This window comes from Tasmannia lanceolata, unplaced genomic scaffold, assembly GCF_043159265.1.
Source record: "Tasmannia lanceolata isolate RefF3 unplaced genomic scaffold, GAP_Taslan_0.1 ptg000016l, whole genome shotgun sequence".
NCBI lineage: Eukaryota > Viridiplantae > Streptophyta > Magnoliopsida > Canellales > Winteraceae > Tasmannia > Tasmannia lanceolata.
In genome coordinates, this window is record NW_027518693.1 from 8,557,674 (window position 1) to 8,618,621 (window position 60,948).

Sequence of the window (60,948 nt, forward strand, 5' to 3'; positions counted from 1 at the left end):
GTTGTTGCTGGTTCACTTGGAGGACTGTTTGGAGGAAAGATGGGGGATATTCTTGCCAAGCGCCTACCAAACTCTGGCAGGATAATTTTATCACAGATAAGCTCAGGTTCAGCCATCCCACTTGCAGCCGTGTTGATGCTGGTTTTACCTGACGATCCCTCTAGTGGATTTATGCATGGTTTGGTCTTGTTCATCATGGGGTTCTGCATATCATGGAATGCTCCTGCTACAAACAAGTATGGCTCACTCTATCTAACCTAGCTTTAATATCTATTTGTCATGGAACACTGACAGTATACAGTAAATTGTCATAGTATCGGATCCCATATTTGGTCCCATCTTCTCATGGAATGGTAATAATAGTTCTGGACTTTGAAAAGGACAATCTGATTTTACATAAGATGATGGAATAAACAAACTTTCTCAATCAATCAAGTTATTAGCATCATGAGTTTCATCATGGTTCTGCCTTGCCAACAAATAAAAAACAGCTTTGTTTGCTTTAATGGTGTTAGAATGGAGATTAGGAAGAGAAGGAGGAGAAGAGTGAGGGAGAAGATGGTGAGATTCTCCACTAAGGAGCTCTCCCATGAATATGACGTATGAATATGACGTATATATAGGACCAACTAGGGTACATGTATATAAAGACTACAATACCCTCCTCTTATACATGTAATGACCACTGTTCCCTTCTACAATCTTCAACACTCCCCCTCAAGCTTGAGTGTATATACTATAGAACTCCAACTTGTTACAAAGAAAACTACAGTAAACAACTAAAATATCCATACAACAAAAAGGCAATAATCCGATCCACACAACCAGCTTGGTACAACACTTACCCTCAAGCTGGTGTGGTGAATACATAGTGAAAAATATAATAAAAGATAGCAACGGCCACAGTGAGTACAACAGCAAGATGAACAACCATCAGAAAACAACACATTCCCCTGAATCAGCACTACGACCAGAGCGATCACCACAAAGCCTCCCCTGAATCAGAGCATGGCTAACTAATCTGCATACCACAAGCTATCAAACAGAGGCACCTCGGCAATGAAACAACTAGGATCCATCGAACAAAATAAGCACACCAAAGGTGTGCACATGAACAATGGCAAAGCACCATGACTAGAGACGTCAGCGGAGCAACACCACGCTAATAGAAGAAGTACAACCACCAAAAAGGTGATCGAATGCAAGAAAGGAGCACACGAAAAACAACAAATGACGGTGAACAGCACGTCGCCTGGAAGAAATAACAATAAGGCCGAAAGAAACGCAAACGACCGGGTATATAGCCACCAACAACAACAACAACAAGGCCGAATGCAACAGAAACGACCAGGCATATTTAGAGAAAAAGAAGAAGAAAACAATAAAGGAACTTATGGATGGAGAAAAGAAGGAAAAGAATATATAAGATTGGATCTTCTATATTCTATTACCACGCCATATATGGTTAGACATATGTGTTGTCTTCTTTTTGTTTTCACCTTTTCCCTCTATCTCATTTGCCTCATGTTGCTATTTCTACCTTAGTCTTCCTTCTTCTAGCATATATTTTCTCTCCTTCCACACTATGAGACCATTGAACTTTCCCGTGACAATTTCATTTGCTAGAATCATCAAGTTCTTATCATTGCTTGTGGCAATGGGTCATCTTGACAGCTCCTTGATTCCTCCACTTCAATGGATACAAAGAACCAAAGGAATGAGAAGGAAAATGCCTTGTGAGAAAAATGCTAATTTTGAATCGTGGACAGCAAAGGATTAGCTTATTATGGCATGAAAACACTTTTTCCAAAGATTCTAGCTCAAGTTCTCAATCTATTGACTTTGTATGAACGATGTAACTCCTCATTACTCTCATAGTCTCACCCACAAGAATTCGAGGTTCAAAGTATGCATGTTCAAGTTGAACTTCGAAACTCTGAAAAAAGCTCTCATTGCTTTCGATTATCTTAATTGAATGATGAAGACTTTGATCATCATCTAATCAAGAGTCTCAAGATGAATAGATAAGGTTTGATATATTCTTGGAGAGCTTGGCAAGGATACGACATGTTCATCACATTCATTTTACAAGAACTCCCTTTACAAGTCCTTAGAGCAATGAAACTATGTTCAACATGGCATATAGTACTTTTCAATATCTATTACATGTTACACTAAGAAACTTCTTCTTGAGGGATCCTCCTCTCGTGGATAAAAAAACAGAGGTAGAACTTGCTTATTGTAGCCTCATTATCAAGACATAGATCATACTATTATGTATCTGGATCAGCATCACAAAGTTGCCAAGCATTATCTCAGTATAATCCAAGTATCGTCTTATTAAAGGTCATTTACTTAAGTATACTACGCTCTTCCTTTTGTTGCATTTGTTTTGTCAATATACCCTCAACATCTCGAAAGCTCTCTCCAAAAGTCGGTAGTTCCATTATGGTGGGATACACTGATGTTCATAAGGAGCACTCTTACTATCCTCTGGAATCTAAAAAGATACTAATATTTAGGCATGGGTATGTTGAGTTCACTCTTGATGATCCGCCGAAGTGAGGGGCTAAGATTAACAAGAAGCAGTTCTCATAGTAACCATCACGGCCACAAACACACCAATGCCCTGATTGTGTATGTGGATGACATTATACTTGCAGGATAGGATGAGGGAGAGATGCATTAGTGGAAAAGTGCCTCGGAAGGTCTTTAATAATAAAGACAGTGGCCATTTGAGATGCTTTCTAGGGATTGAGTTGGCCAAATCCACTTCGGGTCTTCTTGTCACTGAGAAAATATACACTAGACCTGCCATCAGAGACTAATAATGTTGGTGTATCCCATATCATGGATTATGCTCAGATGTCAGCCAACCACTTGATGATATAAATAGACATCAGGAAATTGTAGGCAAGTTGATATATCTAACCATGACCTAGTCAGTTTTACCAACAAGGTTTCAGGTTGTAGTTTTGTTATTCATTTCATTCATCAAGGAAATGGAAACATGTCAGTTTCAAATGAAAATTTTTGTGGAAATCCTGAAAAATCACAGAATTCTAAGGAAACATATGCAAACGATGAACATTTAAGATGAAACTTCAGGAAATGCTAAAATAAGAAGAATACACACACACAAACCATCACATAAGCTAAAAAACCTCTCATAATGGTCTAACAACATCGAACACCAAGTGACATGAGTTGTCTCACATGCCTAATAATTTAGATAGATTCCACATTTTATATGTAATTAACATATATCTTTATTCACAATACATACACCACATTTAACATGCAATTCGTATAAATAAAACTATGTGACACATGATGGTATAATATACCACTAACATACTAAATACTATGATATGTGGACACGGACACGGGTGTCACGTGTCGACACGGAGACGGAGTGTCAGACAGCGAACTCCCAAAATTTAGAAACGGGGACACGGCTAAAATAGAAAGTGTATATACGATACAACAACAAATATTAGTTATAGAAGACCTAAAAAAGAGTTTATAATAAAAGAACAATTAATAATAAAAGAGGTAAACACAATATGCAACAATAGAACAGAATGTCACACTTGAAAGGGCAAAAAAATGTGTCAACACGCCCACATTAACTCCAACACTTATAGCAGTAAATATAGAAGTGTCCAAAGGAGTGTCGACAAGGGTGGACACGCGTGTCGTGTCGGACACGGCAGGACACGTGTGTCAGCTGTCAAAGGTTATAACAATTTCCAAAAAGCTCTCAAAAGCCAATTAAAAAATAAAAGACAATGAAAGTTAGTGCAATTATCAAAAGATGGCAGTGCCAATACAAGTAGCCTATTATAAAATGCAGTACATAACACTACAATAGTATGAAGAATTTTATTTAAGTAATTTTATTGTCGATTCTTATCATTGGATCTCCAGGGAGAAAATGTGTAACGAGAAAAATGGAGGGCTGGGTTTCGCTCCCTTTCTTATGTTAGTAAAGCTTTTAGACTTAAATCTCTCCACCGCATTCATGAAAATAATTCCCTTTGGAGCAGATTTATGATATCTAAATATGCCAAATCAACATAATAATTATCTAAATGTGTAAAATGGTAAGTCTAGTAGTGGCAAAGATATAATAAAAATCAGAGATAAATGGATTGAAAACGGTAGATGGATAATTGACAAAGGAAATATTTCTTTCTGGAATGATAAATGGTATGGTAGAGGTCCCTTAAAAGATGGAACTATTAGCACGAATAATTTTGATAATAAATTAAAACTCAATTATCCTTCAAAAAGTAAATAAATTAAAACTCAATGAAATCGTGAATGATTGTGTTGTCTTGTTTCCTTGATTTATGTGATTTCTATATTGTTATAATCTACGTATTTGTTCTATTTAATGTAACTTCATTGATTTACATATAGAAGGAACGATGGGTGGTTTCCCATCAGTCGTCGTATATTTGATAATTATCAATGTAAGAAAGGTCCTTAAATAAGCAATGTTGGCCTATCCACTAGAAGATATGCACTCTCGCACACGAATGTATGAATGCCATTTTGGGAAATAGATTCTCTAGGATGATATACCTCTGGTCTGTTGCTAGTTTTATGCTCTCCAAATACATTTCAGACCACTATTGTCTAGACAGTTTTGGCAAATCAAGTGTATGACTTGTTTATCCATTATTTGAAAAACCCATTTTATGCTATATATAGCTATTTCATTTATTTTTTCATTGACTTATGATGTTTTGCAGTCCCATATTTGCAGAGATAGTCCCACAGAAATCAAGGTCAAGCATCTATGCTCTAGATCGATCATTCGAGTCCACACTTGCATCATTTGCTCCCCCTATTGTTGGGATTCTGTCTCAGCATGTGTATGGTTATAAAGTTCCCAAGAGTTCAAGCGAGGTTGATGAGATTGAGACAGATAGAGAGAATGCTGCTGCATTGGCCAAGGCCCTTTACACTGCAATAGGAATTCCAATGTTTCTTTGTTGCCTCACCTATTCCTTTCTTTACTTCACCTATCCCAGAGACAGAGAGCGAGCCCGGATGGATTTGTTAATAGAATCAGAAATGCAACAGATCGAGTCAGACAATCATACGACTGCTGGAGATTATTCTCAAATTCAGTTGTCTGAATCAGAGGAGCTATTCGGAAAGGATAGGACCGTGATTGACATGGATTACGGAGATGAAGATTTGGAAATTGATGACACTGATGAGAATACAGTACTTTCCCAGGAACTGACATTTTCAAATTTGGGCGATTAATGAGCTGAGTCAAGCAAATGCAAGAAGAAACGTCTTTGGATCAGTTAATGCAGTTCTTGGAAATTAGGCTGCAGTTGATTTTTTGTACGCTTGGGATGATGTGCCCGGCAAAATAGTTAGTTGGGTTTTACCATTCTTAGTCATATTGATATTGAGCAGATTCAGTTGATTGATTGCTGGAAGTTTGTAATTTAGTTACTGAATTGTACTTTGTATAACATTAATCATATGATAATACATTTTTTGGGGACTCAGTAGCTTCCCATAAGGCATTCACAAGGAACATTGGTAGCCATACATAACAGTTCAAGTGCTTTGGTTGGTTTGAAGTTTGAACTATCTCTTACAGTTCAACAAACATCAGATTTGCAGAACACAGGAAAATGAGTTGATGGGTGAACTGCACCAGAAGGATTTCAAGTCATCTTGTTACTGGTCTTCCTTAAACAATGTGAGGAGATAACTTATTCAAATATGTATTATCGACATTCAAACAGACCCTATTGGAGGCCGAAATGTGAATCTAGATTATTTGTTTTCCATTTCAGGGATTATTAAGCAATTATTATGGTATGAAGCGATTAAGCAATTTTATTTTTCAATTTTTGATCTATTTCTTGTGAAAAATAATCATGTTATATGGTTACATTTTTAAACCTTTTGATGAAGTTGGCATCTGACAATTCAGCAATTCTGCCACTTACTATGAACTTCCTTCCATGCTGAAGCTGGTTTCTTCTGGGCATTCGATATGAATGATGGTTAGGAATTTTCTTGAAATGTTTGGAAAGAAAAATTAACTTTTCCAAAATTTCTTTCTTTTTCAATGCTTAACCTTCGATTTATGATGATATCCCTCTAAATAAACCACAGACATATCTTTTTTCTCTAAATCATAGAAAGAACAAATTTTCTTAAAGAGAGAACATCTTTTTTTAATCAGGTAATTCGGGGACACCCCCTAACTTGTTTATGTGATACACTTACCGAATTTGATAGCTGCACTCCCTTTTTCAATAATGACACTCCTTTCTTTAATTTATAGGTTTTAAATTATCTGTTAAAAGTTGCTACAATTCCTCAAACAGCTCTAAATAAGTAATCAGAAAACCCTTTGCGGATTTCATCTTAACAAGGGAGTGAGGATATCATCTTAACAATCAAGAACACGAGATTTATGTGATTATGTCCACTGGTGAAGGCAGTACAAGAGCTTCTACTATATGCCGATGTTAGAAATAGAAAATACAATCTACAACGAAGACCTCATGTCAAATCCCAACCCTATTCTTAGTACAATAATTTCCCTAAAATACAAAAATTATGTCATTTTCCATGAAAATGTCCATATTCTGAGTTATACGGGCGATTCCCTGACAGCACGTGTAGGGCCCATATTATAATTATAGGACCCCTAAACTCCTTATTTTGGACTTTAGAGGTGATTCCCTCGACCTCCCCACTTAAGGGATAAGTGGCCCTTAATGCTGGTGAAGCCGAGAGCATGACCTGAAAGGAGCCAGACAAATTGTTTCACGCCACAACATCACTAGTGACGTGAGAATCCCTTAAGCTTAGGGAAATCATCAAAAAGTAAATTTTTCTTTAACACATGGCATATTCTCATTGCAGGTCCGTTTTAGGTCCTACTCCAGGTCTCCATATCATTTTCTTATAAATATAGGGACCCTGACTACCTTATTTTGGACTTTAGAGGTGATTCCCACCATCTCCCACTTAAGGGAGAAGTGGCCGGTTGGGCCCTACCCCCTATCAGCTCTATTAGCGCTCTTATCACATAAGTTCAATAATTATAGTCACGGGAATATACAAGAGATGTGATTTGAGATATAATTATAGACCACTAGTATCGGCACTACCATGTTTTGATAATTGCACAAACTCAGGTTGTTTTTCTTTTTTAATTAGCTTCTGAGAATAGGGCTGGCAACGGGGCGGGTAGGGGCCGGATGTTGGGGTCCCCTACTCCTTCCCCTCTGCGGGGAATTTTCCCCCTCCCCTTCCCCTCCCCACTGCGGGGATGGTCGGGAATCCCCCTCCCCTCCCCACGGGGAATATCTAATCCCCATCCCCTCTCCTTCCCCACCCCGCATCCTTCGTTGACAATCATTTTACTTCCTCATTTTACTTTGTTAAATGTTAGGTTTAAAACTAAAGATTTGTTAGGGACAATCACTTCAGGCATGTTGCGGCTTGGCTGTTGCATGTGAGAGTAGCCACACAACCCACATAGGCTAAGATTTTGTCTTATTCATTTTATTAACCTGGGGACAAAGGTGGTTGCTCTCAGATTCATTTAATTGATCACTAGTCCCTAGCAGATCCCTAATTCCCAATCCCACTTGCCAAAAAGTGCTGTACGTGCCCACACCATAGGAAGATCCAAACCGTCCATTTGATGGGCACACCATACTACCATAGGCATAGGATGATCCAAACCTTCCACTTGATGGACACATTGTAGGATGATCCAAACTGTCCATTTGATGGGCCACAACGTAAATAGGTTCTGGCCCAAAAATCATTTCCATAGGATAATCCCAACCCTCTGATCTATAAAGGAATTGCATATTATGGTACCTTCTATAGATCGGAGGGTTGCAATCATCCTATGGAAATGATTTTTGGGCCGCAATCTATTTACGTTGTGGCCCATCAAATGGACGGTTTGGACGATCTGTGGTGTGGCCTGTAAAGTACTTTTAAATTGTAGCCTATCAAATGGACGGTTTGAACCATCCTATGGCGTAGCCCATACATTACTTTTTGAAAAATAATGGACTATACGAGCACACACCATATAAAATCTCATCACTCATCAAGATTTTAGGGATTTCTAAGGGTAATATACTAATATAATGAGGGACAATGCCCAATGGATTATGGGTAAAAGAAACATGAAAAGCTATGTCAGGGACAAAACTGTACTAATGGAAATTATGAAAATTTTGGGAGAATCTTGTAGATATGTTTTGATCCAAGGGGTTTCTAGTAGTTTTCCCAAAAAAAAAAAACACTTAAAAAAATACAAGAAAAAAATGGCATTAATTCGGGGCGGGGCCAACTCCATCCCCTTCTCCTCCCCTTCCCCGCACCGGGGAATTTTTTAAATCCCCTTCCCCACTCAAATCGGGGAATCCCCTCCCCAAGCAGGGCGGGGCGGAGCGGATCCCCGCTTTTCCGGGTGAAATTGCCAGCCCTATCTGAGAACTTGTTGGGATCTATAATAACCATTGACAACTGTTTAAATTATAAAAGACAAGATGAGTTAGTGCAATTATCAAAACATGGTAGTGCCAATATCAGTATTCTAATTATAATATGTATATTAGTGATGGTATCAAGCAGAGAGATCAATATTTGAGCCTCTATTATACAAGTTGATTTCACCTCCATCGCGACTAAGTGGGTGGCCTAAAATCACCTGGTCACTTTCCCCTGAATGGCTGAGATCAGTCTAACTGAAAAACCATTTTTTTAATCTCAGCCGTAGACGGGAAAGTGAATGGCTGATACTAGAAACAACCACCACATTCCACATTGGATGCGAAGTGCCCTCTTCCAATGCTTTCCATGCCAATAACTAGTCACTCAGTTTTATAAAAGCACCAATATCTAAGTTTAGAATAAGGATTCGTCACATTCAACCCATTTCTTCACATGGGTGGAAGACCAAATTCTGCATCCAAAAACACAGGCCTGACATGATAACATAGAGGTGAGAGTTAGTTGACATTTAAGGCTTCTCCATCTCCACTCCATCTTTTTCTCCTATTCACATCATTTCATATGCCTCCTTGCTTCGAACATTTCACAACTTCTTAATTGTTGAAGACCCATTGTATTCTTGTTTTAGATTTGATGGATAAGAAGCTCAATGATTTACTGCTTAAACGGTTTGACTAGAATGTTAGAACATGTCCATGACCAAGTTGCAGCCTTACCTTGATCAACGAACAGGACTCTCTCAATGGCCCCAGGCTGTCCAATCAATCCAAATGATCCAAACGAACAGGATTTGTTTAACAGTTAGAACTGAACGGTGTCCATTGGATTCATATTCTAATTTTCAAAATTATTTCGGACCGTGACCTAGATGTAGCCACAAAATATGATGGATGGTCTTAGATCCAAATGGAGCTGATCAATATACGAGAATACCCTTCGTATTTGTTTCATTTATGTCTATTCATGAGGACTATTGTGTAATATTGAAAAATTCTACTTAAAACAATGAACAATATTTGCAATAGAGAACCACCTTTGGTGAATATCCAAAGAGGTCCTAAAAAAATGTACAAGCAAAGGTGCACACTTAACCGTTTAATTTAACGTTAGATTAGGGTTGAAGCCTCGGGCAACCCTGTTAGAATATGTGAGATCCAACAGTTGGATTAGTTGTAGATATCACTGTTGGATTTTCTAGCGGTAGATTAGGCAAGTTGGTTGAATGTGGCAACCCAACTAGATTAGGCGACTAGATTGAATTAGAAAATTAGGTTAGAATACAATACTCTATATGAATCTTTTTCCATAACTACCTTGATTTCTTTCTATGTTTGTCATTTGAGTGTTCTATAAGAAACACCCATTAAGCTCACTCTAAATCATTCCAGAATTAGTGGAAATTCGCTTCCCTTTAATTTTATCACCACTTCAATTTCAACCTGTATGGAAAATCAAGTTACACGGGGGTTTGGTTAGGGTTAATAGAATTAATGGCAGGTTTGGTTTGGTTAGCGTTGAGAGATTTAATTGTGGGCTAGGTTAGGGTTAGGGTTGACCCTCCTTAACTCAAGGTTCGGGTTTAGTTGGGTGTTAGGACTGAGGTTTTGGGTCCTTGGGTTGAGCTGGAGTTCGACCCAACCCGACCCAACTTGCACCCCTAATTTATATGTAAAAATGGTCAATCTGGGCAGCACTACGCATACTTTACTGCCCATACTTTTTACCATATAGACTCACTAGCACAAGTTCCCCAATGGAGTAAACAGTATATTGGTCAGCCGAGGAAAATTCCGAGACATTATTTCAAGCAGAAACAAACACATATATTGCAGCAAGATGTTCCCACTATAGTTAAATTGACAACATACAATCCTTTGATTAGCTAAAATTTAAGTGGATATGAAGTCCTTTGCCTGATATTTTACGAGGAATAGTGGTGAAGTTGCTGCTTTAAAACCGCGTAGTCTACTAGTCTCTTTGTCTGTTTGCACCCTTATGTGAGTGAGTGTCCTCATCCCTCAAAAATATGGGTTTGTAATTAATTGCCCTCACCACTTTCTCTCCACATATAAAACCTTACACTTTCCATTGCTCTGCCTCTATCTCTTCCTCCAAATCTCCAAGAACCTAGATCTAATTCAATCCATTTCAACTCCTACAGATCTTACAAAAAAAAATCCAATTCTTCAAATGGGTTTTTCTTCTTCTTCTTCTAAAGTTCAGTTCTTCAATTTTAGAAATTCCCTTCTTCTTTGCCTTGTTCTTTTTCTTCATTTTGCTTGCAAATTCTCAGAAGCTCAACTTCAGAAAAAAGAGTTCCTATCTGAGAGAAAAACATTAGCCATAGAAAACGAAGAACCACCCAAGAAGAAAAACACCATAGGAAACAAAAACCAAACCAAACTCATCAAACCCACCACCAATTCAACAAAAACCACCCTTTCCAAACCCATCAAAACCACCACCAATTCAACAAAAACTTCTCTCTTCAAACCCATCAAATCCACCACCAATTCAACAAAAACCACTCTCTCCAAACCCATAAAAAACCCCACCAATTCAACAAAAACCACTCTCTCCAAACCCATCAAAACCACCAGTAATTCAACAAAAACCCATCTCAAAAACCCCACCTCTACCTCAAACAACTCAACCCCCACAAAACCCAAGTCACCCCTCAACAAGAAATCACTAGATCTACCCAAAACCCATGAGAAATCCGAGCAACCCTCCCTAGAGAAAAAACCCACCGACCCAAAACCCAAAACCCAATACAAATCCGACCCAAAAACCAAAACCCAAGCCAAATCTGACCAGCCCAAACCTCAAAAGACCCAAAACAAACCCAAAACAAAACCCACCCAATTCTCAGACATGGAAACGGACGATGAAGATTTAATCATCAAATTCCGAGATCTACCGTCGAAATTCCACGCAGCCATCCTACCAGACCTAGAAAAAATCTCAACCACATCAAAAGCCTACCTCACAAAAGCCAATCAAGAAATAAGTGAAGGCTTTAAACCCTTAGTGGGTCACAAATATGCCCCTTTCATAGCCTCATTCATCTCATGCATTTTCTTAATCCTTCCTCTATTACTCCTCTCTCTCCTCTACAAACAAATTAGAACTTATTTTTCTCTACAAAAAATCCTCATCTTTATCCAAGCCTATCTCTCTATCTATTTTGCCATACTCTCTTTGTCTTATTTGGCCACAGGACTTGAACCTTTGCAGTTCTTTTATTCCACTTCTATGTCGAGTTACGTTTCCATGCAAATATTTCAGGCTTTGGGTTATGTGCTATATCTTTTGATGCAGTTAATGGGCTTGGTTGTGGTGTTTTCTAAGAAGAATGGGCCGGGCTCGAAGGTGTTGGGCTTGGCCCAGATGGTGGTGGGCCTGGCCGTGGGCCTACATTATTATGTAGCGGTGTTTCACAGGGCGGTGTTGTATCAAGCGCCTAAGACTAATTGGAAGGTGCATGGGATTTACGCCACGTGTTTCCTTGTGATTTGTCTGTTTGCTAGGGCTGAGAGAAGAAAGAAGGCGTATTTGGAAGAGGGTGGTGAAGGTGACGGTAAGAAGAGCTGACTCTATTAAGTCGTTTCTGCCCTTGCAAATTGATACTCACACCCCCTTTTTTGATATTGGGATGGAACCATTCTTAAATTAAATGGAGGAGTGCCAATATAAAAAAAAGTGGTGCCAATATTAGCTCTAGTTCATTTTTTTTCTTTCTCTATTTCTTAGTAGGCAAGTGAGAAAATTTTGCTTGTCTCTGCGAAAGGCTGGTAAATTAATAATGTTGGAAAGAATGCCTTTGTTTTTATTTGATATGTGTGGGGAATATTTTTGAGAAATGAATAATGGAAATTTCGATAATATGGGGAAGTGTGATTTAGGTTTCAGGATTTTTAGTTTATATGAAATGACAGAGATGTCTCCTTGATTTGGATGTATTTCTTGCAAAATCAATGCCAGTGGGGCTCATTGTGGGTCATGTCAAGTATTGTATTGATTAGATAGAATGTATGAATCTCATCGGACGGTGGCCCATCATTGGGGACCCACAATTACCAAATCGTGTCTTTTGTACAATGAAGATTAGAGATTAACCCGGAAGGGTGTGGCTCTTTGGCGTAAAGTCATGGGTTTGCTCCCCAGTAACGAGCGTTCGAATTCCCCCTTGTTCACCTGATGTGCGTGGTCTTCCGGGTGCCTTCGCGCATCCCTGGTGAATAGTCCCGCCCTACAAAGCAGGGTGGGAAGGAATTCCCTCCAGCACAAAAAAATAAATAAAAAAGAGTAGGGATTAGGGCAGAGTACGAAATTTGTAACTCCCCAAATGGCAAATGATGGGAAAATTGATGTCCAGCCCCCCTTTCTAGTAATAGCACTTTCCTTTTTTTTAATAGGTAAGCTGGGGTTTGGCGGAGACCCCTATTAATTAGAATGAGAAAGACATTACCATACAAAACACTAACCCTATCACAAGAATAGGGATACAGACCAATAAAACAAAGACAAGCCATATCCTTAGAAGTAATATCTAAGGATTAGTGGAAGCACAAAGTATCTCAATAACCACTAATAATTAAGGGCGTCTATCATCTATGACTCAACTTTCTAGCTCTCTAACTCTTCAGCAAATTCTATCGGTTCTTTTACTCACCTCTTCCTATGTCTCATTTTCATGGGGTTAGTGAGTAAAGGCCATCAACAGCCAACAAGAATTCTTTTTAATGAATTTCTCTCTCTCTCTCTCTCTCTCTCTCTCTCTATGTAAGTTACATCCATAGGGATTTTGAAATCCATACTTACATATTTTGATAACGGCACTCCTCACCATTGGATGTTCATAGGGTTATTTTTACCATTTCGTCCCGTAGAGGACCAGCCGGTAATTCAGTTGCCGACACACGATACTGTCGGTGGCAAGAAAAAGAAGGCAAAGGTACCCATCAGCCAGCTGTGAGTCATTAGCATTCTGTTACACTTTTGCCCACTCTTTTGACCCGACGATCAGGATTTCTTATCCAATACAGGGCCCGTTAGCACATGATTAAGATCTATTGAAAACGGTGGGGTCCATGCAGATGCGCCTCATTTTATTAAGTCATATGATTATGGGTGGCAATGGTTCGGTTTCGGTTCGGTTTGAACCCCAAGCTGAACCGAACCGAAGTTTGAATCGGTTTGGTTTTACCACCCCTTACTCATAATCATTGGAAATATTCGGTTTTGGTTCGGTTTGATCCCCAAACCGAAATTTGAATCGGTTTGGTTTAACCAAATCAAAACCGAATTTTCGGTTCAGTTTCGGCTCAGTTCTGATTCGGTTAGGCCAATTTTGCCACAACTACATAGGATTCCTATTTTTCCATTATTTTTTTCTGTTCTTTCTCTATTTCTCAAAAGTAGATAGAAAGATCTAGGTCACGTGTTGGATGCATAAATGACGTGGAAACTTGAAAGACTTCCTAGGTGGCGAGGAATATATTTGACAAGTGTGCTAAATGGCATGTGATAGCATTGTTGTTCTTTATTCTACAATCACGTTGTTGAAGTATAAATGATGATTAAATAACACCAACTCTAAGGCCCTGTTTGTTTAAGGTTATTACAACCGATTGTGTGGACCAAACGGATTATTGGACTCAAATTTAAGGGGCCATTTGGATACACAGATTTTAAAATCTAGGTTTTAGCTTGAAAATAGTGTCAAAGAGGGTTCATGATCAAGCTGCTATATGCAGTCCTCATAGTGTTTCTTGGATTTTAAGTAAGAAATCCAAGTTTTAGAAATCTCTCCCATCATGAGATTTCTAAAACCTGGAAACGGGACGATCTCCTGCTCTCTGGCTCGACTGAAAGAGGGGCGTGAAATTTGAAAACAACATACGCTCTCCTTCTCTCATCTTCCATGTAGGATTTTGAGGAAATCAAGGATTCTAAAATCCACGAATCCAAACAGCCCCTAAATGTAATTTTGAGCCTAATAAATGTTTTGGAGCTGACAATCAGTTGTCATAATCTTAAACGAACAGGGCTAAAGAGCTTAAGCTTTGTTGTTCTTTGCTCTACAATCACGTTGTTGAAGTATAAATGATATTAAATAACACCAACTCTGAGAGCTTCAGCTTTTGAAGCAATTGGTTGTTCACAGGGTATCGATATTAAATAACACCAACTCTGAGAGCTTCAGCTTTTGAAGCAATTGGTTGTTCACAGGGTATCAAAGCTATTGCCTCAAGGTACAATCACACTTAAAGGGAAAGTGCTGAAGTATAAATAATTAAGGGAAATTATATCAGGACAACCACATTTTGTTACTTGCACGGTTATCGCTTGTCTTTTCTGTCTTTAATCGGCTCGGGAGAGCTTTTTGGGAACTGGAACAACCTTTTGACAACTCTTTAAATACTAAAGGACTTAATGGGTTAGCGCAAATATCAAACCATGGTTATGCTGATATCATTTCCCATAATTAAATAACACCAACTCTCACCGCTTAAGTTTTTGGAGTAACTGGTTGTTTCACAAATGTTGCATTATAGATCCAAGAGGGATATCTTTAAGCATTTCTTTTTTTCAGGTCGCGTGTGGCCACACAGTGGTGCGGACGATGAACGTGTTTGAAAGGTGCTAGGAGTTGGAAACCTGAAATGATATAAATCTGAAGTAAGGTTTTGGAAACTAGCCACATTTCAAAAAGAATAGCCGACACATTCAAAACTCACACCCCAAAAGCATTTTATAAAACAAGTTAGCTTTGTCTAGGATGCAAAAATCTAAGAAAACCTGATTAAAGGGCTCACCTTGTCTATCGCCCCAACACTGGACAAGTTAAAAATTAGGTTTTCGTATAACCACTTAATTTAATGTTGTAAAATCTATTTGCAATGAGATTTTTATTCGTTTGAGGCAGTTTCTAAGCGTTAGAACTTGATAGGCACATCCTGTAAGAGAGACCTATCAGCCCAACACATGGTTTTAATCGCAAGCCTTGATTTTATCGCAATAGAGAGACTTTTTTAGTCAGAAAGGAGAATAATTTCCCTCTCTATTCTCCTTAGTCGAAGCTAGGTTTCAAATTGCATAGTGCCTCGACTGGATAGCACCATAAGGCGTTGTTTGGATTGCAAGAAAAACATTTCTGATGGAAAAAAATTTCTGTCTACAATTTGGAGAGAAATAATATGATTACGGTTAATTTAGTGGGACCCATCGTAGATGAACCTAGCCCCAAAAATCTCCTCTTATCGGATGATCTAAGTGTTATTATTGTAGGGTGTCATATAATTGACTCAAAAATTGAAGTGAACAATGATAGGAAAATCTTACCATGTGGTTCCCACTTCTCCTTGAACAGCTGAGATTTCATCAGTACTAGGATTGTTTGATGCGCGCTTTATGATCATTTCCTTGTGGGGCCCAATAGAAGAATTATTTGGGTCACCATCCTTGATAAAAAAATATATATATATTGGCCGACACAATATCAGTAACAAGAGAAGGGGGTAGAAATATCATTTCCCTTGTCAAAGCTATATGGTTCGAGGACAGATTGTGACCCTTGTGTTGTGGACCCGCCGAGAAAAAGACGTGCAGACATAACTGATGCTTTGTGTCTTTCACGGCTAAGGGGACTGATACCCGCAATACCATATTTTGATAATGGCACTACTCACTTTCTTTTAAGCTTATTGATTGGGTAGGCTAAGGGACTGATACTACCCGTAATATCATATTTTGATAATGGCACTACTCACTTTCTTTTACGCTTGTGGATTGGGTAATGAGTCTTGCAAGTAGGGGCGTAAACGAGCCGAGCCGAGCCTGGCTGCCAGGCTCGGCTGCTCGGCTCGGGCTCGAACTAGGCTCGGCCAGGCTCGCGAGCCTTATCGAGCTCGGGTTATATTTAATTCACACCCCTCATCTTCCCTGGACAGCCCTATCTAGTGTAATTTGACTACTCTTTTTACACGACGGGGGGTGTCCAAGTAACAAATGGGGTTCCAAAAAAGAAGTGACATATTTTGCCTCCCCCATTCACTCTCTGGACAACCCTTTTAGTGTATGTATTAATATATACTATATATATTTAAATATATTAAATTCTTAACTAGCCTTAACGAGCCTCTCATTAAGGATTCGAGCCGAGCTCGAGCGAGCTTCCGAGCCCGAGCCAAAATTGACACCCTTACTTGCAAGAAACTAAGAACTTTGAAAAGCTAATTTAACAAGGAAAATACTTCTAAAATGGAATTCTATCTTGGTCACTAAAATAACTGTTCGAACGGTATTTGCTAGGGTACATGCAAAGGAGTGTCATTATCAAAATATGGTAGCGCAGATACCAATCTTCTTGATTCCTTACGTAGTGAGGAGACAGTAGGGTCAACGCACTTGCAATAGGACCCGCTCAAATTCAAGCTGTGTAATCCCGAAGCCTCTGGAAAATTCTCTCTCCGTAGCGCTTGGAACACAATCAGACCCCCAAAACCAGAAGTCCGGTGGGCATCGTCCATTTGGTTCCCGGGCCACATTCCGAAATTCAGTACTACCGCTTGGTTGGCTACGCAAAATAGGCTCAGCACAGAAGATAACCTTCACTTCCTAGGTCCATCGAGGAACAAATCCTGCTCCCTCTGTTACACTGAACCTGAATCAGCTGATCACCTCTTCTTCAACTGCAGTTTCACTGCCTGGATATGGAGGGCAATCCTTAGGCGTATATCTGATCGCAAGAAGCAGAAACGATCCCTACCTGAAGAAGAACTATGGCTCAGAAGGAAATTCAGATCAAAAGGACAATCATATAGCTTCATCCGAATTCTGTTCACCTCTGCCATTCATTTCATTTGGCAGGAAAGAAATAGCAGAGTGCATGAAAATAAGAAGACTCACAAGCAGAACATCAAGAACATGATATTCAGAGTAGCTAGAGAAAAAATCCTTTTTCTCAAGCTGGATGACATATCAACTGAAGAAAACTTCAAAATCTCAGAAATTTGGAACTTGCCATGCTTCTCCAGATCCCCTCAACTGAAAATCATGCTCATGGATTCCTCCTCAACCCGACTCCCTTAAGCTAAATGCTGATGCTTCGTTGGCTAATGGTGAAGGAAGCATTGGAGGGCTTCTTCGCAACAGTAATGGTAACCATGTGAGCCTCTACTCTATTGATTATCCAGCAGCAAGTCTCTGCTCATCCTCCATCTCTGAACTAGAAATAGAAGCAATTTTCAGGGGCCTCCAACTTGTTGATCCGAATCGCTGTAATCTCCTATGGATAGAATCTGATTCCCTTGTAGCTGTCAAAGTTCTGCAGAAGGAAATCACATGCCCATGGAGGAAAATCATAACCCTGGAAAAAATTGAGCTTTTGCTAACCAGCTTCAGGTCCTGGACCATTTCTCACATCTGGAGAGAAGGGAATAAGGCTGCAGATTATCTCTCAAAGACTACTTGCCCTCTCAAAGGCCACCCTATAAATGCTATCGACCTTCCTCAGGAACTGCTCTCTATTGTATTAGAAGACTCCTCTTGAGCTATTTATTTTCGTATGTAATCCTTTTGTTTCTTTAATATATCTGGTGGGGTCTGCCTAACCCCAAAAAAAAAAAAAAAAAAAAAAAAAAGATGTGGAGCCCACAGCTCAATAAGTGCTCGCATTCCAAGTAATGCAAAAAAAGATAGTTTGGGTTGGGCTTATCAATTGATGGGACCCACATTTGTTAACGGAGAAAGTCACTCACCATCAACAGTAAACAGCAATTTCTTTTGGGTACCACGAGGGCACACAGAGGGGCGCGCATGTGAGATCAAGACCGTTAATCTTGTAGAGCATCATGAGTGTACTTCCTTAACAGAACTGCAAAAATCAATGGTTTATCTGGCAGAACCCTAATTAATGCTTGAAGGATAGAGGGAGCCCTAGGATCATCTGATCATGGTATTCTCAACGGGGAAAAGTACGGAATGTGTGTGATATTTTTGAGAAATTACGGATCTTAGGTACTTTTTAAAACAAGCATCAAACACGGATGATTCTTCAAAGTGGGGTGGAAAAAGGACCCTGATACCCTTCTGACATGATCAGAGTCCTCGTATGTTGCCCTTCCTGATGGATGAGAACGTCAATCATTATCTTTAAAAATTTTAAAGGATGAGAACGTCAATGCAGGGGAGTGAAAATACCATAAAAAAATGTTTCCCACTTTTCACGTCAAATCACGTGCGTATCTTTTGGCTTAGAACGACGACGTTATTGAACATTTGATTATTTCCCACGTCTCTTTTGGCTTAGAACGCCGCCGGATTCTTGAGTACGCCGCTGGAATATCAAGTTTGCTGCCGGATTCAAGAAACACCCATGATTCAAAGATAGCAAGTACGCCGTCAGATTCTAGAGTACGCCGCCGGAATATCTAGTACGCTGCCGGATTTTCTAAGTTCAAACATGTGAAGCGGAATAGAGTGTACGTCAGCGGAAATAACGGGTATGCGGGCGAAATCTCATACAGAGAGGCAGTATTATTAGAAGACGACACTGTTCCATATTGATGTCCACGTGTCGTGGATCCGACCGTCTATACATATTGGCGACGGCCAAGATTTAAACGAACACAATGGACTCTGGGTTCAAAGAAAGATTTAACCGGCTGTGTATAGAGGCGCCAACTTTCCAAAAAGTTTTTCAACACGTGTTAAGCATCCATCCGTCTCTAGTTATTTCTGACGGCCAAGATAGAAACGAACCCAAGGTTCTGTCGGTTCAAATATACATTCAGACGAACCAAAAGAAGCCTTATGAGCGCACCAATTTAGTAGGCAGTAATGAAAAAGGAGATTTCTGTTGATGTTAGAAGGGTATCAGGGTTTTTTTTCCACCCGATTTTGAAGAATCATCCGTGTTTGATGCTTGTTTTCAAATCTACCCTAAATCCTTAATTTCTTGAAACTATCAGACATTCTGTACTATTCTCTTCTCAACGTTATTTGTGCTTGCCGTTGATCTCGTACAGAGGGCAAAAGTGGGGCCCAATAAATGTCTTTCTTTTAAAGATTTTTCTAATTTTAATATTAGTTGATGAAAGGGACAAGTTGGGGTGATCAACTGTTTGACGATCCAAACCATTCCTTTTGCTTTGGCCTGAGTGTTTCTCTTCGCGGGACAATCCTAACCGTTCAATTTGTACCTGCAGTGATAAACCATAAAAAGATGATCCACATTCAATGGTAAAATATGGGAAATGATATCTGCACCAAGTGTTTCAATAAACATGCGCTCCACGCTCCACTTGTTTGTCGTGTAGTATTTAAAGGGTTTAAAGAGCTTTTTGAGAACCGTAATATCCCCTGAAAGCCCTTTGAATACTACACGACAAACAAGTGGAGCGCTTGTTTATCGAAACACCTCGGCGCAGATATCATTTCCCTAAAATATTCATAACTGGAGATTTAGGAATTGGTGGGTCAACGGATCCGCTTCAGATCCGATCCACCTAGGTCTTTGGTCACGGCCAATAAGTCTGTCCTCGGTGGGTCCCACCCACAAAAAGATCCGAATTAGGGAAATGGCGGAAATACAAGGGTGGCCCACATGACACTGGCATTTATTGCCGTGTGCTATGCTAATAAAAGTGGGCCATGGGAATTTCTCAACTCAGTGCTCTCTACTGTACTCAAATGACAAAAGAACCCTTACTTCTCCCTCAACACAAGAAAGTAAAAGAGGGCTATTTTCGTCATTATAAAAACAGGACGAGAAAATGGAAGCACGTGGGGCCCTGCAGACGAGGGAAAGAAGAATAATGCCGTTTGGATCACACAGAGCTGAAAAATCGATTCGCTTTTTATCTTTCCATTCAAACTAGTTGCCATTTAAATACGAGTTTTATTATTCTCTGTCTGAGAAAAAAAATCAAAGGCTCGTTTTATTGAGCATTTATTTGATGGTTTTTGGGAATCTGCTAGTCCAGCTACAGATTTTTTGCTTCACATATTTTTCCAACTCAATGGTAATTTTGTCCTTTTGTTTTGTTTTGTTTTATTTATTCCTAGGTTTGCTTGAAGTTAAATGTTTAGTATACACTTGAATCTTGTATAGGTATCTTTATCTCATCAGTGGTTTGTTTTTTTTTTTTTTTTAGTGATGGATTTTCTAGATCTTTTTTAGAATATCAGGTTTAGTTGATTTTGTTCCTTTTGTGGTGATTTTTTTAAAAATAAAAATAAATTCTGGTGTGAATCTTTTGAATAGGTTGGGGTTACTGCTAAAGGAAACACTATATTTTATTTCCATTTGATTTTGGGTAGCTCTTCTTAGGGTTTTTTTTCAGATGCTTGGCATTGTGTTTCTGAGCACTAATTGCTTTCTCCAATGCAGTCCCAGCTAATTTTTGCAGTTTTCTTGGGTGCTTTTTGTAATATTGTGCATAATTTTCTTGTGTATGGTAATCTTGGCGTGCTCAAATTAACATATGATTTATTAGTCATGGAAGGAAAGATTAGTTGGTATCAGTGGTTTACAATGTTGTGAATTGCTTTGGCTGATGATTTTCTTGGGGATCTAATTTTAAGTAATTCTTTTCTATGATTGAAGCATGCCCATTTATTGGGCTTTTAATAAGTGAACTCTGGTATTTGGGTTTTGGATGCTTTCACTGATGCAACTTTGGTTGAGCAGTTTTGATCCGCGCTTGTGTATTTTTTGTAATTTTTTCCCTCTTTACAAGATTGCCATGCAATTCATGTTGGGTTCTTTATTTTGGAGATTGAATGGTCAGAGGACGAAAGAACAGTAATTATAGGAGGTGGAAATGTGGGCAGCTAATTGCTTGAAGGGACTGCTTACTTTGATGTTCACTGAATTCTATATTACCAATTTTTTATGCTTGATATTAATCGACTCACAAGAATTTTTTTTAAAGTCTCACTGGTTTTTTTAATCCCTCCATGTCCAGGTTTCAATTTGGTTGATTTAAGGTGTCTTATGTAACTCTTTGGTGATTTTCTTGTTTATCGTCCTTGTCAAATACTCTAAGCAGATACTGGAGAGATAATATAACTGTGTTGTGATCTCATGGTCTATATAACACTCAGACAATATTATGCATGGAAGTTCTAGAATGCTGGAGTTACGAAGCACATACTTTTTAGGTTAGAAAACTCATTGTCAAATTGAATACTTTGCACGACTATTTTTGCCAAGGCACTCCTTGTTGAGTGGCCAAACCATGTTGGTGTTATACAGTATTGTTGGCTTTCAAATTGAAACGAGGTTTCAAAAGTCATTGGTTGAAACTAATTCTTACAAAACTCAGTTCATATTTTCAAATTCAAAATGTTCACGCTCTGTTTCTTTGAGGTTCCTAGTACTAAATTTGCTTTTTCAAGTAATTGATCGATAGTGAGTTTCTAGAATACTCCATTGAACTCTTTTTTTTATGTTTCAAAATATGAATCTTACACTTCAGACTCGACCTGGTTCCCTACCAAGTATAAGTTCAGTCACTAGTTTGAGACACTCGACCAAGAGGCACATTAACTATCGATATCCTTAACAGTTAACATAGTTTGCCCATCAACAAACAAGTATATGACCGTTATTACCTTATGTATCAGATTCGAAGTATTATTTCAAGCATTTCTGTATAATTATTTGAAGATAACTACACATGTTAATAAACAGAATAGTTTAGCTTTTGATTCGCATGGGACTGTTCCTACTTTGGTATTTACATAGATGAAGCAATTTATTTTTTTGGCTATGCATATCAACATGATTAATTATGTGTGCTGTGTAAATTCCTGACCTCATTTATAAACAATTGCGTTGTTATCATGCAGCCTTGAAGTCCGCAGTGTAAATTCCTTGCCTAATTTGTAAACAATTGTGTTATTATGCAACCTTGAAGTCCCAAAAGGAGTTTCATTTATGTGCTATGAGCAATAGTTTTTTATCTACACATGGATAAAATTCAAGCAGACTGCCCATACCCAGGGTGCTTCTTCTGTGTCATGAAGGAGGCAAATCCAAGTAAACGCAGAACTAGTATATTAAAGTTCTTCAGGGAACTTCCTTCTCAGGACGATGATGGCCAAGTTCTCCCAATCAGTGGCCTTTGGAACACTGCCATGGCACATCCCAACGATCCCGAGTTCATCGACTTAGGAATATTTGAATGCATGTCTGCACTTATATGGAAAGGTTTAAAAAATCGGCGGTGGCTTTCTCACGACCAAAATATATATATTCCATACTACGCTGCACATATTATCGGATCTTACACTATGAATATGGAGGAATTCGCAGAAAGTGCCATCCGTGCCGGGGTTATCCCTCCCTTAGTTGAGCTTCTGAGAGGACGGTTAACATGGGTGGAACAAAGAGTTGCAGTACGAGCCCTAGGACACTTGGCCACTTATGCCAGTACATTTCCGGCTGTAGCAAATCATGGGGAAGTTCTCGAGCTTTCGATCCAGCTGGCGTTAGGCTCATTGGAAATTGTATACTCTCATTTTTACCAATTTGTGGACCGAAGGCTCAGTTATCACTGTGATTTGCTTACACGTGGAATGGGCGGTGTGGAAATGGAGTCTCGGAAGGCCGAAGAGTGGGCCAGTCAGTTACAATGTTGGTCTCTTCAGCTTATTAATTGCTTTGCATTTAAGCCTGAGTTTCTCTCTGTTATTTGCAAGCCTGATTTTTTAATCAAATTGCCTGGTATGTGGGGTGGACTTGTTAATGAGAACTCACCGGCTGGTATTGGTTTATTGCGGACAATTTGCCAGCATAAGTTTGGTAGGGGGCCTGTTGCTTGTTGTCCCAGTATTATTGAAGGACTATGTAATATTGCCCGGTCATCAGATGACTGGCAGTATATGGCTATAGACTGTCTTCTCTGGTTGCTTCAGGACCCAAGTACTTGTCATAAGGTAAGATTTTTTTTTTTTTTTTTTGAGTAAACTAGTAAAGTCATAAGGTAAGAAATTTTAATCTAAGTTTACTATGCCATCCGTGGATTTGCTTGTCTGTCTGATCACGCTGGCTAGCTCACCTATGAATCTGTGATTTTATTGAAAAGGGCTTACTCTAATAGAAGTCAATTTGATGGACATTTTAATTGTGAATAGTTTTCTTTTCACCCATTTTGTTAATTGCTTAGACCTACATATGTTTTTTACATTTTGTTGGATTTCCTTTTAACGTACAGAGTAAACTACCTCCACGTGTTCAGCTTCCTCAGTTGAACATGGGAAAGACAGGCTTGAAATTACAATTCTATCTAAAGCACAAGACTTGGGAAGGCTTGAAAGGTGTATGGATGCCTAGTAGCTGGAATTTTAAATTACAATTCTATGTAAAAACATGGGAATCTATAAATTTGTCATCAGATCCTTTAAATAGATGAAGAGTGAATTTACAGTGTGATCAAAGCAAGGGCGGAGTAAACTCACATAGCATACTGTAACAACATAAATATGAAACCAGGAAGTGTTTTATTTGTATATTCTTAATGCCTTCTCTTAGTTCGACCCCATATGAATTCCTTAGGATCTTTAAGTCACCGGGATAATCCGACTTTCGTGTACGTTAAATTAACTATCTCAAGCAAGGAATTCCATCTTTCGATTTATCTCTTGAAGAGGTTCAATTGTTAGTATGACGTGATATTAAAAGGCATATCTATCTTTTTAAGTGAGTTTGTAGTTTTTGAGAGAAAAGGGTGAATAAAACCCAATCTTCCATTATGGTTCTCTCCACTTGAGTTTGGAGGCAATATGTTGAGCTATCCATTGTGATAAATATCAGTGGCATGTCCTATTTCCCACGTACATGCACATTTGTTGATTTACTTGGTTAGCTACCTTCCACGGACGGCCTCATTTTCACATACATTCATGCACCTTTGACCATGTGATTGGGGTGAGTGATAATATGTAAGTTGTATATAGGATGTTCGATGTTACTGGTTTATGTATTTAGGCTGGTGTTTTTCAAGTTACCACCGTTTAGAGTATTAATGCAACTGTTAAACCAGGACTGAGGGATCTGTTCGAAAATTTGAACCCATTAGCTTGTTTAACTTCTACAAATATTAATCATCCTTGCATTCATATCTAATGAACATTACATGGACATTACATGGATATTTCATATAGATTCGCATAAAAGGAAGGCATCTTGAGTCTATTTGATAGAGTTTTCACCTCTCCACATAGGATAGAGAATCACCAAACTGAAAGCCAACATTTTTGACATCAGTGCACAGCTACACTATGTATGTCTCTGAACCATTCATTTCTTCCATCTAGTTTACACTTGACCATAAACACCCAGTGGCTTCCAACAATGTTATTGTTCTGTGATTTGAGTAAAAACTCCCAAGTGTTGAGTGTGATAATTTCTTCATCTTTGCCTTCACCCAATTATTTTTAGCTTAAGCTTTCTCAAGTGAATTGGTTAGAAGGATTAAAGAAAGGCTCTTCACTAGCTGCAGGTTGTTGTACCTTCTGCAATATGTTGTTAGTTTCTTACTGAATTTAAGGAACTCTCCTAAAAATTTGAATATCACATGCATAAATGTAATTTTCCGCACATGAAGGAGTTATATCCTCACACTAAAACAAAAAACATTCTGATGAATTTTTTGTTCAGATTTCATTGTATCATTAGAATGTATTTGTCTTGGTGATGGGAATCATCATATATTATATTGGTCTTATCAGTATCCATCAGTATTCTGTTGCAGTTAACCAGTAATGTTAATTGTGAACTAAATGGTTTGTTAACTTTAATTTTTTTTTTCTAAGGTGCTTGAATTTTTCCGTATAGGTGATAGATAAGGCAGTGTTGGCATTTACAGACTTGGCAGAAATTTCAACTCTAGGCGATCAAAAAAAGCTTGGGGACACCATTGTTAATGTTCTTCAAGAATGTATCCAACAAGGAGGAGTTCGCCCGTCTCTCAGCAACCGTACAAAAGAACAGATTGATGAACTTTCAAATTCAAGGCAGAGACTGAAATGGGAGAAGAACATGCCAAAGGAGGATCTCCATATCAAACAGGCGGCCGCGCTAGTTGTCAAGCTTGAAGGAAATTCTCTATTCTCTTCAGGAAATATAGCTGCCGCCACATCAAAGTATTCAGAAGCATTAGCATTATGTCCTATGAGGTCCAAAAAGGAGAGAGTTGTATTATACAGCAATCGAGCACAGTGTCATCTTCTTTTGCAACAACCCTTGGCTGCAATAAGCGATGCGACACGTGCATTGTGCCTTCATAATCCCGTTAACCGTCACGCAAAAAGCCTGTGGAGAAGAGCTCAGGCATATGATATGCTTGGGTTAGCTAAGGAGAGTTTGTTAGATGCCATTTTGTTCATAAATGAATGTTCCCAATCGAATGATCCTGACCTTTCATTGAGACAAAATAAAGTTCCTGATTATGCCGAACGGTTAGTTAAGAAGGAGATGCGTGCTGCTTGGTTGTTTAGAGATGCAGCCATGAAAAATGGAGGTGTCAATTGTGAGGGTGATAATGGAGACATCTATGGCCAAGAGGCGGATGATTCCGAGTGGGAGACAGCAAGCGAAAGTGATATTGGAAACGAGGGAGGGGGAGAAATGGATGATGATGTTAGTGAATGGAAAAATGATGATGAAAGGAATGATAAGTATGAGAAGCATTTAATGAAAGGTACGTGATTCAACATTTAAATTTAAAATTTAGAAAAAACTATTTTTGGCTGAATCAAATCTACAATATATATTATCAAATTGTACGAATTTCTTCATTTTATCTTTTAAAAAAAAATCTACAGTATATTAATTCAAGATGCTAACCGTGTGTTTCTTGCTGTGTCAACAATTATGGAGTTCTGGACTCTCAATTGACACATTACATTTATTTATATTTTCTCTTTAATGTGTCCCCTTCACATCTAAATATCTAAAAAGAGAAATAAGTCAAATTTGTTTCAGCCTTGAAATCTAATGGATGGGTAAGTTCTTATTATATATGTTCCGCCATGCTAGACTGACTTGAATGGCTTCTTGAAATTTGAATCAAAGTTTTAAATTTCAGTTTTGGTTGCCATGGAAATGGAAACGTTTCGGTTTTGGTTTGAAATTTCGGTGGAAATCCTGTAGAATCACGGAAACATATGGAAATATATGCAAATAATAGAATTTAAAGAAGAAACCTCGGGAAATGCTAGAATGAGCATAAATACACACTTAGAAACCATCACATAAACAAGACAACATCCAAAATGATTTAAAAACATCGAACACCTTGGAACATGCACTGTTGCCCATGTCTAGTAATTTAATACATACCTCCTTTTACATGTAATTCATATAAATATTTATACATAATGCATGCACCATATTTCAAATGCAATTCATGTAGATATATTTATGTTACACATACTGATATAGTATACTAAAATTACATTTACGATTTTGGTTTTTACATTTCAGTCGTTTCGGTGGGGATGGAAACAGAAACATTTCGGTCATTTTGTGTCGGTTTTGGTGGGAATTTAAAACCATGATTTGAATCACAAATTTCCCAAATAGTTTGTATCTTTTGTTTAAAGTAAAGTTCTATGTTTATATACCATTCAGAAAAAGGTTCTATGTCATATGAATTTCGACAAATATTTATATTGTTTTTTTTTAATGGTAATAATTTGTATTATTTTCCCACTCTAAATAATGGAATCTAATGTGTTTAATGTGATTGCGGCCTCTACGAAATTGGAGTATTGACCCCACTTTATGGGCAACATAGGTGCTGCTCTATGCATCTTCCTACGTTCTCATGATGGTGGTAGGCTAAATCTCATTTTTGCGGTGTCTTTTCATGTTTTACCTTTATATATTATAGTTGTTTATTTCTTTGTTATAGTCGATCAAACTTAGATCCATTAGACCTTGTTTTGAATATATCATAGGAAAACAACTATAATGGTCGCTTGTTTTCACGGTCTTTGGAGTCACGTAGAATGTAAGGTGTAGAACCACATTTCATATTCCTAAGTTGGGCCAATCACGTATTGCAGGTAGAGTTCGCGCCTTGGTCACACAATATTATAACATGGGATTTTGGATCCTAAAATATGTGATTAGAGTGGAAAAATATTTCTACTTGGTTTGGAGGGATGGAAACATATGCCGAAAAAATACAGATGTGGAAGGTGCAAACACATTTTAGGAAGGTGCAGGCAAGAGTTGTGGCAAGATTAAGGGTTGCAAATTTCAGGGTGGGATGAGATGGTTATAAAATTAAGGTTTTGAGGTTTTAAGCAAGAGGAAGGAATATTTCCAGTTCTTTAATAGATTGTTTTTTTCTTGGGGAAGAAAGCGAGAATAAAAAAGAGAAAATATGAGAGATATATATTGCAATTAATGAATAAATAAGATACTTATCTCAAGGTATTCCACTTAGAGAGTTCCTTGGCATCTCACTAAAGAAACTTTGACATCTCACCAAAGATAAAGAAGCTTATGCTAGAATTACACTAGCAATTCCGAGTCTTTAGACAAAAGGAATCCTAGGCATCGCATCAAGAGGATCAAGCCATTGCACCCTAAAGAACAGGCATCACATCTCCACAAAGAACTTTAAGTAATTTTGATAGAAAAAAACTACTACTCCATTATGACTTAAAAAGACTTAAAACCACTATAAAAACTAATTACAAGTCTTTTAACATTAGCGACGGGCCCCATCTTCTTAACGCGTTGATTTTCTATGGCATCTTGGACGGTCCCCATCATACTTCCGTGCTTGGAAAGAGCTCGACTCCATCGAGTAGAGAAATCTGACCTACCTTCGACGTAGCCTCAAACAATGGTTCATCCGTTCCATGTATCTCGTAGCAAATGGAGAATTCTTAATTAGGTCTATGTATCGGGCATTGAAGGGGAAGGGGAAAAGATGAACAGTTGAAGAGGAAGAGGAAAAGATGGTGTCTATGTGGTCCATTCCAGCCCCACCTAGAGTTTTAGCATTTTATTGGTAGTCAAGATAAAATTCTCACTATCGACCACCTTATCAACAAGAACCGAAGAATGTAGAACATCTGTAGTATGTGTTTGAATGCGGAAGAATCGGTTAATCATCTTATCATTCACTGCCCAACTGTTGTAGAAATTTGAAGTCATGTTTTTTTTTAATGTTCAGCTACCAGTGGATGGCCTTGGCTTGGTCGGCCAGAGGAAAATGTTATGGAGTCTGTTCCTAGCATCTACTCTATGGATGATCTGGTCAAAAAAGAATGAGTGGATCTTTAGTAGAAAGATTTCAAACATTGTGGTGCTGAAGAAGCAGTAGATTGGTAGAACGGTGGAGTGGACTTCAGTGGCAAATTGCGTTAAGGGTGTGAAAACATCAATGATCAGGAGAAAGTGGAATTATTACTTGCATAGTTTTTTTTTTTTTTTGAATGGTTTGTGTAGTGTTCTTCCTTAAATTTGGGCCTAGATGGAAACCTCCTCCATTGGGGGGGAGTATGAAGCTGAATTTGGTGGCGCAAGTTGGAGGAAACCGGGTGGAGCGGGAGGAGGAATTGCTAGGTGGAAACCTCCTCCATTGGGTAGTATGGAGCCGAACTTTGATGGCGCAAGTTGGGAGAACCCGCATGGAGCAGTAGGAGGAATTGTTAGGTGGAAACCTCCTCCATTGGAGAGTAGCTACAATGGGGAGTCTGAAGCCAAACTGTGATGGCGCAAGTTGGGAGAACCTGTGTGGAGCAGTAGGAGGAATTGTAAGAGATGAAAATGGTGAGGTTAGGCTCACTTTTGCAGGTCCGGTGGGAGGGGGAACTCCACTTAGGCGGAAGCTTTGGATCTTAGGAAGGGAGTTAGACTTCTGATTCCCTTATTGAGAAATTGTATGTAAAGTTATTCTCTAAATGTTGTTAGATTGAGTAGAGAAGGGGCGGGGTACCCTTTGAAGCTAGCAGATGTATTTGAATAGATATTAAAAAGATCAGAGGGCCATCACATTCATTTTTGTCATGTGAAGAGAGAAGCCAATGCGGAGGCTAATAGATTAGCAAATGAAGGAGTTTCCTTTCCTAATCTGGTTATTAGAGATCACATGCCTGGGTAGGAAGGCCGCATAATTCATTAGTAGTATTTATGTTTTCAGGATTAGATGCTACTGTTTGCGTAGTGTCTGGTTTTTTGGCCTAACCACGTTAATCAGGCTCTTTATCTTGTAATGCACCTCTAATCAATAAACTCTGTTGCTATTCCAAAAAAAAAAAAATCCCGGATAAATGAACTCCAGATGTGGGAATGTGGGATTCTCCCTCCCCCCTCGCCCCTCCCAATAATTAAAAACAATCATAAACAGAGTTGGAAAGCAATTTGAGTAGAGAACTTGATAGAGACGCAAAATATTACCCAAATATGCCCCTATATAATGGGATTGCCATGATAGAAGTACACCAACAGGTACGCTCAAAAGCAAGAAGAAACTAAACACGCACAGACCACATAAAACCTCCTCTACAGCCGAAAACAAAGCCAATAAATTTGTAAAATTTTTTCAAGAAACCAAAAAATCAGGAAACCTCCCTAATCAATTACATGTTTCTCTCATGATGCACACTATAAATGGGTCCTTATTGTAACACACCCTCTATACATGGAAATCACAATATATATATATATATATATATATGGAAAAGGTTTCTAAGGTATCTCTCAGTCTGAGCAAGCCACTAAATACACCATCTCCCATGTTGTTTGACTCATCCAACCCATTCATTCTATAGGACCTAACATAGATAGGGTGGCCCTAAGAAATCATCTCCATAGGATCATGGTAAGCGTTGATTTGTGGAGGTTTAAAATGGATGGCTAGAAAGTGGGCTTTTACAGATCGAATGGTTAGGATGATCGAATGGTTAGCTTTTCTCATATATATATATATATATATATATATATATATATATATATATATATATATAGAGAGAGAGAGAGAGGAAAAGGAGTGTGCGGTCGAGGGCCCCAAACTCATGTGGGCCCACTTTGTTAGGATGATCCAAAGCATTCATTTGAAGGCCCTTACATAGATGGGGTATGTACAAAAAATCAGCTCCATAGGATCATCCTAACCCATCCCAAAGTGGAGGGAAAAATGGACAGACACCGTTTGCCACAAATATTCCATTTTGCCCTCCACTTTTGGAGGGGTTAGGATGATCCAATGGACCAGATTTTTTGTACACACCCTATATATGATGGGGCCTTGCAAATGAATGGTTTTGATCAGCACAAAAAATGTGGGGACCATGTGTTTGGGCCCTCGACCGCACCTAAGCTTAGGTGCGGTCGACCGCACAATCTTATTCCTCATATATATATATATATATATTAGAAAAGCTTATCTGCGCTCCAGCGCAGAAACAGGGGTGGGCCACATTGGGGGAAGGGATCCAAAGCATTCATTTGATGGGCCCTTTCATGGATAGGGTGTCCACCAAAAATCAACTCCATTGGATCACCATAGGGTGCCATTTGTGGGGTGAAAAATGGGCAGATTTGTGGACAAACAGTATCTGTCCATTTTCTCCCCCACAAATGGACACCCTAAGATGGTCCATTGGAGCTGATTTTTGGTACACCCCCCATCCATGATGGGGCCTGTCGGATCCCCCCCCCCCCCCCAATGTGGCCCCACCCCTGTTTCCAGCACTCGAGTGCAGGAACCCTTCTCTCTCTCCCCTCTCTCTCTCTCTCTATATATATATATATATATATAAGGAAACTGTTGGTGCGCTTAAGCGCCCAATCACATGGGTCCCAAATTTTCTGTGGTGATCCAAACCATTCATTTGCAAGGCTCTATCGTAGATAGGGGGTGTACCAAAAATCAGCTCCATAGGATCATCCTAACCCCTCCATTTGTGGAGGACAAAAATGGGCAGATTTGTGGACAAACAATGTTTGTCCATTTTGACCTCCACAAATGGATGGGTTAGGATGATTCTATGGAGCTGATTTTTGGTACACCCCCCATCTATGTAAGGGCCTTTCAAATGAATGCTTTGGATCATCCTAACAAAGTGGGCCCCCATGTGATTGGGCGCTTAAGCGCACCATAAGCTTGGTGAGCTTAAGCGCACCAACAGTTTCCTCTATATATATATATATATATATATATATATATATATATATATATATATGAGGAAAGGATTGTACGCTCGAGCGTACCAAGCTTATGGTACGCTCGAGTGCCCAATCACATGTGGGCCCACTTTGTTAGGATGATCCAAAGCATTCATTTGAAAGGCCCTTACATAGATGGGGTGTGTACCAAAAATCAACTCCATAGGATCATCCTAACCCATCCATTTGTGGAGGTCAAAATGGACAGACACTGTGTGTCCACAAATCTGCCCATTTTTTCCCTCCACTTTTGGAGGGGTTAGGATGATTCAATGGAGCTGATTTTTGGTACACACCCCATCTATGATAGGGCCTTTCAAATGAATGCTTTGGATCACCACAAAAATGTGGGACCCATGTGATTGGGCACTCGAGCGTACCATAAGCTTGGTACGCTTGAGCGTACAATCATTTTCCTCTCTCTCTCTCTCTATATATATATATATATATATATATGAGGAATAAGAGTGTGCGCTCGACCGCACCAAGCTTAGGTGCGGTCGAGGGCCAAAAACTCATGTGGGCCCACATTGTTAGGATGGCCCAAAGCATTCATTTGCAAGACCCCATCATAGATAGGGTGTCTACAAAAAATCAGCTCCATAGGATCATCCTAACCCTTCCAAAAGTGGAGGGCAAAATGGACAGACACCGTTTGCCACAAATCTGCCCATTTTTGCCACAAATCTGCCCATTTTTGCCACAAATCTGCCCATTTTTGCCCTCCACTTTTGGAGGGGTAAGGATGATCCAATGGAGCTGATTTTTTGTACACACCCTATCTATGATAGGGCCTTGCAAATGAATGGTTTTGATCACTACAAAAGTGTGGGACCCATGTGTTTAGGCCCTCGACCGCACCTAAGCTTAGGTGCGGTCGACCACACAGTCTTATTCCTCTATATATATATATATATATATATATATATATATATGAGAAAACGGTTCCTACACACGTGTAGATAAGTTATCTACACACTAGCTTAAAATACAGTGGGGGCCACATTATTTGGGTGATCCAAACCATTCATTTTTAAGGCCCTCACATAGATAGGGTGTCCACAAAAAATCAGATCCAGAGGATCATCCTAACCATTCGAACTGTGGAGGCAAAAATTGGACTAATTTGTGAAGGTTTAAAGACATCCATTTTACCTCCACAAATCGTAGGGTTGGGATGATCCTATGGATCTGATTTTTTGTAGACACCCTATCTATGTGAGGGCCTTTAAAATGGATGGCATGGATCACCCAAACAATGTGGGCCCCCACTGTATTTTAAGCTAGTGTGTAGAGAACTCTACACATATGTCTAGGAACCGTTTTCTCTCTCTCTCTCTCTCTCTCTCTCTCTATATATATATATATATATATATATATATATATATATAAAGCTAAAAAAAATAATTGGGAAGAAATTCAAAATTTTAAATAGATAATTGGAACCAATGTAGAGCCCTATCAAATTTCTTGCTAACATGCCCAAAATCACATGATTCCAACATATTTAATAGACAAATGACTTAATTATTGATAAATTTTGAAGAGAAGATTTTCTATTAATCTTGGATGCTTTAGAATAATCTCAAGGTGTGCTTATATAGAGCACTTACATGATTAACATGGAATGGAATTAAGATAATTATAGAAGGAAATAATCCTAATCAAATCTACCTAATCAAATCTACTTTCCTAATCTCTCTTGCTTGCCTCTTCTAATCCACTTGGCTAATTTATTTAGTTGCTTCATTTAGCCAACATACCCAATCTACCTCCAAGATGATCCAACAGTGAGGTCTTAACCCAATCCAACCGTTGGATCCCACATATTCTAACTTGCCCCCTCAAACGTATATGGATTGAAAATCGATATACGTTTGACAATAATAAAAAAATTCCCCAATACAATAGAATTCCCTAAATTACAAATGTAATCAAAATCAACCGATGCATATTTCCAGAAGTTGATGACGAAGATCCTTTGATAAAGATTGATGTTGTTGCCAGTGATCATTGATGATGGTTGCCAAAGAAGATGCCGCTTGACATTTTGTCACGAAGAGGGCTTAAAAGCCAATAGATCATATAGCCTCGATGGGGCTAGATGATACTCAAGCCTTGATGGGCGAGTAGATATGGGTCACTATGGACCAATGCCGGAATGGGCAAGAATTGGGTCACTATGGACCAATGCCAGAATAGGCAAGAAATGGGTCGCAATGAACCAATGTCGGAATGGGCAAGAATTGGGTCACTATGGACCAATGCCGGAATGGGCCGTAATGGGCAACAAAAGAAAAAAAAAACAAAGAGATGGGCTGCAATGACTGACACGCGGCAATAAACAGCGGAAGATTTTAATGACAAATATCGGTGATAACACGTAACTTTTAAAAACATTGGGCACTCCCTGAAAAAGAGTGCGCATATATCAAATGCAGGGACTCTTGTAAGAGGAGTGCAATAAAATATGCAAGGGCCAAGGGGATGAGAAATTAGAATGAAGGAGGTGCCCGTATCAATTTTGGAGTAGATATTTTTCAAAGGACAAGATCAATGGTGTGGTGAAATAAAATTGGGGTTAGATGAAATGAGAAGAGAGACTCCATGTGAGATGATTAAAAAAAAGAACCACTCAACCACAAGAAGAGAGGACGGACTTTCCTTTTGACTGATTTTACAACCACAAGAAAGGGCTGCTAATATCAAAACAGAGGGCTGTGGACATCTTTCTCCCAAGATGAAAAAGCTGAAAATATGAAATGGGGCTGGATTTGCAGCGGCTATGCATGGACTGGAAGTTTGTTTTTCCGGCAGGTTTGGGTGCAGATAGGCACTTAAAGATGGGTGCTAAGGAAAAATCAAAGTAGGTTAAGACGTAAAAAAAAATTATAAGGATTTACCGTGGCCGGACGGAAGGCGACATCGGCCATCCGCTGGAAAACGAATCAACTCGGGTTGTGATGCAAGGTCCGATCGACCTGCTCTAATACGATGATAAATTTTGAAGAGAAGATTTTATATTAATCTTGGATGCTTTACATAGAGCACTTACATGATTAACATGGAATGGAATGAAGATAATTATAGAAGGAAATAATCCTAATCAAATCTGCTTTCCTAATCTCTCTTGCTTGCCTCTTCTAATCCACTTGGCTAATTTATCTAGTTGCTTCATTTAGCCAACTTACCCAATCTATCTCCAAGATGATCCAACGGTGAGATCTTAACCCAATCCAACCATTGGATCCCACATATTCTAACAATTATGAACATGGTTCAACAAAGTGGTGGGAATAGAATATCCTAAAAATCCTCTGAAAATTCACCAAACACAAAACAATCCAATACTCAATCAAACTTCTCCAAAATCATGAGCGAATGGATTCTAAAAGCCCTAGCTTTGTTACCATATTGCGATGGTAATATAAAACAACAATGAAAGGTAAAGACAAAAGATCTGGCCACTTTATATAGAGCAAGGATTTCAAACACAAACCTAACCATTGTGAGACAAAATTGAGTTATGCATCCACGACTTGGTACAATTTGTCATCGTATGTACTATTATTTTGTTCTTTTATTATGAGAATATCTTCCCTTAATACTGTTTGGTTTGTATATGGGTGTGCTTGCATGTGTTTTCATGTTACTTCTATTTAATTTGGTCCCCTTTTACCATTAAAAAAAAAAAATGGTCCCCTTTTCTGCGCATTTGTTTGTTCTGCTAACCTATCTCTGCTGGTGTTTCCCATTCGTTTGCACGTCATATTCATTTATCATTGCATTTCATTCTGTTGGTGATCTACAACATCATAGACACAAGTAGTTTAGGTCAATCCACTAACGGTTTTTCTTCTTCTTATTTCTTCGATCTATTGTTTGCCTATTAATTTTCATCTTAATCCTGTTTTGGACTTGTGTTACAGAGATTAAGCACGGATACAACATACAGCTTGCAGAAGATGAATTATGACAATAAGTGATTGGTGCCATTTTTGTTTTAGCTTTCTACTTTTATGGTCATCAACATTTATCCGTCAACAGTAAAAAAATGGATCTGTCGGATGCAAGCTTGGTGGGCCCCATTCTCCACAGCTTTAGCTTCTTCAAATGAGCGAAGTTTGATTGAGAGGCAAGTGAACTGGTCCTTTTGTGTATGAATCAAACATGATTGTATTTATGCCAAAAAATGGTATTGATTTTTTGGGCTTGAAAATTAGACAGCAAGGAAGCAAAGAGAATTGAATCAGAAGAGCAGATGAGTGTGACTGATCTGCAATGCTTCATTGGGTGAGTGGTAGAAGTTTGTGTACATACTTTTCTTGGTTCTTGAAGTAGACTCCCTATTGTTGGAAACTCCATATGTGTTTTGAATTTGTTTTTGTGTGAATGATGGTTTTGCTTTTGTTGTTTGTTATTTTTATATAATTCTAATTGAAGAGACTTTGTAATATTTTTTTGCACTGTATTATTTAGTATATCCGTTGATCTTAACATGATCGAAAATAATCTGTTAGGACCCAAATGGGGCCTAAAATGATGCTTGTCTACTCATTTTATTTTATACTTTGTAGATTGGATTGGGTTCCTCTATCCTCCAAATGCCCTCAAGCTCAATTTTGACTGATGGGGCCATTTGGGTACTTCCTCTAATTCATGTTGTTGAGATGTTTCTTTCCTTCTCTTCTGGGGCCCTCTTGTTTTGGATTTTTTGAGTCCAATAATCAGTTTTGGAATCACAATCGATTCAAAAAATCCAAAACAAGCCGGGCCTAAACTTAATTTTGAGTCCAATAATCTGTTTTAGACTAAATCATTCTCAAGATCCAAAACAAATTATTGGACTGCTCCCAACCTGTCTACTGTTTACTGAAACTCAGAAAAATCAGTCTGGCTCACCACACAGTGGCACTTGATACTGAACGACATCAAAAAATCCCCTTTTGCATAATTGCAGAAAAGGTAAATGACATATTTTTCACTAGGGACTAAGGGCAATAGTCGGCTCTATAATTCAAATTCTGTTATGTTTAATGTTGTTGGTGAAGAATCACTGTAAGAGAAGCTCTATAAGGCAAAGAGCTTGACCAACAAAAATCTTCATTTATAGGGATAAGGATGTTAAGAATGCGAAAATATTCTGAATTCCATGAATGTTTTCAATGACATCTTGGATCAACGTCACAAAGTTATGTCGAGATCGAGGAAGAAACAAAAGGTCTTATTGTTTCTTATAGGGGTGGACATGGTTCGGTTTGGTTTGGTTTTGGGGTATACCCAGAACCGAACCATATATAATCGGTTCCCTAAAATTGGAACCAGAACCGAACCATATATGTTTGGAACCGAACCGAACCAGAACCATATATATAATCGGCTCGGTTCGGTTCTGGGTTTACCCAACCTTCACCAAATGTAGATATTTTGCCTAATCGTATTTATAATCGGTTCGGTCCTGTTTATATATGAACTACAAAGACTAACATGCACGAATTTGGAATAATCAGGCACAGATTTGGGCAATGCAAAAATTATATATGACCTACAAACATGCACAAATTTACAATAATCAAGCACAAATTTGGGGGGTGAATTAAAATTTTAAAGGCAAATCAACACGTTAAAGAGGGGTGAATTAAAAGGGGGTGGGGTGATTTTATCAAGTGATGAGGCATTGGGTTTTAAGGTGAGGGTCGGTTCTCGGTTCGGTTTTCGGTTCCGGGATCCCAAACCCAGAACCGAACCGAATTTCCATCGGTTCCAGGATATTAGAACCGGAACCGAACCATATAAATATGGAACCGAACCGAACCATATGTGCCAGTTCGGTTCGGTTCCTCGGTTCGAACCGGAACCATGTCCATCCCTAGTTTCTTACCACACTTCCTATTTCAAGAGGCAATGGAGTGAGTATGAAATTGTCTGAAAAAGTTAGTGAAGATGAAAGAGATCACAACAATTGCTCATATCTAACGAGATGATGACAAAATCCAATATTGAGGGGAGCCAATAGCACTAGTTGAAGAATCTAACTAGTGCGATCCAGCCACTAGGGGTAATCACTCTTATCCCTTCTTTCCATCAGTGTCCAATCTCGATCAGGCCCAAACAAGATCCACCCAAAGCAAATCTTCATCATTGGTGTTTCAAACTGGGTCATTCCCCTCAAATTAAATGTATTTAGATAGTCCAATCGCTACATTTTTTAAAGATACGGACCATCTACGAGAGACGAATTACTGTCTTTCTTGGGTTAACTTAAATCAGAAAAATCACAAAAGTGATATGCTTGGTTCCGATATCATTTCTCTTTAACCAATATAATCTATAGCAAATGATAATCCAACAAGGAGCATTAGGGTTTTGGAGGCCCTTGACTTTAATAACCAATGAAGATTGAGCCCACACATGTGGTTATTAAGAGAAGATTAGTAAGAGATGATAACCATGGGAAGCTTCCTCTCTTACCAACGTGTTAACCACAATACAAAAATCTCAACACCACCCGGCAACTTGTGTTTATTGATTATTTAAAGCCCAAATCACAACCCAAATCCTTTTCATTTGATCATATATTATATGGATATGATAAAGTGGCAGCTCCTCAAGATCTCCCAAAGGATCAAATCTTTGCTAAAACTAATCAATTAATGAAAAGGCAGATCTCTTCAAATTCTACAAGGACTACTCATGCCAGTGTTCATATCTATTTGAGTGGTTCTGAGGTAGGATGAGTCCCTGTCACGGCCTAGATTCCTACGGGAAAAAATAGTGGAATTTTTTTTACAATGGGCTAAAGCCTAACAGTGATTGTTGTGTGGAGATAGAACAAGGCCCAAGGGTCATGAGCTTCTTTATTTGGAGAAAAAGCAATGCCAATATTTGGGGAATAAGCATTGGCCAACCTATTTGGGGAATAAGCATGGGCTACCATGTACCAGCTTCCTCAAAATGGGGTCTTATTGACTAGTCCCAGGCGACTATTTATCAAGAACACATGGCTCCACAAAATCGTAAGACCATGTATGGGGACTGACCCTTGCTCAATGTCAGGAGGTTCGCTCATAGTTTGATATTTTGGTTTCCTAGGGATAGATAAACTACACCAATCTATCCTGAACTTGATGGTTAAACTCTAGTAGGGTGACCATACTATAGGTGATGCCAGGATGCTTAAAAAAACTTAACATTTCTTAGTTATAGTTTTTTATTTATTTTATGAATGGTGAAGAATTGAATTATGAAGAAAAAAAATTGGGGGATCAGTTTGGTGTTCAAGATGATCAATGTACAACCCAAATGAAGAAGAAAAACAAAAAAATACAACAAAATGCTCATCAGGGGCCGGGGAGAAAATCAAACATTTCCAATGTCCCCCAGAGGCTCCCTCCCTCACTATCCTATCTGCCTCACTATTCATCGGCATTCTTACATGGTGGAAGAGATCAAGGATCCCTCTACTCGATCCAAGATCTCTTCAGTCCAAGGAGCAAACCTCCAAGCGTAGGGGAGACTCCATTTTAACCATTTTATCAGGTTGAGTGAATCCCCTTCCACAATGACCGTATTAATGAATAAGATCTCCTCATCATCTTATTCCTTGATGAATGGCTCTAATCTCCACCACATTGGAATCTGTAAACCCATTGGCCTGACTTATTCTTATTATTTATTAAAGACAACTAAATTTTGCTTATGAAATGTTCATTGGTTGCTAAATTGATGCAACAGAGACAAATCTTCACCACAAAAGCATTAATAGATTAATATTTTTAGGGTGAAGATGTATTCTCATTTTTCATACGGAAAAAAATAAATGAAAGAAGAGTTTTTAAAAGAAATAAAAATACTAAGAAGCATAACCAGGTGCACAAGCTGTACACCATTAGTCACAGTCAAACCAAATAAAATCCTTGTCAAACTTATTTTAACATACAGTTTGAGTCCTATAGTAGTTATCTTCTCTACTATATGATCAATTATTTATAGTTAAAGAAGGATCATAACTAATGCTATACCTCGAGGTTTCCATGCAGCACTTGTTTGTAGCCACTAATAAAGACTTTTGTCTTTGGTGGTGTACACGGGTTGTTTAGACTTTCTAACAAAGCCTAAAAAATGCTCATTCTCATATAATCCTTTTATAAAACAAGATATGGGTTGGATATGGGTTGGGATTTCCTCCATTTCTTTTTATATTTTATGTAATAAGATCCTCCCAAGCAATCTATACAAAAAGCAAGCACCATTAACACCTATATAAGCATAAGCCAAGGCCTTCTTCTCCAATTCATCTCTTCTTCAAACCTTTCACATCTTTGTCTTTATCTTCCCATGGATACCACTAGCCAACACCTTTCTTCCTCTCTCCAATGCGAATTGAGAATCATAAGAGCGAAGAACATCGAATTTGTACCTGCCGGAAACCTCTTCGTTAGGTGCTATCTTATCACTGGTAACGGGAAAAGAATCCGGCTTAACAGCCGGGAAATCCCTTCGATGTTCGATCCATATTGGAACGAGTTCATCATGTTAGAGTGCGGTGGAGGGGCCAATGCTACAGAGGAACTAAAGCAACAGAGTGTTGTTTTCGAGCTTCGGTGGAGAAACAACACATCGGTTCTAGGCCGAATTGTGGGATCTAAGCTCTTGGGGAGAGCCGAGATCCCATGGGAAGATGTGTTAGAATCAACCAACATGTCAATGGAGAAATGGGTCACAGTCTCAACGGCGAGTAGTGCTCTTATCGGCCTTAAACCCCCTGCTCTAGAGGTGGGGATGAAAATTCGAGTCCCGAAAGTAATGGAGAAAGCGAGCAGAAGAACGATGGCTTCGAGCAAGCGGAAGGGATGCGGCTGCAGAGATGGAGACTGTTGTAGAAGATATGAGGACATGTTTGCCATTGGAGCAGCAATAGAAGTGTTGTAGGTTTACCTTAACAAACTCCATTAGAGTTATACTTAATATGATATGATCCATAGGCATAAAGATTAGTCATTTTTCTTTGTGGGGTATGAGAGTAACTTTGGGTTATTGGATTTGTTTTTTGGAAATGTATACATAGACAAGTCATGATCAGTTTTATTTACTTCTCTAATTAAATATGGGATCATCTTGTGTTTATGGCTCCTCTCATGGTTTTATTTGGTTGCTTGATTTGGAGATATGGGAATCTTGTAGAAGGAAGATCAAATTGGCCATTTTATGATCATCCCAAAGAAGATCCAAGCATAATCAAAGCTTCTAATTTGGAATCAAGAGTAGGATTTTAAAAAGGAAAAGAAATATTTTCAAAAGAGAGCAGTGGTAGCCTTAAATATTGTCCAAATATCGCACTAATTGGACCATCCTGATGATCCAATAAATATTGTTTTAGATGTTGAATATATACCGTTGCCCTTTTTTTTTTCATCTGACCATTCATTTGCAAGCCACCAATCGAGCGGTTTAGATCTTTCGATCAACGATGATTTTGGCCGATGCACTAGTTTTCACGAGACCCTTCTAAATTTCTAATTACACGGTCTGGAGAAAATCTGATAAATTAAAGTGATACCATTATACATTAAGGCCCTGTTTGCGAGCCGGGGGGATTTGAATTTTGAGAACTGTTAATTTTGAGTCCAATAATCAGTTTTGGACTCGCATTTGGCTCTAAAAATCCAAAATAAACAGGGCCTAAATGTCCCTGTAAATAAAACATAAACTGCAATGGTTCAAGTTACATTTTTTTCTTCTCATGTGCAATCAAACCATGAAAAAACAAGAATTCCGGAAAAGCTTTCTTTTCCAATAATCAGTTTTGGAACATAATTTTTATTCCAATAATCAATTTTGGACCCTCTCAATTCTCAAAATCCAAAACAAACTGGTCTTAAACATTATTTTGAGTCTAATAATTAGTTTTGGACTCACACTCGGTTCTCAAAATCCAAAACAACTTGGGCCTAGAATTGGGGTCGGTTTTCGAGCTTAGGTGCTCTCATCGGCCTACTGCTCTTGGGGTCTGTTTCTAACTTTTCGGTAAGAAATGTGTGATTTGTAAAGTTGAAGCCTCAAGATCATGGATTGGTTGGTCAAAAGCTAGTTTTCTCTTGTTAAAGTCACAGTCAAAGTGAAGGTCCAATTCATACCTACAATTGAAGTGTCATACTTGATTTCTAAGAAGACTCCAAAGGAAATTCGGCAAAAAGATGCGTTAGGCTACATTCCCCACCCCCTCACCCCTGTTTGGATTAAATGTCCCTGTAAATAAAACATATACTGCAATGGTTCAAGTTACATTTGATAAACGAAGGCCAGGTTGACATCCATTTGATAAACTGTTACACAGCACACGTTTCATCATCTCGCCGAGACGAATAACTTCTTTTCTTGGTTTAGCTTAAATCAGAAAAATCGCCAAAAAGGTAATTTTTTGTACATGTGGTACACGTTGGAGAAATGTGTGTAGGGCTGGCAATTTCACCTGTTAAAACGGGATCCGCCCCGCCCCGTTCGGGGCGGGGATGGGGATGGACCCGGCCCGGCCCGTTTTAATATGCAAGCCAATATTAATATCCTCTTATTTTAGTATTGTTTTAGTGTTTTTTAAGTTAACAGTAAATATTTTTTTATGCTAGTGATATTGGCACTACCAGATTTTGATAAGTGCATAAACACGGCTTGTCTTTTTCTTTTCTTTTTTGGTGTTAAAAAGTTTTTTTTGAGGTGAGGATTTTTGTATGAGGCGGGGATGGGGATTAGGTATTCCCCGCGGGGCAGGGACGGGGAATGCAACATCCGGCCCGGCCCGCCCTAAATGTGTGGTTCCAATATCATTATTCTTTAACCAATGTAATCCATAGTAGATGATAAATCTGACGAGGAGGCCCATGACTTTTATGGCCAATGAAGTTTGAGCACAAATGTGGTTTGTGAAGATTAGTAAGAGGTAATAAACATGGGAAGCTTCCTCTCTTGCCAACGTGTTAACCACAATACAATTTCAGCACCACCCACAAACTTTGTTTATTGATTCTTTAAAGCCAAAATCACAACCCAAATCCTCTTCATTTGATCATATATTATACAGACATGATAAAGTGGATGCCCTTCAAGATCCCCAAAGGATCAAATCTTTCCTAATTATCAATGAAAAGCCAGATCTCTTCAAACTAATCAATGAGTGGTCCTAAGTAAAGGGCTTTGATCACCCACTAGGAAAAGACTGGAAGTATCCCTTCGATGCAAATATAAAAATAAAAATCATATACATATATAAGCCCCACTCCTTTTTTGAGGGGGGGAAGGGCAATAAAAATAAAAAGAAGGGATTTGCTATCGTCCATCGCAAAAGACATTTCTCGGATGATCTGTCGCATGTCAGAGCAGCCACCTCATTAATGAAGACGAAATTTGCTGAAAAGTGAGCCTATGTGGCTGCTCTGACATGCGATAGACCATTCGAGAAATGCCTTTTGCGATGGACGCTAGCAAGTCCCTGAAAAGAAACTAATATTTTTTATGTTATTTTCCTGCATATTCAAATTTTTTTATAATGATTAAAAATAGTACTATAAGCTAGTTATTTTTCATTCGTAGAGGATGGGACTGAGATACGGCCTACACTCCTACCGGGAGAAATAGTAGGGAATGTTTTACAATGGGTGAAAGCTTGCCAAAGCAATTCCGTGTGGAGATAAAGGCCCATAGGTCGTGAACTTATTTAGTTGGAGGAAAAGCAATGACAATTGTCATATTTTGGGAATAAGAATTGGCTAACTTTGTGCTAGCCCCCTTAAAATTGGGTTCATATTGACTCGGCTCAGATGACTGTTTACCAAAACACAGGTCTCCACAAAATCGTAAGACCATGTATGGAGGCTGATGCCTGCTCGATGTCAGACACTCCATTCATGGTGTACTATGCATAGAGAAACCACACCAATCTATACCTAACTTGGTGGATTAAACTCTAGTGTGGTGACGATAAGGTAGGGGAGGTCATGCAAAACAATGGCGTGATGCCAAGCTGATGAAAAAAAACTTAACATCTCTTATTCTCTTTCTTTTTTTCTTTTTTTTGGTTTTCTTATTTTTGATAGGTAAGCTGGGATCGAACCCCTGACCTCTAGGTGGAAAAACAAATCCTTGACCATTGAGCTACGGCACAATCCCTCTTATTCTAATTTAAAATGACGAAATTTTGCTTATGAATTGTTAATCGGTTGATAAACTGATGCAACAGAGACAAATCTTCACCATAAAAGCATCAATGGATTAATTTTTTTAGGGTGAAGATTTTTTCTCATTTTTTGTATGGAAAAAAAAAATATGAAAGAACTGTTTTTAAAAGAAATAAAAATATAAGCATAACCCCTCAGATCTTAATACCTTGATTTTAGTTCCCATTGGGATTAGTCGCCTTTTTGTGTAGTTAAAGCATATGACTGAGTGGTTCGAATATCACACCATTTGGCCTGTTGTGAACTAGCCTTTGAACTATAGCTAATTGTTGAGCTTTGCTCTATATGCTGGCTTAACAGTTCCTATACCTACTCGACCAGAAAAGCCTAACGAGCAAATGAGCCCAATCCACCTCTTGCCTTCTTGCTTTTGCACCTCGCTTCCTCATCTACTTAGTTAGCATACACAAGCTACTAAAGCTAGGTGCACAAGCCATACACTATTAGTTGCAGTCAAACCAAATAAAATACTACGCAAACTTATTTAACATACAGTTTGAGTCTTAGAGTGGTTGTCTTTTGTATTTAATGATCAAGGACAATGATGTATTTGCACCCCCTTTAGGATGATTTGCACCACTTTGAACGTGAATTCTGGCAGACTTTAACACCTTTTGATGTGTAAAAGGGTGCGGATCATCCTACAAGGGGTGCAAATTTATCCACTCCCATGTTCAATTATTTAAAGTTAAAATGGGATCAAAGATAATCCAATACCTCCAGGTTCCCATGCAGACTAGTTCCAGCCAGTAATAATTTTTTTTTACACTTTGGCGATTTACAAGGGCTGATTAGTCTTTCTAACAAAGCCTAAAAGATACTCATTCTCATATAATCCTTTTATAAAACAAGATATGGGTTCGGATTTCCTCCATTTCTTTTTATATTTTATGTAATAAGATCCTTCCAGGCAATCTACACAAAAAGCAAGCACCATCAACACTATATAAGCATAAGCCAAGGTCTTCTTCTCCAATTCATCTCTTCTTCAAACCTTTCACATCTTTCTCTTCATCTTCCGATGGATACTACTAGCCAACACCTTCCCTCCTCTCTCCAATGCGAATTGAGGATCATAAGAGCGAAGAACATCGAATTCGTTCCCGCCAGAAACCTCTTCGTTAGGTGCTATCTTATCGCCGGTAACGGGAAAAGAATCCGGCTTAACAGCCGGGAAATCCCTTCGATGTTCGATCCATATTGGAACGAGTTCATCATGTTAGAGTGCGGTGGAGGGGCTGATGCTACAGAGGAACTAAAGCAGCAAAGTGTTGTTTTCGAGCTTCGGTGGAGAAACAACACATCGGTTCTAGGCCGAATTGTGGGATCTAAGCTCTTGGGGAGAGCCGAGATCCCATGGGAAGATGTGTTAGAATCAACCAACATGTCAATGGAGAAATGGGTCACAGTCTCAACGGCGAGTAGTGCGTTTATCAACCTTAAGCCCCCTGCTCTAGAGGTGGGGATGAAAATTCGAGTTCCGAAAGTAATGGAGAAAGCGAGTAGAAGAACGATGGCCTCGAGCAAGAGGAAGGGATGCGGCTGCAGAGACGGAGACTGTTGTAGAAGATATGAGGACATGTTTGCCATTGGAGCAACACTAGAAGTGTTGTAGGTTTACCTTAACAAACTCCATTAGAGTTATACTTAATATGATATAATCCGTAGGCATAAAGATTAGTCATTTTGCTCTGTGGGATATGAGAGTAACTTTGGTTATTGGATTTGTTTTTTTGGAAATGTATACATAGACAAGTCATGATCAGTTTTATTTACTTTTTTTTTTTTTTTTGAAATGGAGTTTTATTTACTTCTCTAATTAAATATAGGATCATTTTGTGTTTATGGCTCCTTTCATGGTTTTATTTGGTTGCTTGATTTGGAAATATGGGAGTCTTGAAGAAGGAAGATCAAATTGGCTATTTTTTTTAGGGATGTGATAAATCAACCCCTATGTGTCTTTCTCTCTCCTCTGGGTGAGAGAGAGAGAGGTCGATTTAAGATATATGGGGGTCGATTTATCACTCCCCTTTTTTTATCATTCCAAGCATAAATGCATAATCAAAGCTTCTAATTTGGAATTAAGAGTAGGATTTTGAAAAGGAAAAGGAATCTTTTCAGAAGGGAGCTGTGGTAGTCTTAAACACTGTCAAATTGTTGGCCCTACAACGGATGAGCCATGGCCCAAAATATTGTGAAACAACCAATTACTCCAAAAGCTTAAGCTGCTGGAGAAGGCATTATTTTATCTTTTATACTTTAACACTCCCCTTCACGCGTGGCCCCTCTTTCTTTGGGTTGGCCTATACATGGCACATGTTGAACCACTTTTGGGTTTGGCTATTGCATGTGGATTTTTGCTATCCGGGACGTTTGAACTTAGGACCTCTGCTCTGATACCATGTGAAACCGGTTACTCCAAAAGCTTAAGCTGTTGGAGAAGGCGTTATTTAATCTTTTGTACTTTAACAAATATTGGCGATCCTGATGGTCCAATAAATATTTTTTTTAGATGTTGAATATAGACCATCACCCATTTTTTCATCTAACCATACATTTGCAAGCCACCAACCGAGCGGTTAAGATCTTTCAATCAACGATGATTTTGGCCCATGCACTAGTTTCCACAGGACCCTTCTAATTGTGGGTATTGATCAGTGTGTGATATGTCAGGTTGATGTCTCAAGATCATGGATTGGTTGGTCAAAATGTAGTTTTCTCTTGCCATAGTCACAGTCAAAGTCAAGGTCTAATTCATACCTACAATTGAAGTGTCATACTTGATTTCTATGAAGACTCCAATGGTGTTAGGCTAGATCGATCCCCCCCCCACTTTTCATCTAGCCCTTGTTTGGAGTGCAGGAAAGACATTTCTTACAGAAAAGTTTTCCGCAAGTATTTTTTTTAATTCCACGGTTTGGAGAAAAACTGATAAATTAAAGTGATATCATTATACATTAAGGCCCTGTTTGCAAGCCGAGGTTTGGCGGCCCCCTACCGGATTTAAATTTTGAGAACTGTCAATTTTGAGTCCAATAATCAGTTTTGGACTCACATTTGGCTCTAAAAATCCCCTGTAAATAAAACATCAACTGCAATGGTTCAAGTTGCATTTTTTTTCTCATCAAACCATGAAAAACAAGAATTCCAGAAAAGTTTTATTTTTCAATAATCAGTTTGGGAACATAATTTTTAGTCCAATAATCAATTTTGGATACTATCAATTCTCAAAATCCAAAACAAACAGGTCTTAAACATTATTTTGAGTCTAATAATCAGTTTTGGACTCACTTCTCAAAATCCAAAACAAACTGGGCTTAGAAATGGGGTCGGTTTTCGAGCTTAGGTGCTCTTATCGGTCTAGTGTTCTTGGGGTCGGTTTCGAACTTTTTTGTAAGAAATGTGTGATGGGATTTGCTAGCGTCCATCGCAGAAGGCATTTCGCGGATGGTCTGTTGAATCTGACAGCAGCCACCACCTGAATGAAGACAAAATCTGCTGAAAAGTGAGCCTCTGTGGCTGCTGTCAAATGCAACCGAACATCCTCAAAATGCCTTCTGTGATGGACACTAGCAAATCCCCGCAGTCAAAGTCAAGGTCCGATTCATTTTTTTTATGGGTAAGCTGAGGTTAGGCAGACCTCTACTAGATTTCATTAATAAGAAAAACATATAAAGAAAGCTAGAGAACAACTCCCACATACGGGAGGAAGCCAAAAGGTTAACACTGAAGCAAACCAACAAAAAAACCATCAAAACAAAGAACCATCGCCAAAAGGTAAGGTCCAATTCTTACCTACAATTGAAGTGTCATACTTGATTCTATGAAGACTCCAAAGGAAATTCGGTAAAAAGATGTGTTAGGCTAGATTTTTTTCCCCAGTTTTCATGTAGCCCTTGTTTGGATTGCAGGAAAAACATTTCTCACCGACGAGTTTTTCGCAAGAAAATTTTTTAAATTTAAAATTAGAGGAATGCTAAACTCACAGGACCCCTTGGCAAAAAAGGTACAAGGGCTCTCCCATTGGTTAATTTCCATCTATGACAGTTATGATTGTAATTTCATAAATGGAAATTGACCAATGGGAGAGCCCTTGTACCCTTTTTCCCCGAGGGCTCATGTGAGTTTAGCATTGCTCTTTAAATTTAAGTGATATCATTATACATTAAGCCCTGTTTGCAAGCCGGGGTTTGGCAGACCCACGGGATTTGAATTTTGAGAACAGTTAATTTTAAGTTCAATAATCAGTTTTGTAACGTAATTTTGAGACACCTGTGAAGGATGAAATGTTGAGTTCACTAATGCCAAACTGGCGATAGAACCTAGTAGGTAATTTTCAACACGTTAGGAATAATCAATTTTGGACACAATCAATTCTCAAAAACCGAAACAAACAGGGCTTGAACATTACTTTGAGTAATTAGGGGTGCCTCCAACTACTCAAATCCTGGTTTTTGCAACAGTTGTGTTCTTCTATGCAAGAAGAAGTTTGGATCCGAATGGATTGAATGACGTCTGGGAAAGGGGAGAAGTGCACCTATGATCGCCAACATATTTGAAATCACACTAATTAACTAATTTCTGGAACTTGGGCAATCAATGAGATGGAGATTTATCACTAGGAAATAGAATTATTTTTTCAGGCACTCCTTAGCTTTGAGCTTATGATACCCGAACTAGTTATCTTTATTGAGAATGAGCGGGACAAGGGCTGATTAACTATGCGAACTAGACATCTTTGTCGAGAACGAGCGGGGACAAGGGCTTTAGCCTCTAGCTTAGACGGAACACGGAGAGGAACGCAATTTTTATTTTTCTTCTAGACGAGATATAATTGGTTTCTAAGATCACTTCTGGATCTAGGTCTTTTCCTAGTGAGTCTCGGTAAATCCCCAAGACAACTTATTTATTCATTTTTGAACGAGGCCCTAGGTAACGAGACATAAAGACTCCTAATTTTTATTGAAATTTCATTTTACAAAATAAACCTAAATAAATACTGAATTAAACAATAAACGAACCCAATTCTTACATGGATGAGTCTAGCCTTGTAAGCCCACACCTGATCAGTGATCAATTCTGACACCAGTCATTTACGAGTGAGTATTACACCAAGAATTGACAAGCCACTGAGATTTCTAGCGGGCTATGTTGATATAGTTTAGATAGGGAAACGAGTCTCTACAATAGGGCTTCGATTTAAAATCCGGGGGCTTTGTTCCCGAAACTCCCCTTTGTTTCCTTCGCCTCTTTCGGCCGTTGGACTCACAATCGGTTCTCAAAATCCAAACAAGGCAATATGATTTTAAGGCATTTTCAAGGCTATTAAACATGAAAATATTCTTACAAATTCTCTATATTAAAAGTTTAAATTTTCAATTTCCTAAAATACTCTAGTTAGTTTATCAAAATAACATACCAGGTGGCACCCACATATAGAGAGAAAGAGACAGAGAGATGTAAATGGCGTAGGAGTACTCAGATCGTCGAGCCGTTGTACTTTTGCACAACGGCAAATATTGTGGTCATGCACAATATGGCCCACCAAATGGGCGGCCTATCATGAATTGTACAGCATCGTGGTTTATGAGCAAAGAATCAAGCTTGTGTTGGAAATAAGCACAGCCATTCTTTAATAATTGCACAAACACAGCTTGTCTTTTCCTTTTTAATTGTTTTGTACGAGCTTTTTTTAGAACTGTATTAACCCTTGACAGCACTTTAACCAAGAAATGACAAGATGGATTTGTTCAATTATAAAAAAAACACGGTCGTGCTGATATCATTTCCCATGAAATATCAAAAAAGACAACTTTTTTACGTTGAATCGTTTTTCTTGTTTAAAATATCTATATTACAATGCTTGATCAAATGTAATCAGCCCGTCTAGCTCAGTTGGTAGAGCGCAAGGCTCTTAACCTTGTGGTCGTGGGTTCGAGCCCCACGGTGGGCGTTTGTTTTTCATGCCTTTTATTAAGGGATTTGTTAAGGTACATTGGAAATGTAAATATTCGCCCCTTTTATTTTCTTAGGACAGCCCCTTCTCGGTATCATTTCCGCAATTAATTAATACAGAACAAAAGCGAGGTGGAGGTCCCCAGTCGATCTCACGACCTAGGTTCGCTTCTAATAAACTTTTGTTGTTGGTATTTCACATCATTAAACACTAACTCCTGATTTTAATGATAGATTAGTACAGAGTGGACCCACACCTTGTTCAGAGATGTACCCCATTGTAAATTTTTGTGCCCCCAAAAATCCTCTAACATGTACAGGTTTCTTTATTCTTCCTTCTCACTAATCTCACTACTAGAAGGAGCCTGAAGATTTTTCCTTTTTTGTATTGCTTAATATAATGGGACCCATCCTAATACGCAAAGTACACTAAAGTAGCCAGGTGGTGGCCCACAAGATCAATAATCTCGATCAACAACAAACACAAGGAGCAGATGAACACTTTGATTTTGTAATTTCATCCATGAAAGTCCGTAATTTTGTTGATGCTGAGAGGGGTGCCAATATGAAAATAAGGGGTAATCCAAATCATGTCACCGGAAAACGGAACTGTGCAGGTCAAATACTTCCTATTACCGACATATGGCGGTTTCTCTTCCCCTTTTTTTCTTGCAAAATCAAAATTCGAAAATTCAAATTTAAAAAATAGGATCCCCCATCAAAAGTTCAAAACATCACCACTACTCCTAGACTCGTAGTCCAGATTTCAAAAAGCGTTTACAGTGGGGCGCATTATCCTACAAGGGGGTGAAAAAACCGTCTCCCTTTATATTTCTCTTTCATATTTTTCTTCTTCTAAAATCTCCGATCGAACAGGAAAAAAAAAACAGAGAAGAGAGGGAAAATGGAGAGAAACAGCCCTGTGAGAAAATCCCACACTTCTACGGCAGATCTCCTCACATGGCCGGAGAATTCTCCGGCGATTGATTCCACAACTCCGGGATCACGTCCGACGATCCGTACGCATCAGGTAGATATGTTTCGTTTCTATTTTTGTTTCGTTTCTTTGTTTTCCGGCAACTTAGGGTTTGCTTTTCCGGTAAATTTCAGCCGGCGGACGGGATCAGTAAGGTGCTTTTTGGAGGACAGATGACTGAGGAGGAGGCAGAGAGTTTGTTGAAAAGGTGAGGTCTGATTAGTTTTCTGCTTAAAATGTAGGTCTTCTTTATCGCTGATTTCACATTTGAGATTTCTATTTACAGTGATAAATGCACTTTATGAGGATCATGTGGTGAGATTTTTTTTCCAGTTGAGTTTTTCATGTCTGCATTTTGTTTAGGGCTTGAGGAGTCTTCGATTTCTGGCGTTTGATCTGTTCAGCATTATTGTTTTTCATTCTTTTTTAACCTATTTGTTCTCGATCTGTTCGTTTCGCGATTCGATTTGGTGAAAATCGATATGTATTACTTCTTGAAATGGATATTTGATTCATTCTAGCATCTTGATGTTTGATAAATTGCCAGATCAGCGTATTATGTCCTTAGAATGTCTTGGAAGTTGGAACTTTGATTCATTATTTGTTTTGCGCGATTTCATCAATCTGTGCTGTAATGTATACTTTGCCAGATAAATATTTACAGCATACAGATTTAGTTTCTTTCTTCTTCTGGTGTTAAAATTCCGGGTCAAAGTTTATGTCTTTCCTATGGAGCACGTTCCTTCGTACTTTTAAATGCTAGACTCACATGAAGCACAATGCAGTATTTTTGCAAAGTTACTTTCTTGTAAAATGTGGTTGAAATCAACTGCTCTATTTATTTAGAGAAATAAATAGAGGGGCAATGCAGTCCACTAGCCTGGGTGGTTGAAATTCTTTTGGTGTAGAATATTCTTATTTGTTAATTAAAATATAGCAGAAATTTTGGACCATTTACTTTTGTCTGAGAATGCTTGTTAATGGATGGATTTACACAATTTTGATTAGATTAAGGACAATTTTCTTTGCATTTTTTGGGATAATTCATATTGGTTTGGACTTTTGGCTATTTTTAAGTGCTTCTACAATTCTACTATATAAATAAACACATACGAGGCTGTTTAGTTTTTCATTAATCTTGAGTTTTAAACTTCTCTTTTAAATATAGGTAGAGAAGAACATCTTGTTTACCACTTGAGTTCTAATTTGATCTTGTGATTTGCAGGCCATATTACTAGATCCAAATTCTTGCTTCTATAACCACACTGCATAAATTTTTAATAGTCATTTGTTTTTCTAGTGTTTATTTTTATTATATTATTGGGTTAGGGGTATTAATGTTTAGGGCTTGACCATGGAGAAGCAAAGGCTTGTGGGAGAAGAATTCCATCTCTCTCTCTCTCTCTCTCTCTCTCTCTCTCTCTCTCTCTCTCTCTCTCTCTCCTCTCTCTCTCCCTCCCTCTCTCTCTCCCTCTCTCTCTCTCTACACACACACACACACACACACACACAGAGAGAGAGAGAGAGAGAGAGAGAGAGAGAGAGAGAGAGAGAGTCCAAGGCAATTTCACAGAACTTATTTAGCAGACCCTCTTTTTCAGAAGAGAAATATTACCTATGGAATGGAGAAGGATAATAATCTGAGTGTTGAGGCCCGAATACAGTCGATTCACTACAAGAATCTAAGGATGGCCAACTTAACCAAAGCTACTTGAACTGGAGAGTCCCCGTGCTCATAAAGAAAGTCTAGCTAAATAGGTAATGATTCCATAGTGAAAATAAGATCATAGCAAAATAATATGTTTAGCTTACCTAGAAGATAGAGACCCAAAAAAGATAGTGACCCCAAAAATGGCACAATAACATTCTCAAAAAATAAAAGTCTGGCCAAACAATTGACTTGATCTATGATAAAGGAGAACGGTGAGGTTTTCTTCACTGGTCGAGGAAGCAAGTCTCGCTATTCCAATTTAGGAAAGAATTAGAAAATTCAAATCAAAGCAAAGAAGCTTTGATCAAGTGGGAGCCTCTAGTAATTGTGATTCTGAGAAATGAACAACTCAGGATTAAGATAGAAGTGCTACAATTGCGGTAAGCTGGGCTGCTTCGCTAGAGATTGTCGGCAACAAGGAAAAATAGCGAAGAAAGTAACATTGTGACATCTGAAGATCACCGAGAGAAAGATAGCGAAGAGGAATTAGTGCTTTTCCCTCCATTATAGAAGAACAAGATGTTGCCTGTGAAGTTGCTCTTATGACTATAGAGTATGTTGTTAGGTCGGTGGAGATAAACAAATCAGATTCAATAGCCTATTTTAGAGATTGGATAGTTGACTCGCGGTGTTCGAACCAAATGAAAAGGGACGCGCAAAAGTCTGCCCAAAGACTTTTCAGGAATGTATAATACTACGATCTAGATCAATTCGAGATGAGAAAGTCAAGAAAGCCAAATCTTGTGTAATGAAATTATCTACTTGCCTGAAGATTCAGAAGACTTGGCAGATGTACAATGCCAAACAAGTGTATAACATCAGTGTATTGTGACAAGATGCCATCACTTCATATTGCTTCCAATCCAGTATTCCATGGGAGGACGAAGCATATTGAAGTAGATTGTCACTTCGTTTGTGAGAAGCTCCAAAGAGGAGAAATTAGCACTACCTCCACTCGATCCGGAGATCTGATGGTAGATGTATTTACTAAACCTTGGGGAGGTCCAAATTGAGAGATATTTTAACAAGCTGAGTTTGGATTGAAATTTTGGTTTCGGTTGCAGTTTCGGCCTCAGCCAAAAATGAAATTTTGTGGAAATTTTGTGGAAATTTTGGTGGCAATTTTGGTTTTGGTGTAAATTTCGTTGAAAATCTTATAATTTCAGATGAAATTTTTAAAATCCGGTTTCAGTTTTAAATTTCAGTCCCGGCCGAAATCCAAATTTAAAACCATGATGATATATACACTCCAGCTTGAGGAGTGTTAGAAGTGTATTTTAGTCTTTATATGTAACCCTAGTCTTAAGATGGTTTGGGCATATCCAATGTAGGCCTTTAGATGCTCCGGTGAGAAGAAGTGACTCGTGCCAAGTTGATGGAGTAAAAAGAGGTAGGGGGAGATCGAAAACAACTTGGGTAGAAACAGTGAGGAAAGACTTGAGGGCTAGGAACATAACAGAGAACATGACCTTGCATAGGATAGAATGGAAGAAAATGATCTATGTAGACGAACTCAACTAATGTCAGGAGTAGACTTAGTCAATTTGAGCCAAGTAGATCCTTTCACCTTCTTCATGAAAATTTTCTAAATGATTCATTAGCCGACCCCAACTAGTTTTGGACAAAGGCTTAGTTGAGTTGAGTTGAGTATATGTAACCCTAGTGTACACGCATATACATACATACATCACATACACACACACACACACACATATATATATATATGTGATGCGAGAGATCCGATTTACGGACTCTCACTTTCTCCCTGATTCTTTTTTTCTTCCAATTGTCTTCTCTTTGTTCTCTCTTCTCATGGAGATTAGGTTACATCAAACAAAAAGAATATCCCACTCAAGAAGGCCATCCGTTCCTTCTTCATCTCAGTTTGAAGATTCAACTGAGCTATGTGTACCTTTTACTTCTTCTTATCATTGAAATCCAATAAAAATCAGTTCATTTATGTTCTTCATCACCATCTTGTGTTTTTCAAGTAATTTTCAGCAGAAAATACAGAAAACTTTTCTGTATTTTCTGCAATTTCCAGTAGCAATGTAGCATACTGTTTTAGGACTGATCTGAGCCAAATTTTCATTCCATTTATTGTTCTTGCTTGATCTACATCAATTTTTGTTAAATTGTTTTATAAAATCGGATTTAGGACTGTCCCACGGGCTTTTGTTAGTTGCCTGGATCCGATCGGCAATAATTTTGGATCATATAATAGGGTCCATAAATGTGTCCATACATCCTTGTAATAGGTCTAGATCCTGTCCATTAAATTTCAGATTCGGATGGTCCATCGGACTGTCTGGGTCCATTGACACCCCTTTAATCCAGACCAACAACACAAACTAACTCCATCCATCAAGCACCACCAACACCTACACAGTCACATACTAAATCCCTTTATGTTAAGCGACCAATTTACAACAAAAATTAGCTGTTGATGTGAGAAAAAAAACCAATTTAGAAAGTAATGGATATGACACAGCCCTTCGAGATCGTATTCAGACGGTGGATTTTTTGAGGGAGCGGAAGATGTTGATTGTGGATCACTACGCTCTTTGCATTCAAGACTTTGAATCTGTTAATCATTTATTCATCCACTGCAAGGTGGCTAGGGATGTTTGGAGTAGCATCCTCGCGAGATTTGGAATTTCTTGGGTGTTTCCCAAAAATCTTTTGGACTTGTTAGATTTCTGGCAATCGGTCCATGGCGAAAAAAGGAAAGACCATGTGGAATATCTCGTTTCTTGCAGTGATTTGGGTGTTGGGGAAAGATAGGAATGCTACAGTATTCAAGGGTTTTGCCAAACATGCTTCCTATTTATCCTCTAAGATTTTGGCGTTAACAATCTTTTTGGTTAAGTCTCTTCCAAGCTCTAATTTTGTATCTGCTTTAGACTTACGGAATGGGTGGAGGGAGGTATGCCTTTGCTCCGAGTCGAGACCTTCGATTGTTCAATCTTGGGCGCCTCCTGATCCTGGATTCATAAAGCTCAACTTTGATTGTTCTAGCTTTGGAAATCCGGGTCCATGGGGTATAGAGGGAGTGTGACCGATTCTAGTGAGGCAGAGGTGAGGGCTGTACACTAAGGAATAAAGCTTCTACAGGGGGAAGACTTAAATAGATAGAGTTGTGGTTGAGGGGGACTCCTTCAATGTGATTCGTTGGTTATCCGGTTTTCTTGTGTTTCCTTGAAGATTTGTTGATTATCTTAATGAGATTAAAGACACTGTGGGCAACTCTCATATTTCCTTTCGCCATATTAGAAGGTCTGGGAACGGCGAGGCAGATAGGCAGGCTTGCTAGGCTGGGGTGGGCATGGAGGCCTTCGAGCAGTTTGATTTCCTTCCTCCATGATTCTTGCTTTTCTGATTGTTGCCTTTCCTATATTCTCTAGTACAACTCTACTTATTTCTTTATTTTTATTTGTATTTGACCATCTCGGTCTTTTTATTTAATGAATGCTCTGACCATTCAAAAAAAAAAAAAGGATACGACATAAAGTATTAAATTTATGCTATTGGCACGTGGTGGTACTTATCTTTATCACTTCCCACCAGACAGCATGTTTATTGGCTGCAATTCCTTTTCAAATGGTATACTTTTTTATAACTTACAACACCATCCTCAGGTACAACATAGCATAGAGCACAAATATTCCCAAATAAGGCACTGTTTCTTTTCATTATTTTACAACATAATATTTCATCTTCATATTTCTCAGGCTTGCTATAACTTTTTAATTTACTGCCTTCAGGAAACCATGTTCAGGCTATAAATTGAGAGAGATGAATGGTAGTGGCATCTTTGTTGATGATGAAAATGGTGTAACAGAATCTGGAAGTGTCATTTCTAATCCTAATAACAGAACTGGATTACGAATTTACCAGGTATCTTCATGAAAAATGATACATCATTTGCTATACAGATTACAGACGTAATTGTGTGCACTTGTGAACCCTTAATCTTAGCTAATGTTATTGGCACTACCATGTTTTAATAATTGCACAAACTCAGCTAGTCTTTTTTTTTAATTGACTTGTGAGAGCTTTTAAAGAGGTGTAACAACATTTGACAGCTCTTTAAATAATAAAAGACAAGATGAGTAGTGTAATTATCAAAACATGGCTGTTCTGATGGCATTTCCCTTAATTAATCGTACTTATCTGTTTTCCTGCTAGTATTTTTGGGTCCATCAAAATCATTATGGTTGCAGTTTGAAATATGTCCTCTGAACCATGGTTTTAAATTTCGGTTTCGGTTATAATTTCAGTCTTGACCGAAATCCTGAAATTTCAACCGAAATCCTGAAATTTCAACCGAAATCCAGTAATTAAAAAAAATATAATTTAATTATTTACCAAATTTCTGCCGAAATTACCTAAATTTCGGAATAGTTCTATATTTTTCTTTAAAAAAAAAATTCAATTTCTTGAACGAAATTTTGTAAAACCAGAAATTTTGGATTTCGCCAATTTTGGTTTCAGTCTCAACCGAAATCCAAAATTTCGGATTTTGGCCGAAATTTAAAACCATGCTCTGAACTATTGGATGCCAACAGACACATGCGTGTATACACAACTGCAGGTTACTATATACTAATATTGAACTCAATTATACTTGGCTATAACAGCAAGCAGTTAGTGGAATCAGCCAGATCTCATTCAGTGCTGATGAGAGTCTCTCTCCGAAGAAGCCGACGTCCATAGCTGAGGTGGCAAAGCAACGGGAGCTAAGTGGGAGTCTGGTGAGCGAGTCAGAGGCAAAGATAAAGAAGCAGCTGTCAGATTTTAAATACAAGGAGCTTAGTGGGCATGACATTTTTGGTCCTCCTCCCGAGCTTCCAACCAGGCCATTGGCAGCACAGTCTTTGGAATTAAAGGAAAACAAAGACATTGGGGAACCCGCACCAAGAAATGTACACACATCTGTGAAAGTTCCTAATGTGAGTTGATGTCCGTTGAAGCAATAACTGTCTTTTGTCTTTTTTTTCTTAAAGCATTTTTTTTCCGGACTTGTGTGCTGGTTAATTGCTTGCTTTGAAACTTTTTTTACTTATGGGCTTTTTGGTCTTGTCATTTCTTTTAACTCTGACATGATGGCCATCTTCTCAAAGTTTATCAAAGTGTACTTGTTTTTGGAAATGCTTGATAATAACTAGGTACTTACCTTCATTCACTTCTTTTACTTCCATCTGGGTAGAATTTTCTTACTTTAAATCTACAAATTGATCATATTCTCCTAAACACTTGTCCTGCTGAGAAACCTCATGTATTATTATTAATTGTTATGTAGTTACAGGGATTTCAAGTTTCCATCATCCCTGAATTTAAAGTGTGTGCATTCTCTGTCTTTCTTTGTGTGTGTCAATATGCACATATACACATGCATCTTTGTATTATATGTATGTAGAGTGTGTACATGTGTGTGCCTTATGTATTAAATCCATGCATGGTTGATTCATGCCTGTTTGTGTCATTTTCTTTTATGTTAGCTCATTTTCATTTGCTATCCAAATATCGAACAGTAAATGTTTGTCCATATCCAATTTTTGCATTATGCTACATTTCTATTCTCTTCTTTGACTCTTCTTGTTTTCTTTTATCAGAAATCATTTGCTGTCCAAATTGTTGAACACTAAATGTTTGTCCATATCCAATTTTGCAGTATGTTACATTTCTAATCTCTTCTTTCACTCTTCTTGTGATCTTTTATTAGCTTGGCTTTTTCTGCAATTGTTCAAGTGCTCTGAATTATGTGGAGTTATTTTGGAGGCGGAAGATGCTGAAAAGATAGGGGATGTTAGTCTCCTCCCTAGCAAATTCTTTAAGTCCCGCTTGTGCCCCATGCATGTGATTGGATCTTTAATCATAATTGCAACGATAAGTCCAGCCATGCTGTTGAGAACAGCTTGATCGAATGTATACTCACATGATACATCAAGACTCGTCTAGGGTTCTTCCAAGAGAAGCTAAACCGTTGATTTTTTTAGTCTTCTATAGTACGCTTGTGATGTCCATTTGGCATGGGACCAAGAGTCCAAGACCATGTGAGCTGCCTCATGATGGGACCCGATACCAATTGTCTTGATTGCCCATGTATGTTCCCGTGTGGTGCTTAAAAAATGCGTATTACCATTGATCCCAACAGTGACTGTATGCCTAGTCGTTCTCTTCTCTCACTTTTATGTATTATAGTGGCATTTTGCCAGTCATCAGATAGAAGTGAATCTTCTGAGTGTGGGTAAATGCTTGTAATCGTGCTGCTGTATTGTTCTATTCTTTTCCCCAGTTTTGCGCTACTGAAACATTTTACATGCCTCTGCTTTCTTTTCTTTTGTTTTATGATGATTTCTAAGTTTAGGTGCTGCTGTTTTGGTTCTGAATTGCTAGCCTGTGGGAAGTCAGAGTAATATAATGTTTAGCGAGGAGACTGTGATCAAGACAGCAAAGAAAATTCACAACCAGAAAGTGGCGGAGCTTACAGGGAATGACATCTTCAAAGGTGATGCTCCACCAGGATCTGCCGAGAAACCGCTGAGTGGGGCAAAGCTTAGGGAGATGAGTGGGAGCAATATCTTTGCCGATGGAAAGACGGAATCAAGGGACTACCTCGGCGGTGTTCGTAAGCCCCCTGGCGGCGAGAGCAGCATTGCCCTGGTTTGATTTTGCTAACACTATGAATTTCAATTGCCATTTGATTATCTGGTTTCGTAATCCTGGTGTCAAAATGGATGTTCTATTTTATGGTTACTGTTCATTCCTTTATGCTTGATGACCAGAGCACTCTGGGTATTTGATCAGAGATGAAGGTGACTGTTTTATATTATTGTAGGTTTAACATTTAAACCTGTACTGTGGACTTTCTGCTAATTGGCTTCACCATATTACGTTTTTGTATGCTCTGATTGAAGATTAGTTGTTGGTGTTCTTGTGACTATTGAACCCATTTGTTGCATATGAAACTGAACTTCTTTTAGTCAAAACAGAATGGGGAAATATTATTCCTGTGTGGGGGAGACTAGTGCCCACGACTGGACCAGTTGATAGAAATTCTTGACCTGAATTGGGCCCATCCTTTTCTTCTCACGGGTCCCATCGATGCTCTAATCCAAGAGTGCAAGTTTCTTCCCCCGCGGGGGACCAAAATGGGACTTATATTTTTTGTCATTTTGATTGTACGTCTTGAACGTTTCAGTGTAATTGATTTCCCTGGATCATTCATCTTTTGCCATTATTCCTTATTTATGGTCACAAACAAGGAAACAATTTAGGTTGTAAACTTGCAACACACCTTGCATGGACATGTATAGGTGTGCCTTTTGCTCTTTCTACAACTCAACTCAACTCAACTGAGCCTTTGTCCCAAGTTAGTTGGGGTTGGCTAATGAATCCATTAGAAAATATTTATGATGAAAGTGAAAGGATCTATCTGGCTCAATTTGACAAAGTCTAATCCTGACACTAGTTGGGTTCGTCTACATGGATCATTTTCTTTCCTTCTATACTATGCAAGGTAATGTTCTCTATTATGTTCCTAGCCCTCTCAAGTCTTGCCTCACTATTTCTACCCAAGTTGTTTTCGGTCTGCCCTTACTTCCTTTTACTCCATCAACATGGCATGAGCCACTTCTTCTCACTGACATGGTTTAAAATTTCGGTTTCGGTACCGGTTTGGGACCCCTGAAATTTTGAAATTTCGGTTGAAATCCGGTACAACAAATAAAATATTATTTTATTCAATATTAAATTTTGGCCGAAATTACCGAAATTTCGGTTGTAATTTCGGTCGAAATTTCAGTGGAATATTAAATTGATTATAAAAAAAAAAGGTTTTTTGGGTGAAATTTCGGAAAAATGGAAATTTCGACCGAAATTCTGAAATTTCAGTTGAAATAAAATACCGTTTCTGTTTTTGGTGATTTCAGTGTCGGTCTCCACCGAAATCCAAAATTTCAGATTTCAGTCGAAATTTAAAACCATGCTCACTGGAGCATCCAAAGGCCTACGTTGGATATGCCCAAACCATCTTAAGTGGTGCTCTCTCATCTTCTCCTCAATGTGAAAAAGGAAATTGTTAGCGGCAGCCGGTTTGTCCCATCAGTCCCATCAGACAAGCTACCTCGTGAACGGAGACAAAAGTTAATGCCTTTTGCGATGGACCCTAGCAAATCCCTTTGAATAATAAAATAGAAGCATGGGAAAGGGACCTTGTCAACCTCATGTTGAAACTCGTATTGTTATTGTATATCTATGATGTGTGTGTAATGGCAATAGTTAGACTTTGATGTGAAGCAGAACCTATGTAAGTTGAAACTGACAAGTTCTCTCTATC

At 38.5% G+C, this 60,948-nt stretch overlaps 6 protein-coding genes and 1 non-coding gene across 8 annotated transcripts in view; all 7 read left to right on the top strand.

The window, feature by feature from the left end:
• Positions 1 to 5,562, top strand: part of UNE2 (Major facilitator superfamily protein) — a 9,690-nt gene extending 4,128 nt beyond the window's left edge. Inside the window, exons 2-3 of the mRNA XM_077357510.1 lie at positions 1 to 236; positions 4,761 to 5,562. The exon at positions 1 to 236 is cut by the window's left edge and continues 516 nt beyond it. Coding sequence (XP_077213625.1) covers positions 1 to 236; positions 4,761 to 5,283 — 759 coding nt within the window. The 3' untranslated portion in view covers positions 5,284 to 5,562. The remainder of the gene's footprint in view (positions 237 to 4,760) is intronic.
• A 4,951-nt stretch (positions 5,563 to 10,513) lies between these two features.
• Positions 10,514 to 12,417, top strand: LOC143848710 (uncharacterized). The gene has a single exon (XM_077357703.1). The coding sequence runs from the start codon at positions 10,723 to 10,725 to the stop codon at positions 12,124 to 12,126; it is 1,404 nt and encodes a 467-aa protein (XP_077213818.1). The 5' UTR covers positions 10,514 to 10,722; the 3' UTR covers positions 12,127 to 12,417.
• A 7,983-nt stretch (positions 12,418 to 20,400) lies between these two features.
• On the top strand, positions 20,401 to 36,191 carry LOC143848162 (uncharacterized). Of its 2 annotated transcripts, XR_013235331.1 has the most exons (5): positions 20,401 to 20,561; positions 22,393 to 23,481; positions 25,382 to 26,246; positions 35,665 to 35,874; positions 35,967 to 36,191. XR_013235331.1 is itself a non-coding variant. In XM_077357023.1 (4 exons), exons 2-4 carry the CDS (start codon positions 22,513 to 22,515, stop codon positions 35,709 to 35,711), a joined length of 1,881 nt encoding a protein of 626 aa, XP_077213138.1. In that variant the 5' UTR covers positions 20,401 to 20,561; positions 22,393 to 22,512; the 3' UTR covers positions 35,712 to 36,191. The 2 variants fall into 2 exon arrangements, 1 of the variants encoding a protein (XP_077213138.1); XM_077357023.1 differs by having other exon boundaries at positions 35,665 to 36,191.
• A 3,881-nt stretch (positions 36,192 to 40,072) lies between these two features.
• Positions 40,073 to 40,666, top strand: LOC143848966 (uncharacterized). The gene has a single exon (XM_077358007.1). The coding sequence runs from the start codon at positions 40,073 to 40,075 to the stop codon at positions 40,664 to 40,666; it is 594 nt and encodes a 197-aa protein (XP_077214122.1).
• Positions 40,667 to 44,986: 4,320 nt separating this feature from the next.
• On the top strand, positions 44,987 to 45,580 carry LOC143848967 (uncharacterized). Its single transcript, XM_077358008.1, has one exon. It carries the CDS (start codon positions 44,987 to 44,989, stop codon positions 45,578 to 45,580), a length of 594 nt encoding a protein of 197 aa, XP_077214123.1.
• A 4,265-nt stretch (positions 45,581 to 49,845) lies between these two features.
• On the top strand, positions 49,846 to 49,918 carry TRNAK-CUU (transfer RNA lysine (anticodon CUU)). Its single transcript has one exon. It is a non-coding gene; the product is annotated as a tRNA-Lys (tRNA).
• A 759-nt stretch (positions 49,919 to 50,677) lies between these two features.
• Positions 50,678 to 59,513, top strand: LOC143848948 (hematological/neurological-like protein). The gene is made up of 5 exons (XM_077357991.1): positions 50,678 to 50,950; positions 51,031 to 51,104; positions 56,372 to 56,504; positions 57,248 to 57,559; positions 59,007 to 59,513. Exons 1-5 carry the CDS (start codon positions 50,825 to 50,827, stop codon positions 59,277 to 59,279), a joined length of 918 nt encoding a protein of 305 aa, XP_077214106.1. The 5' UTR covers positions 50,678 to 50,824; the 3' UTR covers positions 59,280 to 59,513.
• Positions 59,514 to 60,948: the final 1,435 nt, after the last annotated feature.

What these genes read in the sequence shown, in the direction of transcription:
- LOC143848710 (XM_077357703.1), top strand. Translation starts at nt 10,723, where the DNA reads ATGGGTTTTTCTTCTTCTTCTTCTAAAGTTCAGTTCTTCAATTTTAGA.
- LOC143848162 (XM_077357023.1), top strand. Translation starts at nt 22,513, where the DNA reads ATGGATAAAATTCAAGCAGACTGCCCATACCCAGGGTGCTTCTTCTGT. An exon ending in ACCCAAGTACTTGTCATAAG is followed by an intron (nt 23,482 to 25,381) that starts GTAAGATTTTTT and finishes TTTTCCGTATAG; the next exon opens with GTGATAGATAAGGCAGTGTT. An exon ending in TGAGAAGCATTTAATGAAAG is followed by an intron (nt 26,247 to 35,664) that starts GTACGTGATTCA and finishes CTTGTGTTACAG; the next exon opens with AGATTAAGCACGGATACAAC.
- LOC143848966 (XM_077358007.1), top strand. Translation starts at nt 40,073, where the DNA reads ATGGATACCACTAGCCAACACCTTTCTTCCTCTCTCCAATGCGAATTG.
- LOC143848967 (XM_077358008.1), top strand. Translation starts at nt 44,987, where the DNA reads ATGGATACTACTAGCCAACACCTTCCCTCCTCTCTCCAATGCGAATTG.
- LOC143848948 (XM_077357991.1), top strand. Translation starts at nt 50,825, where the DNA reads ATGGAGAGAAACAGCCCTGTGAGAAAATCCCACACTTCTACGGCAGAT. An exon ending in GCAGAGAGTTTGTTGAAAAG is followed by an intron (nt 51,105 to 56,371) that starts GTGAGGTCTGAT and finishes TACTGCCTTCAG; the next exon opens with GAAACCATGTTCAGGCTATA. An exon ending in CTGGATTACGAATTTACCAG is followed by an intron (nt 56,505 to 57,247) that starts GTATCTTCATGA and finishes TGGCTATAACAG; the next exon opens with CAAGCAGTTAGTGGAATCAG.